General features: G+C 45.0%; 2 protein-coding genes and 1 pseudogene across 4 annotated transcripts; 2 read left to right on the forward strand and 1 right to left on the reverse strand.

Annotated features, from left to right (window-relative positions):
• Window positions 1-18670: 18670 nt before the first annotated feature.
• Window positions 18671-20468, forward strand: LOC116214415 (annotated as a pseudogene).
• Window positions 20469-21228: 760 nt separating this feature from the next.
• Window positions 21229-29084, reverse strand: LOC116214121 (ATP-dependent 6-phosphofructokinase 5, chloroplastic-like). 3 transcript variants are annotated; one of them, XM_031549422.1, is made up of 14 exons: window positions 28502-29084; window positions 28278-28368; window positions 27571-27644; window positions 26643-26754; window positions 26079-26174; window positions 25870-25971; window positions 25697-25771; window positions 24925-25065; window positions 24440-24556; window positions 24259-24363; window positions 23593-23673; window positions 22898-23026; window positions 22338-22402; window positions 21658-21791 (listed from the first exon to the last, which is right to left on the reverse strand). In XM_031549422.1, exons 1-13 carry the CDS (start codon window positions 28822-28824, stop codon window positions 22376-22378), a joined length of 1473 nt encoding a protein of 490 aa, XP_031405282.1. In that variant the 5' UTR covers window positions 28825-29084; the 3' UTR covers window positions 21658-21791; window positions 22338-22375. The 3 variants fall into 3 exon arrangements, with proteins under 3 accessions (XP_031405281.1, XP_031405282.1, XP_031405283.1); XM_031549421.1 differs by lacking the exon at window positions 22338-22402 and having other exon boundaries at window positions 21229-21791; window positions 28502-29082; XM_031549423.1 differs by lacking the exons at window positions 21658-21791; window positions 22338-22402; window positions 22898-23026 and adding an exon at window positions 23038-23161.
• A 35393-nt stretch (window positions 29085-64477) lies between these two features.
• LOC116214416 (vegetative cell wall protein gp1-like) lies at window positions 64478-65269 on the forward strand. Its single transcript, XM_031549824.1, has one exon. It carries the CDS (start codon window positions 64478-64480, stop codon window positions 65267-65269), a length of 792 nt encoding a protein of 263 aa, XP_031405684.1.
• Window positions 65270-72089: the final 6820 nt, after the last annotated feature.

Raw genomic sequence — 72089 nt, forward strand, 5'->3', positions numbered from 1 at the left:
CGTAGGTCCAAGTGGGGGCAAAATGAGTGTGTCCGCTAATCCTAAGGATGGGGGATCCTGCGTGCCCTTACCTGCACTCGGTCCAACGTCGCGCTCAGGCGGGCCATCTCCCTGTCTAAGTGTGCGACTCGAGCACGTGCTCGAGCCAACTCCGTCTGAAGCTCCTTGTAGTCCGCGACCTCCGCACGAGAGTCAGCAAGCTCGCAACGGAGTCTATCTCGTTCCTCCCTGATGGCCCGTAGCTCTGCGCGCATTGCCGCTTAGGTGGAGCTTTTGGCTTCGAGAGCGGGGGTAGGCGTAACTCGGGGAGTCGGGGTGGTCTGGGACCGTTGCGGAGACGTAGATCCCTGTGAATAGAACTGAGCCATGTATGCTGACGTGGCGGAAAGTGCTCGCTCTTCGTCGGAGGGATGTTTGGGGAAGTAAAGACGCTGTATGGTGCTAGCGTCCCGTTGACGATGGATCTCTCGGATCTGCAGGAATCTTGCGAGGACCGTGGATGTGGAGTCGGCCCACTGGATGCGGTATGGTAGGCAGTCCGCCTCGGTGAGAATGTCCTGTAGGCCGCCGAGTTGTTTGATTACCCGACCGGGGAATATGAGCGTGCTCCCCAAGTGGCTAAGGAGAGGGACTCCCACTATTCCGGGACACCCTGTGATCAGGGGACCGCCGAGATTCCAGCGAGCGATCCATAGGAACCGCGCGGGTGTCAACTCGTGCCAAAAGTGCCTCCATTCCGAAAAGCTGTGCTCGGGAGGTGGGATGACCGGTACCAAGCACTCGATCAGTGAACGCTCGTCCGCAATGTAGGAGAAAGGATGTGATGAGCAAAAGGGGCGGACATGCGTGAGGAGCCAAATTTGTAGTAGGTGCGGAGATCCTCTTATCCTGCCGCGTCGAACCTCTCTAACATAGTCTAGAGACCGAACGGTCTCGGCTAATAAAGCCTCCACATAACTATGGCCTCCCACCGCTTGGAGGACGACTTGGCCTATGGCCCCGTCAATGAGGTTCGGCGAGTACGGAAACAGGAGGGTGCCAAAGATCAAGAGCAGGAACCCGTGACACGCGTCGCGCTGGTAGGACGCCGTCGAAGGTGTCAACGCACGGAGAAGCGTCCAGTCGGAGAGCCATGCGATCCTGATGCCGTGATCCCATCCTTGATGAAGCACTTGGTGGACATCTTGGGTGGGTATGCCAAGAAGGTTGGAGAGTTGACTCCGAATTACCGCGACCGGGTTAGGCACAAAGATGCCTTGGGTTGTGGGCGTGGGCCTCTGGATGAGCGCCGTGTACTCTTCGATTGTGGGTGCCAATTCTGTCCCCTGAAAGTTGAACACTGCATGCTCGGGGTCCCAAAACTCGATGGCGGTCCTCAAGAAGATCCAATCTACCGGAGTTTCCGTGAACATAACCATGTCTCCGATAATGCCTTGAATGAAGGCGCGATCCACCGGGCGGAGAGTCCTCCAAATGCGCATGATCTCTTGCCTAGGCGGTGTGATTGCTTTGAGCCTGAGATCGGGAGCCGGGCGGTCCATCCTTACCTAAATGGAGGAGATGTCGACTTAACGGCTTAGGGATCAAACCAATGCAATGTCCTAAGTTGTTTTTGAAAATAATGCATGCAGTGCGGCAAGATAAACTATAATCATGTTTTTTACAGTATACATCACTCTTTTTCACAGAAAAACAACAAAAAGCCCGTCTTAAAGGAAAACTACGGGCCGACTCAGTGACTCGACTTTGGGGTCGGTTGACGGCATGGAGGCAGAGATTGGTCCAGCATGGCGGTCCCTGTGTATGCATGGCTTCCGGTACTACTGGGAGAACCGCTAACTAGGGGTGGGGGCTCCCGATACAAGGGTGTGAATTCCTTGAAATCGAGCGAGGATCATTGGGGGCCAGTTCGGTGGCATAGCTGACTCGATCCGTTCCCTTACTCAAAATCTCTGACTAACCTAGCTTCCTCTTTTGGCGTCCGTGGGATTTCGGACGAGGTACCTAAGAACCCGCTAGAATGATGCGATGCAAATGCGTAAAGTAAATGCAAGAAATAAATGTGCCTAAAAATAAATGTACGGAAAGCAATAAATAAACATGCAAGCAAGCAAACGGAATCGAGCCCGAACCCTCTACATGTCCCCAGTGGAGTCGCCAAGCTGTGCGCACCCGAATTTCATCTCGTCGGGGCACGCATGCGCGACACCTATGCAACGCGGCTTGGAAGTGTCCACCTTCCTGGAGACATGCAACGGACGCGCGTGAGAAGGAGTCACCACTTGCCATTTTACGACCCGAAGGTCGAGGGCCGGCAAGTTACCTGGGTCTAGGGGTACAGGGTACACCTAAATGCTAAGGCAATGGTCATACGGAACCGAAAATTCCAAATTCGAGGGTTCGATTACGTGCGGGCCTATATCCCGCACGCCCTTTTGGTACTCTAACTTGCTAGGCTTGCCGTTTTTTTTATTTATCGCGTGATTTAGGGTTGCACTCGACTCGCCCATTTTGACACCGTAAAGTCGATGAATTGATCAAGCTGGGCCAAGAACCCAAAAGATGAGTAGGCTCGTGCGTCGAGGAATCGGTTCACTATCCTAACGTTTACAGTTTGTCAAACCACGGCGGTCGACTCCCTGCGTGAACCGAAACCGCGAGTATTCGGGCTTACTCATCTTTAGGCATTAATAGACCAACTTGACCGGTTCAACACTCGGACCTCTCGCTTGCCGATCGGGGATCCTTACAAATGAATGAATAGATGTACAAATAAGATCCTCATAATGTACACTCGAATAATTACAGAATACAACTGAATAAAGTAAATGGATCCCGATCGGTTTGCATTGGGCCAATATTCCGCTCTGGCTCACCGTGTGTTTTGTATGACCGATAAATAAATTAAGGCAACGCGGGCTCAAAGAGCCGAGGGTCGGGTCTGATTGAACCGACGGTTTGTAGGGGAACCGATTAGTTCCCACTGTAACCGTTAGACCGATCGAGCTCCCAGGTGATATCTAAACACGTTTTACGCATCCAATCCAAATTGCCTTCCACATAGGCCATATTTGGAGTGTGATGGTGACTCGAGGTTAGATCCCATTCCGTACTCGGGTTGCATGCGCTCAATGAGTTAGGAGGCGTTAGACCTCATGTTCGGTAATTTGGGGCGTTGGACCCCGTGCAACACGTAACCTATGGGCTCGGACCCGAACCGCAACAAATCAGCAAAAGCAAATGGAAAACAGAAGAAAACTGATAAAACTGATGAAAAACAGACAATAACTGACAAATATATGTAAATACAGACAAGTTGTATATTAAGTCGAATGTACGTGATTTAATCAGTTATTAACCGGGGTTGATTAGCGAACAATGTATCTAACCTAAGCAAACAAAGAGGTAGGCCGGAATATGGTTCTACGCTGATTACATGCGTGGATTTGTTTTAAAACTCTTATTCAGTGAGGTGACACTGCGGTTTCACCGAATTAGCCAAACTCGTGTTTTGACTCTAGATTGGAATCTAGCATTCCACCTATCTATTATCTAATGTTTGTTTAAGTCAAATATACGATTAATCCGGTTCTTCGTATTTTGTAACTGAAATAAAAGGTTCACCACCGAATCTACGATAGGAAGATAGAAATACCGAAAGTGACCGAAATGGGTCGTGCAAATGAAACTCGCTCCCGAACGGGTTGCCCTTTCCCGCCCATAAATCGAGGTGTTTCCAACTCTCTAACACCTAGGGTATCGGTGAATCACGGAATGACGGTTATGCCCTTGGATAATAAAATTGTGATGTTCGTATGCAAATTGAAGATCGCATCACACGAAGGGGTCTAAAGAGGACTCGCGCGTCTCGACTTGAGCCGCCTCAAATTGGGCCCGGACTCGAATCATAGTATGCAAGTACTCGCTAGACATCGATTCTATTCGTGTTACACGTCTCGGTGCTTTGAAATTGTGAGCTTTTAAAGAAAAGGGCATTTCCACCGTTCCGTGAACCACCGATGCGCTTACAAATTAGCAATCAATTTATCCAATTATTTAGTCCAAGTGATTTAATTAACCGAATGATACGTCCCGTTTCTTCCATTTGTGAAATTATTCGGTGATTATCATTTCATGTAGCTATTATGGTTTTGATGGAGGATTACCCAAAATTAACGTACTCATCATTTAATTATCACGTGACTAACGGTAAAAATGTAAAAATACGGATACAATCAATTCCAAGAAATGATTCTGATCGTGTCTTGCATGCATAATACATTTAAACACAAGGGCAATACCCATTTCGATGAAACAAAAGGAAATCGACACCGCCAAGATCTCTAAACGCAATCAAACACACGAACAAGCACATATAATACGTAACATAAAGGAATCAATAAAAACGGCGTCGATTCATACAATGGAAAAGCGTGAAACACGGGAACCAACATATTTCGGAGCCAAAGAAGCCACCTTGGACCTGTGTGGTCCAAAGGAGCTCTCGGCCACATCCCCTCAAGGATGGCCGTGAGTTCCCATGGCTCACATGGGTCAAGGTGGGCTCTTCGACTCCGATCTAAACCTTTTCCCGTCATGCCGACACATCACATGCAATAAACAACGATAAAGACACGGGAACCAACAAGTTTCGGGGAAGAGGAGGCCGATTATGCCTCGGAAGGACCAAAAGAGCCCACGAGTCCCTCCCTCGGGACATAAGTCGCGGGTTCCCATGGTCCAACCGTGGCTTAAAGGCCTCTCCTACCTCGATCCTAATCCTTTCCCGTTATGTGAAGACATTATATGCGATAAGCGACGATAAATACATGGGGACCAACCAAGTTCGGGGGAGAAGAGACTATCATAGCCATGGATGAGCCAAAGGAGCTCACGGGTCCCCTCCTTGAGACTAGGCCGTGAGTTCCCTCAGTTCGACCATGGCTTGGACGTCTCTCTTACCCCGATCCGAGCTACTTCCCATCACGGCATGCATGTTATAAGGACGTGTAACATGGTAATCGACGTAAGTTTTGCATGGGAATATAAAAAGTATCAAACTTGCATGCATTTCGGTTTCTCTATCACCCTAACGCCTTATAACGAACAAACATCGAAGATCCTAACTTCTTTAAGTTGTAGAGGAGTCTTACCTAGCCTCAGAGTACGAGGAAAAGATTCGGGGAAGTGGCGAGAGGGTCGGGTGACCCGGCTAGGCGTGACGGGCGACGGCACCCGAGAGCAGCGGCAGCGGTAGCTTGGAGGAAAAGAGGTCGGCACGATGACTCCAACCACGGCACAGTGCGAGGTTGGGTTCCTTAGACTCCTAAAGGACGGATCTAGGCGTTCGTGAAAAGTCTCAAACATGCCAAGGCCTAGACAAACCCGAAATAGTGAGAGAAGATCCGATAAAAATCAATGAGCCCGGTAAAGAAAAAACGGATGAAACGGAGGTTGTGCACGGTGGTATGGCTCTCGGACCGTGACCACCTCTTCACGGGGGAGAGTGAGGGTTATGAGGGACCCTTTGAACGTGATGGTACAACTCGGCAAAGTCGTGGGAGGAAATGGCACGCGTAGAGGTCCGAGTGCACTCGGCTAGGGACTTTCGGAACCCGAAGATGTTTTCGGCTGGAACGCGGAGTTGGGGGCCTCCAATGAAAAATCTAAGCCCGGAAATGGACTTAGGTGGTGGGAAATATGTAGGCTAGGGAGTTTGGTGATTTTTGGCTTAAGTCGGGTTGGGTGGTTATCGGAATACCGGGTGGTTTTCCGTCGGTTTTGGCCAGTTTCGGCATTGGGACGGGCTGTGCGAGGATGAGGGAAAGGGCTGGAGGTTGAGAGCTTTTTAGAGAGAAGTTGGCTTGAGAGAGAGTGAGAATCAAGAAGTGATTAAGGTTAATGATGCAAGAGAACTTATAGGAGGCTCTAATGATGCAATTAAGCAAAGTCAAGTGGGGTTAGGGGAGGTTAACATGGCTGCCGAAAATATCAAGGGATTAGGGTGGGGTTTTGTGAGTGGAAGGTTGATGGGAGTTGATGGAAAGATGGGAGTTGATGTGAAGGAGTGTAAGAGATATTTGAGTTTTGTGGTGGAGGGAAGAGAGGAGGGATTGAGCCGCCGGCCATAGGGATCTAGCCGTGGCTAGATGCGGCCAAGCCGTGGCTTGGAGATGGAGCCGAGGCTTAGGGTTGAGCCGTGGCTCAGGGATTGAGCCGTGGACTCTTGTTGGCTCGAGGAAAAGTCGGGAAAAGCTCGGGGCTCGATCGGTTACGCGCGTGCCTTCCGAGGTCCGATTAATTAATAGATTTGGAATGTTCGCACGAGGAGAATTTAAATGAGCCTAATATCGCCATATGTCATGTGAACGAATGTTCGGGTGACTCGGCGCCTCGAGAGCCGGTTTTGTCCCGTTTGGGAATTCGGAGTGGAATTAACCGTCCCCATTCTCCAATTGCTCCTTGGTGCATTGTAGTGTTCGTCTCGGTGAACTTTTTGTCCCGTGTGGGATTGTTGGCTCGCCGTCCCTGACCGAAGACCATTAGCTAGAGGTGACCTAGGGACTCGTGATCCGGGTGTTATCAATGTTTACCGAATGCCCTGAGGTGTTCGGGGATCGCTGTGATCTCTGTTTGCCATGAATATGCCCCGAAGACCCGCCGAGGGACGTTTGTGACCACTGAAATGTCCCTCGGGAAACCAAGTCAGGTTCTGAAAGGCCATCTAAGACTTGTTCCATTATCCCGGTGGTCCCTAGATGCGTGCAGGCCCATTTCCGGGTGCCGTTTACTTGTCAGTGGATCGGGCCTCTCGGGAGCCCTGTTAGAAAAGGCGTCTGTGAGAGTTCGGGGGTGTCCCGGCTTAAGCAGGATGCCTCCGAAATGCGCCTGGACGTGTCATTGGTCACTTTGGCACCAGGAGGGATTTTTAGAGTCCCACATTGGGCACCTTTCGACGCTCCGGTGATTCGGTGATGAATAGTGCCACAGTGCCAGTCTCTGCTATTTTCGGGGCTCGTCGTCTGTTCACTCCTCCGATTGCCCTCTCGTGCTCTCCTAGTGGACCCTGTTTTTCTCTTGGTATTCATGACTCTGTGCCCGCATGTTTGCCTCCGATTTTTCGATTATGAATAGTGACCCGAGCTTTGGTCGGAAGTCCTCTGTCGGAGCCGGTGGACCAAAATGGGGTGCTGACAAGGGTTTAAAAAAAAACTAAATTGCATAAAAAGAAATAAACTTTTCTAAAATTGTAAAAATCACCCTAATTAACATAAAATTGCATGTTTGAGGCCCTAAACGATGGAATTCGCCTAAAATATTGAAATTTCACTTCCATAGGCCGTGAGTTTGCTCCTGAAGTCATTTCCTTCAAAATAGAGTCATCAAAACCTATTTTTCTCCAAATACCGACTTGCCAAGTCTTCTGCCGCATCATTCTCCCTTGGGTGGAGAGAATTTGCCCTCGAATTTGCCCTAGGAGTCTAGAGATAAAATTATCCATACAAACATACACATCTTCCATACTTGACCGGAAACCAATGTTAGCATAATCTGAGTACTTTCCAGCACTCTCATTGTCGAGAGCACATACAATTGTATCAGCAATCCCGAACTTTTCACCATAATTCGAAAATTTTCCAGTGGTTAAGAATTTTCCTGTGCTCCCGAAACCAAAGCTGTGTTGGGTTTCTCCAAGGTTCTCTATAGGTTCCTCCACTCTAGAGATACCAATCAGACATGTCAACTGGCTGCACTAAAACAATCTTGCAACCAAAACAATACCTTCCTCCAGTGAATCCGATAGTCGCACAAGTCGCAAATCAGAAGTAAGCAAAAGCGCCCTCATGGAAGCTTGATCCTTGATTCGCGCACGAATACCGAAACTACGACCTTCTATACTTGTTGATTCTACGAATACCAGGAAATAGGCATCAAACTCGAATCGATCCGAGATTGGACAATGCACGAAAGCTATGAATTTTATTGATAATCCAAAAGACGGCTCCCCTAGCGCTAGGGCTTACACAAAGCTTAAATAGGGTTTTAAAAAAAACGAAATTGCATAAAAAGAAATAAATTTTTCTAAAATTGTAAAAAACACCCTAATTAACATAAAATTGCATGTTTGAGGCACTAAACGATGGAATTCGCCTAAAATATTGAAATTTCATGGCCATCCATGAGTTTTGTTCTTGAGGTCGTTTCCTTCGAAATAGGGTCGTCAAAACCTATTTTTCTCCAAATACCGACTTGCTAGGTCTTTTGTCGCATCACCAGCCCTACTACCGATGTCGTCATCTCATTCTTTTGGGATGCCATTGCTGGTAGACTGGGGTAATGATCAAAGAAAACGATTAGAAAGTGTTCAGGAGGAGAGAGAGAACGGGCGGAGTTTCAGCCTTAGAGAAAGAATAAAAAATGAGGGAAAGCTCTTCAAGTGACCCCTTTTTTAGGCGTCGGAATCCCATTGGAATCCCAAAAGTGAGTGTTCCCGCCATCATTTGCTTTGACACGCCCGCGAAGGCAAAACGAAGCCCAATCCAAAGGTTGAGGGTGAGCAGGGCTAAAACGATTTGACGGCTAGATGGGCAGGGGAAGGATTGACGCGGATTGACCCTCTATTCTCTGTTGGATCAAGGCCGATCTAACGGTACATAGACACTTGGAGTGTGATTTTGGTAAGGTATATTTCGCGAGCCATGGAATGACACGTGTCAGTGGTTTCCTCGACCACGCGCGTCGTACGTGCTCAAGTAGAGGGCAATGTCGGGAATTGGATTTCGGACTCCGACCCAATGCGACTCGAAAGGTCCAACGACCCGAGTGAGGCCCAGCGAGGCCCAATCCGGTCATTCACAAGATTGATCTGTGAATTTGAGGTTTAAAGTGGAGAATAACGTATAAGCTTATACGTTATTCTCCACTTTAAACCCCAAACTTAAAGATCGATCTCCATCCTCTCACATTCTTTTTTCATTGATATCAGTTAGAACTACTCGCTCAAATGTCCACTAATATGGACATTTCATCACACTAAATTACTAATAGAGTTTTCTTTTATTAAATCTAAGAATTTAAGTAATTTAGCAGTAGAAATTCAAGAAGTAATTTAGACGATAAAGGAAGATAATTCAGTTTACTTAGAAGAATTCTTAAAATGTTAAAAGAAGGAAAAATTCAAGAAGTAACGGATTAAATTTTAAAAATCTTTTTTCAAGTAAAGACCAATAGTTTTGAAAAAATCAAATAAAATAATTTAAAATTCGAATATTACTTAACTATGAACTAACGAAATATGAAAATTAACTAAAATTTATTATTTTATAGGTAAAATTTAGAGGAAAAATGAACGTATATATTAATATTATTTACTTCATAGTTAAGTAAACAATCATATTATTATATTATTTTACAATATTATTATTTACTTCATTATTAAGTAATGTATGTATTATTGCATTATTTTATATAAAAATTTAGCATAGAAATTCTAATTTTATATACTAAAAAAATAATTTGCATTGTAAAACACACTGTGAGTGCATTTATCTATGTTATTTTTAATTCGTCGAAAGTTGAATAGAACAGATTATAAGTAAAATAAACTTATTAAGATATAATAAAATATAGTCGCAACATGAATGCACTTATTGCTTTCGTTTTTTTATTCGTCCAAAGTTGAATATAATATATTATAAATAAAATAATTTTTTTGAATATAATAAAAAAATCAATAAAAACAAATCACAGTCGCGAGAATACGAAATTCGAGTGGTATTCTCCCCGATATTCTTCAAAAACTCATAACTTTAATATCTTATTATTTTATTCAGTAAAACTTATAGAAAAGTGAACATATATATTAATATTATTTACTTTATTATTAAGTAAATGTATATATTAATACATTATTTTATGATATTATTATTTTCATTGTTAAGAAATGTATTTATTATTATATTATTTTGTAATATTATTATTTAGTTTATCGTTAAGAAATTTATTTGCCTAAAAGAATGAAATAATAATGCAAATGCACTTATTAGGGTGTGCACGGTATCGGGTATACCCGGAACCAATCAGAACCTACCCATTAGGGTAGAGTCCGAGTAGCTTGTATTGAAAATAAGGTAGAGTTCGAATATTAAAATAAGAAACCAATGAAAATCATCGATTTCGATTCCGGTTCCTACCTATAGGGTATCCCGGAATCGGAATCAGAACCTGTACCTGAACTGAATGATAATTACTAATTTGTTTTAGAAACTAGAAAAGTTACTGAATGGATGAACTCTGAAATGAAACTAAAGGTAAACCTAATCTCCTCTCCATTCCCTTTCTCCTATCTTTGTCTCTTCTCTAGTCTCCACTTTCTCGATTTCTCTCAACCTAGGCGTCTCTGACTCTCCAATCGCTATATGCTCTCTCTCCCGCTTTCTATCTCCGCCAAGGTAAAGTTTCTTAGTTTTTTTTTGTTGGTTTTCGTTTTTCAGTGTCTTGGTGCAACGGTCGATGGAGAATCCAACAAAGGAATAAGGTCTTGATTAGATATAGGGACAAATTAATAAACTAGACAGGTTAGGGTATACTTACTGAGCTAAAGATCGGTAAGGATGGAATATAGCTAAATAATAGTTCAGACATCAGAGCTTCCAAAATCTTCATTTCCATTTCAAGTATGTCCTTGATATCAAATCGGTACTTCTCATCAGAATTTATAGGGCATTAATTGAAAATTTTTAGCATTCCACACACTCATGTGCTTTAAAAAGGAAAATAAGTAAACTAGTTACCAAAATGAAAGCCTTTTCTGCCTTAGGAAACTCTCGAACTTGTTGGACGATGAAATTCATCCTTTTTTTTTTGCCACAATTAATCCTATTTACTTACATATCTTTTTACGGTAAAACACGAAAAGTTTGGCCTAAACTGTGCTTGTTGCTATGTCTGATTCAATAATACTACATGTTCCAATATGGTACCCGGAATATGTGGTATAATACAGGTTCCTAATAGGTTATGGGTCTAGAATTTAATAGGGTAGGGTTCAGTTCTAAAATCTTGGAACTTGTCCCTTATAAGATAGGGTCTGGGTATCGTGAAAAAAATTGGGTACCCGGAACGTATCACCCCTGTCACTTATTGCTTTCGTTTGTTTATTTATTGAAAGTCAAATAGAATACATTATAATTATAAGAGTAAATTAATAATTTTCCCATCGAGAAATTGACGTTATATCAAATTAGATCTCAATAAATTTTTTTCATCAAATTGTACATTGACAAATTAAGTGTATATCAGATGACCCATTCCATTTGTCTTCCATTCAATAGTAAAAAAATATCAGATGTGGTATTATTTCTTTTTTTTTTACATCATTTTTTACTCTTCACCCATTAAATGTACATCATATTGCGCCTTCCGTCAGATGGTTCCGTCAAGTTTTTAACGACTGACAGACGGAATGAACAATATAATGTACATTAATAGGTCAAGATCAAAATTGAAGTAAAACCTTTTTTGAAGTTTGATTTAATATAACATTGATACGTTGAGGGGCAAATTATTAGTTTACTCTAATTATAATAAATTTATTAAAATATATTAATAAATAAACGAAAATGAATTACGGTCGAGCGACGCAAGTAAAAAATTCGAATCATACTTTCTCAAGGTCGCAAGAAATAGATCGACTTTCATGTAGATTGGTAGATGGTAGATAGGTAGACATATAGATATAGATCAGTGGAACTGATGGAGCATCTTTGTGCGGTGTTCTCCCCTACATTCCCAAGCTGAAAGTATCATTCTTTCATGCAATAGTGAGATTCGAGTGGTTGCTTTGCAGCCGTGGCCCATAGAAAGAAGAATGTCTTCGTGCATGTAATCCTAGCGCTGATTATTTTATGAATATATATTGCACCAATTTTGCCAATACAAAATAATTGCTCTGTAAATTGCTCGACTTTGCAATCCCATAGGCTCAAGCGGATTTCCATGGGACAAGATAATTGCTATGTAATTTTCATTTTCCTTTTTATTGCGTCTATATACCATATGCAGTGTCCTACTACACAAGACACTGCCAAAGATTCTACCTTGTTAACTTAGGAAACAATCCTTTTTTTTTAACGACTTAGGAACCAATCAATAAAAAGAAAAAGACAAAAGATATTATGTACAAGTGTGCACAGTACTTACCACAGTAAAAGTTCAGGCGTGATAAGGACATATTGGTGCTGATGTAAAAGGGTAAAAATATAATTACAAAAATAAGTGTTAATTTCATAATAATATTTATGAAAAAATAATTTGAAATCGTTAAAATTAAAATTAGTACTTGATATATAGAATAAATAAAATCAGCTTTTAGAAATACCTATTAAAATCACAATTACAATCGTTAAAAATGATCAAAATCATGACTTTGAAATATTTCATCAAACGCGGTTTCTGTTAAATAAATAAGAAACAGAAAAACTTCTTATCCAAATTTCGACATGTTTGCAAACGGAACCTTAGCATCGTGTTATTTTTTTGATCCATGGAGTCCTGTAATTCTACCAATAGACAAACAATGGTGAAGGGTATTATATCGATAACTTTTAACGACACGAAACGACAAGAATATTCCACGTTATCCTATGAAGAGGTAGAAGACAATGTAAAATATCATGTTTTCCATGTGAAGGTTGTGTTCTACATATGGATTCCATGTTTACGTGATGTGCCTGTTGGAAATTATGGCTAATGGGTGAATGAGGAAATTGCTCACGAGCTAATGACTCTTGATTTTCTTGGCGGTTATAAGAAATGAATGGATTGCATTCATGAATAATCAAATGTCATTAATATATATATTGAATATATGTGAATTATTCCCCATAAATGGAGAATAGGAAGAGTCATATAACAGATGGAACCCATAGTCTATAAAAGGGGCACACGGCAAAAAGGAAAGGGAACAAGAGAAAAAGCCTCCTGCCTTCCATTGCTTCCTGTAGCCGATTGAAAAACAAGAAGAAAATTCGACCTCAAAAGTGTTCACGCTTCTCTTCGAGTTCGCTGAAGCGTTGCTGTTTGTGCTGCTGCTTCGCTTGTTGCCGTTTTATCCTGGGAAACGATTGTCCACGTAACCTCAAGCACCCAGGAGGGGACAATTCTGTTTCAAGGGGTTTGTGTCTAACACAGGACTCGGCTCTCTCTCATATCTTTCGGTTTCGCCTTTGTTTCGGTTTGAATTTCCAAGTTCCTATACTAATGAAATTAAGTTAATTTGATAGTATTCTATTTGTCCGAATAGCTATTTGAATTATCGTTCAATTTGTGACTTATTAAGGCTAATTAAATTTACGTCTTACAATCTTGAAACAGAATTTGTTATTTGAACGATTCGAATAGCGTCGGGGAACGATGGAGATACGACCAACGGAAGCCAGACTACTAGCTCCGGCCCTGCTCCTATCTTGTCTAACCATTTGGTTAGCCAAAACGTGGCTGCTCCCTCGATGGTCCCTGTGAACCATGTCGAGAAGCCCGAGAAGTTCAATGGGTTGAACTTCAAGAGGTGGCAGCAAAAGATGCTATTCTACCTCACAACTCTGAACCTTGCAAGATTTTTGACTGAAAATGCTCCAACCCTATCTGTGGGGGAGTCAGATGTGCAGGCTCTCAGTGCGGTTGACGCTTGGAAGCACTCCGACTATCTCTGCCGGAATTATATCATGAATAGTCTTCATGATTCCTTGTATAGTGTCTATCAGGGGTTTAAGACGGCAAAGGAACTATGGGAATCCTTGGACCGTAAATATAAATCAGAGGATGTCGGTGCGAAGAAATTTCTCGTCGGACGATTCCTCGATTTTAAAATGGTGGATTCAAGGACCGTAATGAGTCAAGTGCAGGAATTGCAAGTGCTCTTACATGAGATTCAGGCTGAGGGAATGGCTCTAAGTGAATCCTTCCAAGTGGCTGTTGTCATTGAGAAACTGCCTTCTGGTTGGAAGGATTTCAAGAATTATCTGAAGCATAAGCGAAAGGAGATGACAATGGAAGATCTTGTTGTCAAGCTTCGAATTGAAGAAGACAATAAAAACTCCGGAAAGGATCTCATCCTCCCTGCTGCTAAGGTAAATGTCATGGAGCAAGGGCAAAGCTCTAAGAACAAAAAAGGCAAGAAGAAGCTGGGTACGAATGGAGGAGTCTTCAAGCCCAAGTTTCAGGGGAAATGCTTCAACTGTGATAAGAAAGGTCACAGATCTGCTGACTGCAGGCTCCCAAAAAGGAAAAAGGACCATGAAGCAAACGTGGTTAATGAAATGGCTCGAGATGTGGCAGATATCAACCTATCTGCTGTGGTTTCAGAGGTGAACCTCATTGGGTCCAACCCAAAGGAATAGTGGCTTGATACTGGTGCCACCAGATATGTGTGCTCAAACAGAGACCTATTCACAATGCTCGAACCAGTCACTGGGGAGAGGATCTATATGGGAAACTCTGCCCATTCTGCTGTTGAAGGACAAGGAAAGGTAGTCTTAAAGATGACTTCAGGAAAGGAGTTGACTCTGAACAATGAATTGTACGTACCTGATATTAGGAAGAATTTGGTCTCCGGGTCATTGCTGAACAAACATGGGTTCAGGATGGTTTTTGAGTCGGACAAAGTTATTTTGTCCAAGTCTGGAATGTATGTAGGAAAGGGATATGTGTGTGACGGGCTTTTTAAGCTCAATGTAATGACCATAATCAATAAGAATTCTGGTTCTTCTGCGTATTTGATTGAGTCTCCTGATTTGTGGCATGGAAGACTAGGTCATGTTAATTATGATACTTTGCGTAGATTAATTAACTTGAATCACATACCTACATTCCAAATTGATTCACAGCACAAATGTGAAATTTGTGTTGAGGCAAAATTGACAAAGTCACCCTTTCAAACGATTGAAAGGAACACCGAGCCACTTGATCTAATTCATAGTGATGTATGCGATTTAAAGTTCGCAACAACAAGAGGAGGTAATAATTATTTTATTACCTTTATCGATGATAGTACAAAATACTGTTATGTATATTTGTTGAAAAGCAAAGATGAGGCCATAGAGAAATTTGTTCTCTATAAAAATGAAGTTGAGAATCAACTCAACAAGAAAATCAAGAGATTGAGGAGTGACAGAGGAGGCGAATATGTAACGCCTTTCGGGGAATTCTGTGCACAATACGGAATTATACACGAAGTGACTGCACCCTATTCACCTCAATCGAATGGTGTTGCTGAACGCAAAAATCGCACATTGAAAGACATGATGAATGCGATGATATTAAGTTCAGGATTACCTCAATATATGTGGGGTGAAGCAATATTGTCAAGCAATTACCTATTAAATAAGGTGCCTCGAAAGAAAAGGGAAAAGACACCTTATGAATTATTCAGAGGTAGGAGATCATCCTACGATCACTTGCGAGTGTGGGGGTGTTTGGCAAAAGTAGTCGTTCCGGCACCAAAGAAAGTAAAGATCGGTCCTAAGACGGTGGACTGCATCTTTATTGGCTATGCACATAACAGTAGTGCTTATCGATTTCTTGTGCATGAATCTAAGATTCCCGATATACACAAGAACACGATAATGGAATCAAGGAATGCATCGTTCTTTGAAGATGTATTTCCATGTAAATTGAATGAGGTATCGAGTTCATCGAAACGAACCTCGTGCACTGTGAATGATGGACTTCATGACGTAGATCATGAAAGGCAGGGTTCGGATGAAGAGATTGAACCTAGACGCAGCAAAAGAGCTAGAATTGAAAAATCATTCGGGAATGATTTTCTGACATATTTGTTAGAAAATGAACCACAAAGCTATGCTGAAGCAGTGAATTCCTCTGAGGGACCTCTTTGGAAGGAGGCAATCAAAAGTGAAATTGATTCGATTCTGCGAAATCACACTTGGGAATTAGTGGATCTCCCCACTAGTTGTAAACCCTTAGGATCCAAATGGATCTTTAAAAGGAAAATGAAAGCAGATGGATCCATTGATAAGTACAAGGCCAGGCTTGTAATTAAGGGATACAAGCAAAAGGAAGGCTTGGACTATTTTGATACTTATTCTCCTGTGACAAGAATAAATTCCATTAGGATGATACTTGCAGTTGCGGCATTGCGTAATTTGGAAGTTCATCAAATGGATGTGAAAACAGCTTTCCTAAATGGAGATTTAGATGAAGAAATCTATATGGAACAACCCGAGGGGTTCGTGGCTCCAGGAAAAGAAAGGAAAGTCTGTAAATTGGTCAAATCATTGTATGGGTTAAAACAAGCGCCAAAACAGTGGCACGAAAAATTCGATAATGCAATGATTTCCAAAGGATTTAAGATCAATGAGTGTGATAAATGTGTATACATTAAAGAAACAGAAAATGGTTACGTCATTTTATGTCTCTACGTGGATGACATACTCATTGTTGGTAGTGATGACAGAATGATCAAATCTACGAAGAATATGTTGAATTCAAGATTTGATATGAAAGATATGGGACTCGCTGATGTGATTTTAGGAATTAAAATCATGAGAACATCAGATGGACTAATTTTGAGTCAGTCACACTACATAGATAAAATTATGGAAAAATTTATCAAAAATGATTCTGGAATTTCAAAGACTCCAATAGACAATAATCTTCATCTATCAAAGAATAAAAAAGAGAGTATTTCTCAGTTAGAATACTCGCGGGTCATTGGAAGTCTGATGTATCTGATGAGTTGTACTAGGCCTGATATTGCATACTCGGTTAGTAGACTCAGTAGATATACGAGTAATCCGAGTGGAGATCATTGGAAGGCAATTGTCAGGGTACTCAAATACCTTAGATACACTCGAGATTACGGGCTGCACTATACCAGATATCCAACTGTCCTAGAGGGATACAGTGATGCGAATTGGATATCTGATATAACGGATTCAAAATCCACTAGTGGATATGTGTTCACACTAGCAGGTGCAGCAGTTTCATGGAAGTCCTCGAAACAAACTGTTATCGCTAGGTCCACAATGGAATCTGAGTTTATTGCTCTGGATAAATGTGGAGAAGAAGCTGAATGGCTACGCCATTTTCTAGAGGACATTCCTCAATGGGAAAAACCTGTGCCACCAATTTGTATCCACTATGACAGTCAAACGGCAATTGGAAGGGCACAAAGTAATATGTATAATGGTAAGTCTAGAGATATACGTCGTAGACACAACACCATTAGACAACTGATCTCAACTAGAATTATCTCTATTGACTACGTGCGGTCAAAGGATAATATAGCGGATCCGCTAACCAAAGGGTTAAGTAAAGAGCAGTTTGAGAAGTTATCAAAGGGAATGGGTCTAAAGTTCATTAGAGGAAATGTTTTATAGCGGACACCCAACCTAGCTGACTGGAGATCCCAAGATCTAGGTTCAATGGGACAACCAAGTTATAGAACCGAATCAAATCACTGTAGGGGAGAAAATCCCTGGACCATTCCTTGATGAAACAGTGATAAACGGATAAGGCTAGCAATCTAAATTGCTTTAATGATATGTGAAATCACCTATGTGAGAGAGAAGTGGGGCCGCTTTAGAGGAGAATTTTTATGGACTTAATTCTTCAGAAACTCTCACAGAACCAGAACGGTGTTCCATGGCAAAAATGGACACAACTATGAGAACCGAAGGAAGTCAGTTGAATCTTGTGTGAGGTGTGTAATATCTTTACACAAAACAGCGGAACAATTCAAGGACATCGTGTCTATTGGACTGCTAGTAAAGTACATGCATTTTCACAAGGGAAGGTTCAAGAGTGGTGACACCTACCTATTCTATACAGGTTCAACTGGTGAACACTATCTACGAGTTGAAACAAAACAATTTCCATTCATGTGGGGGATTGTTGGAAATTATGGCTAATGGGTGAATGAGGAAATTGCTCACGAGCTAATGACTCTTGATTTTCTTGGCGGTTATAAGAAATGAATGGATTGCATTCATGAATAATCAAATGTCATTAACATATATATTGAATATATGTGAATTATTTCCCATAAATGGAGAATAGGAAGAGTCATATAACGGATGGAACCCATAGTCTATAAAAGGGGCACACGGTAAAAAGGAAAGGGAACAAGAGAAAAAGCCTCCTGCCTTCCATTGCTTTCTGTAGCCGATTGAAAAACAAGAAGAAAATTCGACCTCAAAAGTGTTCACGCTTCTCTTCGAGTTCGCTGAAGCGTTGCTGTTTGTGCTGCTGCTTCGCTTGTTGCCGTTTATCCTGGGAAACGATTGTCCACGTAACCTCAAGCACCAGGAGGGGACAATTCTGTTTCAAGGGGTTTGTGTCTAACACAGGACTCGGCTCTCTCTCGTATCTTTCGGTTTCGCCTTTGTTTCGGTTTGAATTTCCAAGTTCCTATACTAATGAAATTAAGTTAATTTGATAGTATTCTATTTGTCCGAATAGCTATTTGAATTATCGTTCAATTTGTGACTTATTAAGGCTAATTAAATTTACGTCTTACAGTGCCATCCTCGAAGAACAATGGATCGTCATAAATTAACTATTGATTTGTTTATTTATTCATTTATTTAGGGTATGAAAAATCGTTAATTATCATATCATATTAGTTATTACTGTCATTCTCGTTATGGAAGAAACCCTCATGATTCGCTGGTTAATTATATTCACGCACCAGTCGACTTGTGCAAGAAGCCGCATTAGGTAGGTCAATATTCCCAAAGCCCATAAGGGAGCTGCACGGTGGCACTGGACTAGTCCGCCTAGGTCTGTTCTTGGCCCGGTCCCAACTCGGCCCTGTTGACGGTTCACATGGCATTGGAGTCGCCAACAAGGGGCTTGTCTACTTCAATGGCCGCCTCTTAGCCATGTCCGAGGATGGCATCCCTTACTATGAGGCGATCACGCTGGATGGCGATCTTGAGACGGAAGGACGCTTCAGCTTCAACTAGCAGCTGCAGGGATCCATGATAGCCCATCCTAAGGTGGACCCAACCACGGGTGACCTCCACACTCTGAGCTACGACGTGTTGATTTGACCAGACTTGACATACTTCAAATTCGGCATGCGTGGAAGGAAATCGTGTGATGTTGAGATAAACCTGAAACAACCAACGAGGGTTCATGTTATCGCCATCACCAAAGGCTAAATTGTCATTCCGGATCACCAGGTGGTGTTCAAGTTATCTGAGATGGTTCGAGGCAGGTCGCCCGTGATTTATGATGAGGACAAGACGTCCCGTTTTGGGATAATGCCTAAGGATGCTGTGGATGAGTCTGAGATCACATGGGTCGAGGTTCCGAGTTGCTTCTGCTTCCACCTGTGGAACGCATGGGAAGAGGGAAACGAGCAAATTGCCATCCTCGGGTCGTGCATGGACCCGCCTGACTCGATCTTCAACGATTGGGAAAAGCGCCACTGCAGAGCGAGCTATCATTGATCCGGGTGAACTTGAGGACTGGGGAGTAGAGGTGACGCTTCGTCCTTGCCGGTATGAACTTGGAGGCGGGTCAGGTGAACCGACAACTTCTCGGGCAAAGGACAAGGTATGGTATTCTATGTTAATAGTAACTACAGGATCGCTACCCACCCGTTGTTGCGGATTAAAAATTTGGATCTTCTTTGCCCTGCCCCGTACCCAACGCACACCCCCACCCCAACAACCCCCCCCCCCCCCCCCCCCCCCCCAAAAAAAAAAAAAAAAAGGGCGGAACGTCCATTTACTATTTCTAGCTAAAAGACCATTTTGCTGAGCGTTCCCTAATTAGCTATGACTTTTTTTCATTTTCATATTAGATAAAGTTGCTAAAAAATTCGATTTACTTCCTGGCAGATTTGGGGATAGCAGAGCCATGGGCCAAGTGCTGTGGAATGGCGAAGGTCGATCTGGAGAGTGGTAAGGTGACCAAGGTCTTGTACGGAGACAGGAAATACGGAGGGGAGCCTTGTCGTGTATCAACCAAGAACAAGAGCGGTACAAGAGGGAAATAGCGATGATGATTACTTCTTGTTGAGTTTCGTTCGGAACGAGAAGAGGGAGAGCTCTGAGTTGGTGACTGTAAGAGCTTCCGACATGAACAATGTGGCTTCTGTGAGACTGCTCACTAGAGTTCCTTGCGGTTTTCATGGCACATTTGTCAGGTCGAATGATTTAATTTCGCGGAAGCAGTGAAAAAACAAAGATACTACGTACGGATCCAGCTTGTAATGTCTGTACATGCATGTACGTATGTTTGCAAATATTGCTCTCTCATAATGTAATTAGTAGATGTATGTAGAGAATTGGCAGTTTCAGAAATTTATTTTATGCATATTTTCATCGTCCGCGACTCTCTGATTCTTTATCCTTCTCTTATTATTATTATTATTATTATTATTCTACTCGTGTACAAGATTAATTCATAATCCAGATACCAACTAGCCTGATAGTCAGTGATTCTATACCACCATGTGGTCTAAGTACTAATGATGATGAAGCAAACATATATTAATACATTTAATAGCAATCATGAACTTGTTTAATGAAATAATTTTACTGAGATCAAGATCAACTGACACCGCTCCAATCAAGATCACAGGTGGTCAAACAGGTCAATGACCTCGATTGGGGCAATGGTGACTGGCATCTAGGCCACCACAAGCCCTGAGTTGCCCACTCTCATCGAGTGAGAGGGAGGAGGGACAGACCTTGGCTGGTGGGGAGGGGGGATTGACACCAGCCGCCACCAGCTGAAGTGACTTCGCTCAAGACTTATTTGGCTGCCGGCAATCTAGTGTGGCTGGTGGTGGCTGCCCACGGGTCCCAACCGCCCCTCTCTGTTGCCTCTTGTCTGTAACTTGGCATAATTTGTTAATTGCAAGACAATAGAGGGCCCTCACATACGAATTACCATCCTAATCCCATCTTAAATAAGGATTTCTCAAATCACAGCCTAAAAGTAACTTCTAGATTAGGAATAAAAACAACTCCATAATTAACAAATGTCTTAGCCCTAAATTTGGGAGAGACAGAAGCCTCAAGTCCTAGCAGCAGCTAGCGCAACAAAGACCTTACCATCCCACCCTTCCTTTGAAGCAACAGTAACTTCGTTTTGCTGCTTCCGATCCCTGGCGCCATGAATAGCGTTACCCCGAGCCAAGCCTACCATAACCTCTTGCCAGTACTCAGATGACGGAAAAGAAAAGCCCAAACAAACATCAAAAACTGCTTCCCGTGCCAATAATGAGTATTCTGCATGAGCTATTAATGATGAACAAAGAGGAACTGTTCGAGTAAACTCATGTTACATAATAAATTGTGTTACTCCCAGGGAATGAATGACCCCTCATTCCCATCCGACATCATCTGCTGTCCAGGGTTAAACAAGATGGAACATAAATAGCTCCAAAATTTGCTTAACTCTTTTAAGTCGCAGACAGGATTATTCCCCTTGCTACCCTCAGCACACCGACAATTGAGTGACTGAAGGAAATGCAACAATGATGGCACCCAATTCAATTATTTTTATGAGCTGAGCTTTCAGTCTTCTATTCACCAAATATTTCAATGTTGAAGACAATAAAAAGGGCGCTCTGGACTTGAAAGGTCTCAGACAAAGTCGGGCTGCCCAGTAGAGGTAAGGCAACGGTGCCACATTCTGCTGTTTGGGTCGACAGCCCTCGGGTAAGATATGACTTCTGGAATGGGGAAGTAGATGTAGTGAGTGTTGCATATGCCTACTGTGATGCCGCTGTAACCTGCAAAAGCCCCATGAACCTGCCAAGAGAGAGAAGGCAACTGGATTTGTCATCCATTCTCCAAGTGCTACCATATGAACTGCCAAGGTAGTTAAGCATTTCCAAGTAATACCGGACAAAGAAAAATGCTGGAAAGTTGAGTTAAAATTTGTGAGGAGTAATTTGTATGAGGACCAAATTGAGGTCATTCCATTAAGGTTAACGCCATAATTTTAACCATTGGAAGAATCAACTATGCTGGTGAAATTAGTCTGATCAGGTAAAGTTCATTTCTAAGAAACTGTCAAGGTAGTTAAGCATTTCCAAGTAATACCGGACAAAGAAAAATGCTGGAAAGTTGAGTTGTAAAAACTTGTGAGGAGTGATTTGTTTGAGGACCGAATTGAGGTCATTCCATTAAGGTTAACGCCATAATTTTACCCATTGGAAGAATCAACTATGCTGGTGAAATTAGTCTGATCAGGTAAAGTTCATTTCTAAGAACTCCCAACATTCTAAGAAATGAAATAAAGAGATCTGTTGATCTTTGTGCCCTGAGGGCACGGGTAAAAGATAAAGAGCTAACTCTGATTCCACCAGATCTTTTAAGATGAGAACTCTCAGTCAGTGCTTTGTAGAGCCACAGAGAATCTGCATATTAATAAATAGCAAACTAATGCCCTTTATGGTTTGCCCGGACACATGATATAAAGACCCAACAACCTAACGAAACAAAGAAAATTAAAGATATAGAATTCCCAAACATATTGACATTAAAAAAGAAAAAGATAAAAAAAAAAAGGGTGGCAATCACCACTATGCCTAGCTTTTGAGCTGATAATAGAACAATTACAGCAAGTTGAGCTCGAAGAGACTGGGAGTCGGCTAAGCTTATTGCCACCAAAACCAAGCATCTCACCGCTCATAGTCAGCAAGATTTAACAGATGAAAATAGAAATAGAATGCATGGAACAATGAAATGGGGACGTCTGTTCATATCACAAATCAGTAAGGGAAGTTTCCAAACTTTAAAAACCAAGAAGCAACCAACAGTTCAATAAAATAGTAGGAAGCTAAAATCAGGAAAAGAAGACTAGATTGCTGATTTGTGGAATACTAATTAAAAAGGTGAGGAAAGAGACTCACAGCGTTTTGGCCCAAAACGGTGCAAAGAATGCCGTCCGATGCATTTGCACGGCAAGCACGGATCATGTAAGTGGGGTCAATGTACTTCACATCGGCTGGAACACCAATCTCCTTAAAGTACTTCTTTGTCTACAAAAGATAAGCTGTTCAGAACTCCAAATCCACCATTCCTCAAGATTGGTACTGCCATGCGATTTCTATAGCTATTCATCAGGTCAGAGGTCTAGGGGTACAACCAGAAGAATCAGAACCCCATTATGATTGCTACAAGATACAAGGATTCAGCTTTAGAATTTTTAAGTGGTAAAAATTTATCTCTTCCCCCACTTTCTTCCTTTCATGAAAGTAATTGACAAATTGATGAACTTAATTTCTTCAATATTGATGATGAAAATAAATGAAGAATACAATGTGAATACAATGTAGTAAATTACTAAATTCTTCAAAGCTGATGTGCGGATAAAATATTTAGGGTAAGAAGTTTGAATGAAGGCTATGTAAAGAAATATCCCCAGAGTTCGGAATTTGGTGAACTAATGCGAAAGAGGCCAGGAAATCTACAAATATCAATTCTGCACCATTGGTGCAATTTACTCACAAATAATCACAGTGAACTAAATACCACTTGCCTGGTCATATCCAAAATTATTGCATGTTACAATTTTCTTAATAAAAGAAAAATTGCAGAGACCAACCTCCTGTTGTAAATGCACTCCAATGTCTCCCAGTACAGTATTTCCAGATGCATCTCTAGCATTGGTTTGCTCAACAAAATTCTGCAACATAAATGATCCACTTTTATTTCACAACCTCAAATAAGGATAAAATATTTTGAGACAAATAAAACGAACAGAAAAATAGAATAGTAATTGGTTTTCGGGTGAAGCCCAGACACTCATCATTAGAACAAGGGAGAAAAAAAAAGAATAATAATCGGTAGGATTCCCGAAATATTATTTGCTATCCGAATAATTATTTGCTATCCTAAGTGATGAAGACAAGACATACACATATCAGGATGACTTATTCGACAATAGCACAAAATGACCCTCTATCTCTACTCATAAGTTTCAAGTATGTAAACTGGGAAAAAATGTGGATGAATTAACACAAAAACATGCCACGCCAAGATATAAACTAGGCCCATCTCCATCTAGTAATTCGAGCCACATTGAGCCTGATCATCTAAAGGGGCAAATAAAGACTTGCCAAACTATGAGATACCAATTTTGAACAGACATAAAACCTTTATGTGAAAAATGAAAGATAACAAGTTATGAGGAGAGGCAGACTGAAATTCATCAAACAAGAAATAAGCCGGGCATATTTCTAGTAAGTGCACTTTGGATGGGGGCTCTCACCTGCCCAGCCCCCTCTGCTACGCAAACAACAGCTGACCCTTTTGTCTCAATCAGGTACTTAAGGTGTCTCAACACGCCATGAGGACCATGTAAATGAAAAGGTACCTGCCCAGGCAAATGTTTTGTTAAAAAATATTACATGTTTATTGGACAAATCTCAAATAAAAATATCTCCATATACCTCTGGAATCAGACAGATATCGATCTGTCCACTAGCAAGGGAAGCATGCATGGCTATAAACCCACTGCTCCGACCCATCAGTTTAACAATTCCTATGCCATGGTAAGCACTGTGAGCCTGTCACAACAATCAGGGAAAAAAGATTATGGCTATTTTACACATTACAAGCAAGGTAACTCGTTGTAAAGCAATTAGAACAGGCTGATTTAACGTATTGGATACATTTGGCTGCATTGGACACATTCACAAAATGATGGAAACGATCACTCAAAAATTTATAGGAGATTGTGATCTTCTTGCTTACAAGATAAAAGATGACCAGGAACCACTATTTATGGTACATATTGATCTGGAGCCTATTGACTGTGTATTTGCATATTCTCTTTTAGTATACACTCACCAGTTCATTTCATGGAATTCCAGAATGTAACAGTGAGGAAAGAAGATCTACGGAAACAAGAGGGAGGTAATGGATAAGTATATACTTCAATGTATGCAGAATTTATGGCCCGTTGCGCTTCTTCAACTGCAGTATCGAATCCAAAAGTTTTGTCCATCAACAATATGTCATTGTCTATAGTTTTTGGCACACCCACAACAGCCACCTTTAATCGTCTTTTGCGGCACTGAAAAAAATACATAACAGAGAAGAGCATGGGAAATGAATGGATTGAAGGTGGAAATTGAAGACCTAAAAACATCTACAGGTCATCAAAATATAACACACTTTAAGCTACACCTAAAATATTCAGGCAATGAGAAAAAGCACTTTCACCATACTGGATGTAAAAATAGAAAGGAGGAAAAAGAATAACCTTGTTGATTAACTTGGAATCAATTGGTGTAAGGTTTCTAAATTATTGAATGGAGTACTGATTGCGTGATATAGGTGAAGTGAGCATCAACCCATTGCAAACTTAAAAATACCTTGTATAATAAATGACAATAAATAAGTTGCACATGTCCAAACTGTCAAAAGTTTATCGAGGAAAGCAGTTCACTAAAATCCTCCAAGATTTCACTCAAATTTCATAACCAAAAAAAGGTTCCACAAGCTTAAGATCTACTTGTAATATCTATACAAACTGTTAAAAATAGACAATTTCAAAGTGAGGAATCCAAAATCTCCCTCTTAGTAACTGGATAACCTAAAATTGATAATTTATATGATTTCTTCATAGATTTTCATGCCATACTGTACAGAAAATGTTCAGCAATCCATTTTTTCAGAAGCAAATGCCAGAGAAGTAACCACACCTCATTGTGTATCGCATTGGCTCCAGCATGTGTACCATTTCCACCCAACACAAAAAGCATGTTTATTCCTCTTTCCTGAGGCCAATTTTCAAATGCACACACATCAAGATACTTAACAAGCCACTCAAGACCTCCAAAGGAATGGAATATCTTAAAGCAGGATGCTCAACAACCTCCATACTGTCCACGATTTCACTTATCCCAGGTCCTCCACGTGATACCCCTAATAAGCTTCCACCAGAAAGATGGACATTCTGAACAACTTTGCGTGATAGCTGATCATGAAAGATACCTAAGCAGATTAGTCAAAATATTTTCTTAAACAAATAATAAACTTATGGTCTACTAAAACCCAAATTAATAAGGTAAGGAAAGCACTCACTGGCATTTCAGTTAATTCATTGTCGCTGAAACCACGATAACCAAAAGGTATCCCAACAATCTTTTTGACCCCATAAATTTCCAGGGTGATAACAACCTGCACAAGATAATGGTCAAAGGAAGTCAAAATGCAGTTGGGGCATATGCAGAAAGCTCAGCTCTACTTTACCCTCAAGACAGGAAGGATATTTTGATAATGAGCATCCGGTAAACGAGATGTTAAACCTATACTGAATTGTGGTTACTAATGATAACAAGGAGGGAGGAAAAATTAGAACCTCTATTCACTAAAGCATTTTGTTATTTTAGAATTGAATTTTAAAACCTGCCTATAGCAATAACTTCTGTGGACTCAGATATCTTAAATGAAAAATGCCTTGTATGAACATTTTAAACAATATATCATGTACTTATGTGTCATAAATAAAAGAAACCAGATCCCAAGGAATAAGAGATTCTACTAACCAACCAATTATTTCCACAAATACAAATATCAGGAAATCAGGAAACCTACAAAAGGACTTCAGAAAACATCAAATAAAAGAAGTTTTGCCTATGTGAGAACCTGTCTGATGACATCATTGAGACCAGGGCACAGTCCTCCACAAGTAACAATTGCTGCCTTAACTTCTTCTGGCTTGAAATAAATTTCCTCACGAGGCCCAGCTCGGTGAACCCTTCATTTTGAAAGTTTCACAACAAACATCACCAGGGGATAATGGAATGATGTAAAAACTATGTGGCAGTAACCATTTAGTTACAAACTACACTTCTTACAACTGCATAGAGAGATTACTACATGGCAGCGTCCATTCCATAACAAATTGATCTAAAAGACAATTGATCTGATCATATTTTTAACCCTAAGAAGACTCATAACAAGGGAAAGGACATCAGAGTGCACTAAGCAGAGTGTTTATACACCCTGCAAGAAAGGAGAACAAGTAGTGCACAAAAGAAAATTTTCACAAGAATTGGATTCCATTATCTGCTTCCTTTATGCTCATTGGTGTGTCGGAATAAGACAGTGGCAAAAGAAAGGACTTTCAAACTGCAATGGACTAAATTGGGGCTAAAGGCAGGCATCTCTTTAAGCTATATTATAACAATTTATACTCCAGATTGAACTTGTGGCCATCCATTTCCACTGTCCAGAGTTATTACTTTCTGTACTTCATAAACTAATCAGTTACATAGGCTTACTTTACGAGGTAGTTGGCACAATCTTAAGACAAAACACTTTTAAAGATGTATTTGATCACTTCATCAGATCTAAAAGAAAAAGATCTCTCAAATATAGCAGTTCCCAATGTCATTATATGCATATCCAGATTCAAAATTCAATTCTAAGTAAAGGCTATAAGTAGACCAGAGAATATCTAGGTAATAGAAAATTATACTGCTTCCAATTCAAGAAATAATAATACTACAAAGTACAGTAATATGCTATAACCATTCACATGATCCCAGGAATGCTGAAGGGGAATCATTACCATTGTTCAACCCAAGTGCAGTCGGGATCAATGCACTCGGCACCAGCTGATGTAGGTGATGAGTAGTGAATAACCTGTTCACATACAAATTATGAATTTGAGAGTAACCATCAGACAGATATCAGAAGCTCGGCATTCGCCTAGTGCAGTCGGGTATACAGAACGGGCAAGAAAAGAGCTCCCCCGAAAATCACTGGAAGTAAATATGGGTTCGAGGGTGCTCATTTGTAAGGGGGTAACATAGCATAGTTTGAGACATCTATGAATGCATCAGAGAAATTCATTGGTCAATAGATTATCTTATTCTTCTTCTATTCCCCCCCTCCCTCGGACTGCGAAGATTATCACACAAAGTAGCGCAAAAGGTACGTTTTCCATAGTGTAAGTTCACGTTCTAGGCATGCTGGGTGTTGGTAATTTCAGGACAGATGTCGAACAAAGAATACATGAAATTTTGGCATGTTCAGGGTGACTGGGTGCCGTAGCTCTCCCGAGAAAATAACTGTGAGAATCATAAAATGCACGACCTTACCAGACTCGAGACGTCGAGCCACAAGATGACTCATTCAACTTATTTCAGATAATAAATGGCGGACGATATTTTCTGTCAGAGACCGATGACGATGATGATGATTTCGATGATAGCAGCGGCAGCAGCAACAGTAACAGTCATAATGACAACAAACAAGAGAAGTGAAGTGAGTCACCTTGAGAAGGACCCGGTCGCTATTATTGATGTAGCCGTGCCACTTCTCATCGGAGGGGTACCAATCTGCAAAATCCCCCGTTACCGGAGTCCTGCTTTTACCAAAAAAGAGGAAGAAATTATACACCAATTCTCCTGATAGAGCAAACGAACCTGACCCCAAGAGAAAACAAAACCCGACAAACTGAAATTCTCAGTAGAGAAAAGAAGTCGAGGGAAAGGGACCTCATTTTAAGGCAGAAGGTGGAGGGGATGGTGGGGGCATCAGGGAATATGTCCGTCAGGTGGGGGAGTCTGAAGCGGTTCTCGAAGTCCCTCTGGAACTTGGGCTTCCAATTGGGGTCGCTGAAGTCGATCTCTTGGTGATGATAATAACGATGATCTTGCTTCTGGGCATCGGACTTGACGGCGAACTTTGCCGGGGGTATTCTGCGGCGGGGTCTGATGGGAATTCTCGTAGTGGGTCGGGGGCCGCGGCTCCGCTTGTTGTTGGGATCATGGAGTAGCTTGACTTTCATGATCGCACCTGAGTGCGAGAGTGCGTCCATTGGAGTGTGAGCTCAAGCGGAGATCACGAAGCGACAGAACACGGACAGGGAGAGAGAGAGAAGCTGATGACCGAATTATGGAGGGAGGGAAGGAAGAAGAACAGGGAGTGAGAGAGGTAGTGGGGAGACGGACAGAGATAGAGAACCGGACAACGGCAGTCACCTTCTCCGGCTGGAAATTGGAACTTTTGTATTTTGACTTTCGTAATGCTTCAGTCTGTCTCTCTCTCTCTCCCCCCTTAACAACTCCGGAAAGCGAAAATGATTTCGGCCTTGTCTTTCTTCTCTCTGTTTTTTTTTAATTATTTTTTTTGAAAATACGGTACTGCGCCCTAATGCATTAATAGAAATTAATGATTACATGAGGGAGGTATGATGGCTCATACGATATCACCAAATAGAATAAAATCGAGCCCATGTGGGCAGTGGCTAAATCTATGAGCATCAACCGGTAGCAAGAGTGCATATTGACCCACCAATATGCACATTTATTACTTTCTCGATATACATGCTCCACCATTACAATCCAATAGCAAAATAATAAAGCTCGGATGTCTCTGGTGATTGCATCATTAGCCCCGACATGTTCTCTGTTAGACCGTAGCAATGAGACAACCACCTTGGAATCAACCTGAACAATAACCTTCCTTGCACCCAACTCCCACACCAACTCGAGGCTGATCTTCACTGCCTAAAGTTCGGGTGCGACGGATATAGCAATGCCTATATTGTGATGGGCTCACGAACCAGAACGGGGTAAGAAAGAAGGGTGGAGGGTAGAACTAATAAAACTCACCCGATAAGATGACTCGCCACGAGTAAGAAAAGTCAGGTTTGATTAACCACGCTCAATGATGAACGATAAGAATCGGGATTTTCGCCACTAAACAAATGACTTATTTACATAAGAAAAATAGAGGAAATGCTCCAGACAATTTCATTTAAAATATTCATCAAATTCGTTTTTGAGATCTCCTCCTAGCATATATATATATATATATATATATAAAAGACAAACACCTCCCTTGACTCTAGAATAAGAAACTGACATATATTCTCCTATAGATTTCTTTCCTAAAATAGAATAAGGAAACTATCTGAAATAGGAAACCTAAGATTACTGGCTCAAGCTAATATATGAAATAATATCTAATTAAGAGAAACTATATTATAGTAATATAGGAAACTTAAAATCTAATTAAGCCAAATTTTTGTTCCCGAATCTTCTAGAATGCATATCTGGTCTCGAAAATTCGTATACATGTTGGGCTGCAATCTGAAGCACATCATATTGTGAGCAAACCCTCTCAGCCAGACGCCATTTGTGGCCCCGTACGATACCCCTGGCACTGGCCGGTCTCAGATTGCCCGTAGTCATACCATTGGTGTTTAACTTCAGCCAACCCTCATTCGATGCAGACGAACCCACCATATTTCTTTATTCTCTTTTTAATTGCATAATACGGTCCAAACTATATTGTCATGTATAATATAACAAGGGTAAAAGACACTACCGAAAGAAATGGAGAAAAAGACTCATTTAGTCATCCCACCTCAATGTTTAATATTTTTGTCACTTTCATCCTTACCCTTTTTCAACCAATATGGTCTTTAACTAGGGTGAAAGTGGTTTGGGTTGGTTTGGGTTTTCCAAATTTGGGCCAGTGCACTAAGGTTTTGGGTTGGTTCGGGTTGAAGAAATACCTACCCATAAGGATGAAAGTTAGCTAGGAAACCCAACCGCTAGTAGGTTGAATTATTTGGATTGGGTCCTTGACTAACCCAAAATTTTAAAAAAGAAAAGAAAAGAAAAGAAAAATAGAAAACTGCCATTAACACAAAGAAGAAAGAGAGAGTATAGTAGCCCTCTCAACCCTAGAGGAGCAACCTTGAGCAAGGATGTACACTTCAAGGAAGAAGATTCACACTACAAGTTGAAAGAAAGGAAAAACTAGAAGAAGAAAAGAAAAAGAAAAGAAGATGAAGAAGGCAAGTCAACTGATCTCTGTATGGGGTCAGTGGGCTACTTGGGGTCGACCCCTATGCCACCTCTCTCTTTCTTTCTTTTTTGTCATTTATTTATATTTATTTTATTAACTCATACAAAGCGTCTTTCCGGTGAAACTCAATTTCTGGGCATCCGTCGATATTTTCGGAATAAAACATTGAAATTGAGAAATTCAAAAAATAATCAGATTTATGAGAATTCCAATTTGCATCGACGGAGATTGAATCTCGATAAAAATCGATCTTGAATCTCTGTCACTCGTCGATCGTAATTGCTTGATTATTTTCGAAGTTCAATCTTTTCAACTGGATATCCAAAAATATTATGGGACCACCATTGTGTTCAGATAAATTCATGAATTGATATTACGTAGAAAAATATTTTTTGTTCCCAAATATCATCCCGAATTTGAAAATTGAAATAAATGCAGGTAAGATTCGAAATTCTCATATTTTCAATCGGATATCCGAAAAATAATCCGGGACCACCATTCTCATCTTTACGCAAAAAACATTCTTCAATCGACTTTGACGCGCGTAAGGCCAGAAATTCTTGAGACCACCATTGCGTTCTGAAAAATTCAAGAATTAGTATTATGCTGAGAATTAATTTTTGGTCTTGAGTTTTGTTTCAGATTTTGAAAAATAAACTTGATGCGCTTGAAACCTAAAATTCTTGTCTTCTCAATCAGATATCTGAAAAATGATTTGAGATCATCATTGTTGTACGGACCCGAATCTGGACTCTCGTCGGGGCCAGCACATGCGCTTTTGGATCCCACGGCTTGGGAGTGTCCACCTTCCCGGGGATACATGACGGACACGCTTGAGAAGGAGTCGCCACTTATCATTTTATGACTCGAAGGTCGAGAGCCGATAAGTTACCCCGGTCTAGGGGTATGAAACACTTAGTTTTGCTTAGGCATTAGTCTGAGAGGAACCGGAATGTCCGAGTTCGGGGGTTCACGTTTCGTGCGAACTTATATCTTGCACGCCCTTTTGGTACTCCGGTTTGCTAGGCTTGCAATTTTATTTCATTTATCGCGTGAATTAAGTTGCGCTCGGCTTACACATTTTGACACCGGAAATTCAGTGAACTAAACGATGTCGGTTAAGTAGCCGAGAAAGAACTAAACCCGTATGTCGAGAAATCGGTTCACTATCTTGCGTTACAGTTCATCAAACTATGATGTTTGAATTCCTGCGTGAACCGACATCTTGTCTGGGCAAGTATTGGACCGATTCAATTAATTCGACTATCGGACTGTTCACTCACCAACTTGGATTCTTACAGAATGAATGTACAAAATAAATCCTTACAATGCTCTTAGAAAAACAATAAATACAAATTGCAAATGGTTGAATCCTAGTCAGTTCGCTTTCGGTTATTATTCCGCTCTGACTCGCCATGAGTTCGAGGAAACACCGAAAAACTGAAATTCAAGCGCTCTCAGTGAATAGGACATTGGACCTTGTGATTGATGGTTAAGGCGTTGAACCCTAAGTGCAATACGTCCTATGGGTCGGGCTCGACTCGTATGGACAAACAAGAGTAGAAAATTAACAAACAGAGTGCATATTACAGATAATGTGTTTGTTATTGCCGAGTTTACGTGGATTAACAAGTTATTAACCCAGGGGTATTTTGCAAGCAAATGTCGTATGCTAAACAGTTACGTGTGTAAAACATTTTGCATTCGGCTTTGTTTCAAGGACTTGATAGACATGATGCCTGTGGTCAAGTCCTTTGTGTGTTGATTGCTTTTAGATTGTTCTGTATTGTGACACTGAAATATCACTGAATTAGACAAACTCGTGTTTTGACTCTAGATTTGGAATCTAGAATTTCACCTAACCATTATCTAATGTTTGGTTTGGTCGAGTGAAATGTTAATAAGCATTTTGCATGTTTTGTGATAGATATAACCGTTCTAGTTACCCGAGTCTACGATAGGATGACAGAAATTCATCAGTGGATAAGAAAAGGCTTTGCAGATGAACCTGCACCTGAACATGTAGCCTATTCTTATCTTGATACTGTCCTAGGAGTGTCGCTAAATTGTGAAAAAATGATTTTGCCATTTATTTGAAAATTGTTTTCATAAAAGGGAAAACATCACAGAGCAGGCCACCTCGGCCTGTAGCCGGTGTCGACCAATTCCCCAGATCGTCCAGGGTTATACGAGAACCTCGAAAAAGCCAAAGAACCGGTTGATCTAATCGGAAGTGATCTAAAAAAATCTTATGTATCATAACCCGAGTTACCTGAAAACATGTAAAAACTCAAGTTGAGATACAAAAGTCCTTTCTAGAGTTCGTGCTACATCGAACTGCGCGTTTCGAATTTTGAAATAGGCAAGTTTTGAAAAGGGCATTAACGTCATTTGACAACTCATTGACGCGAGTTATCAGTTAATTACCAATTCATTCAAAAGTTGTTAGTGTGAAGTGGGTCTAATCATGTGAGCATCCCGATTAACCCGTTTGTGGATTTATGACTTGTAAATTATTGCCAAATGTAGTAAATGTGCGGGTTACAGATAATCGGACAAATCATGAATTGATCCACTGAATGAAGTCTGAGTACCCGAACAACTTAATTTAATGAAAATAATTCAAGACACGGGGGCTAAGAGAGTCCATGAAGGTCGAGAATAATTTGGTCAAAATGACCAAAATACCCTCGAAACACTAATGGACCCGAAAGAGTCATTGATACATGAATCCTTGCATTTTTACTTTAAAAACAAGGTTTTAAAGTTGTTAGCATGCGGGATTTGCGAAAATATTAAAATTGCAATTTACACAAAAATCTGAGAAATGGATTTCATCGAGGTAAAGAGATCGTTCTTGACCCGAATAAGGTCGAGGAACTTTCGACTCTTTCCTCTTGGGAATAGCCGTGAGTTTCCTTGACCCATTTCGGGTTTCAAACGCTCTCTTTAACCCAATTTCGACTATTTCTCGCATGCTCAAACGTTAAACATGGTAAATAACACGTATTTAACAAAAGCTGGTATCGCCATGATTTGGAAAACGCATTTAAACATACAAACTTGCACAAATACGTTATTTATGGAATCGATAAAACAATACCGACTCCATGGATGTGGGAAAACATAAAGATTCGGGAAACAACTCAAATCGGGGCAAGGAAATCAGTCTTGACCCGAAAAGTTCAAGAATACACCTCGGTTACCTCTCCAAGAGGTTAATCCGAGAGGTATCTTGGCTTTTCTGGGTCGATATGGTTTCCTCGACTTCAATTTAAACATTTTCCAATATGCTAGCACGTTAAAACGATAATAAACTTGCATGATATAACATTGAAATTGCATCAAAATTTAAACTTGGAATTGAAACATGCATAAAACTCCTTATAACCTCCATAAACACAACAAAAATGTAAAAGTCCTAGTTTCTCTAAGTCGAGAATGGTCATACCTAGTCTCGAGATGCGGGATGGGACTGTAAAAAGTCGGGTTGGACCGTTGATGGGTCAGGTTTGGGCTGTTTTGGCTTGAACAGACCCAAATGGCACAGACAGACCCGACTGGGTAGTGTCTCGACCCAATTGGGCACCCAGTAAAGAGTAGACCAGTTCGGTTCGTTCCAACCGATTTTCTAGCCGGTTCACCCCGGTTCTGGACAGCCAAGGTACCCTTCTAGGTGGTGGTGGTGGTTGTTTGGTTCTAAACCTGTCGGATTGACCCGTATAGCCCTGAAAAGATAACGGAAAACAGAGCATGTCTTGGAAACAGACTCGACTAGACAGTATTCGGGTCAGACGTCACCACGGTGTCTCCCGATGGAATTTTGAGGCAAGGTCAACGGCTCCCGACTCCTAACTCACCTCCGGAGGTAACTGTGGTGGTTGTTTTGCGAAAAAAGTCTCGGATCGACTCGATCTGCAAGAAAACCGCATTAACAGTCAGATATTTCGACCCGACTGGGCAGTCGGGCTGTTTCTTCGTGCTGGTCTAAAACCAATGGGTTTTTCTTGGATTTCTTGACTCCTTGACACCCTAGGGTTGTGTAGGGCGGTGTTTGATGGGTTGTGACAGCTTAGACCGGTCCGGAAGGGCTTGAAACCCAGGTTGAAATTTCTGACCCGAGAATGGCAAAAAAAAAAAACAATTCGGTTCTGTGATTGCTATTTCGATGGGTTAGAGGTTTCAAACTAAAAATCTAAGCTTGGAAATGGATAGAGGGGATAAAAAACATGTGGGATATGAAGTTTGGATTTAAGCCGGGATGGTTAATACCATGATTCCGACTTAAGGCTTTGGTGTTTTGCTTGGTTTCTAAGTGCTGGAGGTGCTACGGTTTGCTTGGGCTCTTGAGAGCATTTCAAGAGGAGAAAGCTAGAGAGATGGCATGTGTTGAGTTGTGATTAAGTTAATGACTTAAAGGATATATATAAGTAAAGATTAAGTGCAATTAAGTGAGAAAAAACTTGATTAATGGCATGGATTAGGGGGGATTCAAATTTTTAATGCATTACGAAGAAGAGCTAAATGCATTGATGGTGAAGTGAAGTTGGAGTGTTGAAGTAAGATTGTAGGCTTGATATTTTTGAAAAAGGATAAGGGCAAGTTGCATGGAGAGGAAGACAATGAGATGGGCGGCATTCATGAGGGTTACGGCTGGTCATGGAGGAGCCGTGGGCCCCACGGTCATTGAGGAAAGTTCGAAACAAAGTTCGGGTCTCGATTGATCGCGTGTTCGATGTTTGTGGCTCAAACGAACGTCGAATTGTCATTGTACGCTCGAAAACGGTTCAAATGAGCCTAAGATTGTCGATTTTGCCCTAAAGAATATTCGTGTGGCTTTTGGGCTCGAAAGCCGGCTTTGCCCGTTTCAGGCGATCAGAGCAAAATTAGCCTTTTCTGAATACATATCTCGTAGCTGCATTCCGTATTCGTCATTTTGACGTTCATTATCAATCAGATCGACAAATTGACCCTTAAGTCGGTATTGCAAATGTGAAGCCGAAGACGTCTTAGGAGTCCGAAGCCGAATTACTCATAATGCTTTCTGAGTTACTTGGATGATCTGGAGATCACTGCGATCTCTGTTCATTGAAAACAGACCCTGAAGGATTGAAAAAGTGCATATGAAATCCTAAAAGTACTGTTTTGAGGGCCTATATGGATTGTGAGGTTCTGTCTGAGGGTTTCATATTAAGCGTTGGGATGAGTAGTACTGTACTGGCCAACCATCTGACATCAAGTTTCTGCCAAAAGGACTTCCGGTTATGAATTTCCGTTAGAAACGATATTTTCTGCCATTCGGAGGTCATTCGGGAAACTGAAAGGGATATTGCAATCTAATTTGCCAAATTGCATATGTCAGCTGTAGTTTTTGGGGCAATGCATGACTAACTTGGTTTGCCAATGTTCTGTCAGACTAGTCTCCGGATATTGTTTTCCGTTGAAAGATATGTTTGTTCTGCCGCTCGGGAGTGATTCGAGGTGTGTGACTTTCGAAAGACGATATGAAGCAATGCTCATGCTCTATGTAATTGCTGGATGTGGCTGTATCTGACATCGGGCATTAACTTTTCTCTGGTGAACTGGCATTTTTAGACTTCCCTTGAAAAGTTGTCTGTATTCAGAATATTGCTCTACATAGAGCAGATAATCTGCGAAATGTATTTGAAGACACTTTTTGTCTGTTTGGCACCGCGTGAGAAGGAGTCGCCACCTACCATTTTACGACCCGGAGGTCGAGGACCGGTAAGTTACCCAGGTGTTAGCACCCCATTTTAGTCCACCGGCTTCAGAGACAAGAATGTCGGGTCGAGGCTCAAGCCACTACTCATGACTCGGCAACCAAGAGCATTTGGACCTAGGGGCACTGTGCGCACTCGAATTTAATCTCGTCGGGGCACGCATGCGCGCGCCTAAGCAAACGCGGCTTGGGAGTGTCCACCTTCCCGGGGACGCGCGACGGACGCACGTGAGAAGGAGTCGCCACTTGCCATTTTATGATCCGAAGGTCGAGGGCCGGCAAGTTACCCGGGTCTAGGGGTACGGGGTACACCTAAATGCTAAGGCAATGGTCATACGGAACCGAAAATTCCGAATTCGGGGGTTCTATTACGTGCAGGCCTATATCCCGCACGCCCTTTCGGTACTCTAGCTTACTAGGCTTGCCATTTTGTTTATTTACCGCGAGATTTAGGGTCGCACTTGACTCGCCCGTTTTGACACCGTAAAATCGATGAATCGATTGAGTTGGGCCAAGAATCCGAAGGATGAGTAGGCTTGTGAATCAAGGAATCGGCTCGCTATCTTAGCGTTACAGTTCATCGAACCGTGATGGTCGATTCCCTGCGCGAACCGAGACCGCGAGTATTCAAGCTTACTCATCCTTTGGTGATGATAGACCAACTTAACCAATTCTATACTCGGACCTCTCGCTCGTCGATCGGGGATCCTTACAAATGAATGATTGAATATACAAATAAAATCCTCACAATGTTCCCTCGAATAATTGCAGAATACAACTGAATGAAATAAATGGATCCCGATCGGTTTACATTGGGCCAATATTCCGCTCCGGCTCACCGTGTGTTTTGAATAACCGATAAACAAATTAAGGCAACGCGGGCTCAAAGAGCCGGGGGTCGGGTCCAATCGAACCAACGGTTTGCGGGGGAACCGATTAGTTCCCACTATAACCGTTGGACCGATCGAGCTCCCGGGTGATATATCTAAACACGTTTCACGCATTCAATCCAAATTGCCTTCCACATAGGCCATATTCGGAGTGTGATGGTGACTCGAGGCTAGATCCCATTCCGCACTCGAGTTGCACGCGCTCGATGAATTAAGAGGTGTTGGACCTCGTGTTCGGTGATTTGGGGCATTGGACCCCATGTAACACGTGACCTACGGGTTCGGGCCCGAACAGCAATAAATCATCAAAAGCAAGAATAAAACAGAAGAAAACTGATATAACTGACACAATACAGAAAGCAACTGACAATTACTAATAAGTGTCGGTGAATACAAACGAATTATGTATTAGGCCGAATATACGTGATTTAATCAGTTATTATCCGTGGTTGATTGGCAAACAATGCATCTAACCTAGGCAAACATAGAGGGCGGGCTAGGATAAGGTTCTAAGCCAATTACATGTGTGTGTTTGTTTTATGACTCTCATTCAGTTAAGTGTCACTGTGGTTTCACCGAATTAGCCAAACTCGTGTTTTGACTCTAGATTGGAATCTATCATTCCGCTTATCCATTATCTAATGTTTGATTAAGCCAAATGCATGATTAATCCGATTTTTCGTGTTTTGTAACTGAAATAAAATGTCCACCACCGAATCTACGATAGGAAGATAGAAACACCGAAAGTGAACGGAATGGGCCGTGCGAATGAAACTCGCACCCGAACGGGTTGCCCTTTTCGTTCATAGATCGAAGTGTTTCCAACTCCCTAACACCTAGGGTATAGGAGAATCACGGAATGATGATTATGCCCTTGGATAATAAAATTGCGATGTTCGTGTATAAATTGGAGATCGCGTCACACGAAGAAGTCTAAGAAGGACTCGCGCGTCTTGACTCGAGCCGCCTCAAATCGGGCCCGGACTCGAGTCATAGCACGCGAGTACTCGTTAGACGTCTATTCTATTCGTGTTACACGTCTCGGTGTTTTGAAATTGTGATCTTTTAAGGAAAAGAGCATTCCCGCCTTTCGTGAACCATCGATGCGTTTACGAATTAGTGATCGATTCATCCAATTATTTAGTCCAAGCGATTTAATTAACCGAATGATACGTCCCGTTTCTCCCATTCGTGAAATTATTCGGTGACGATGACCTTGTGTTATGGGTATTATGGATTTAACGAACAATGGTCCGAAGTCTACACGTCTATCATGTGATTATCACATGGCCAATGATAAAACACGAACATCAATACACACAATTCCAAGGGGTGATTATGATCATATCTTACATGCATAATACGTTAAACACGATAATAACACACGTTTTCATCACATTGATGCCGCCATGGTCATAATCACGCAAAAGAGCATACAAACACGCACGAACAAAATATTTAAGCGGGATCAATAAACGGCATCGACTCAAGTGATAACGAAACGGATAAAACACGGGAATCGGCCCATCTCGAGGCGAAAGAGGGCCTCCCGGACTTGTGTGGTCCAAGGAACCTCTCGGCCGTATTCCATCAAGAATGACCGGGAGCTTCCGTGGCTCACACGGGTCGGGATGATCTCTTCGGCCCCGATTTGGATCTTTTCCTATCATGACACATGAGCTTATGCATCATACGGATATGATATGAGCACATAAATGGAATATGATGGACGTACGTGCATGGAAATGCATGAGGAAGTCCGGATCTAGAAGAAAAATAGCAACTTTCATGCTCTCCGGTTTATAAATCACATTAACACTTCATAACAAGCAAACATCGAGGATCCTAGCTTCTCTAAGTCGTAGAGGAATATTACCTAGCCTCGGAACACGAGGAAAGAGTCGGAGAAGTGGCAAAGGGAGTCGGGAGACTCGGTTGGAACGAACAGACCCGAACCGGTGCAGTCGGGTCGACTGGCAGACCCGACTGGCAGTCTGGCTTGTCGGGGCTGTACCGGTTGATCGGGATGGAATTTTCGCGCGGGGCCAGATGCGTTGGATTCCCAAGAGACTAAGGATCGCTCCTGTGGTGGTTTCGGGAGGAGAGCACGCGTAGATTTTCCGGAAATCAAAAACAAAGTCGGGTCAGTAAAAAAAGGACAGACCCAGTCGGGTCAAAACAGACCCGACTGGCACCCGATGAAGAAACTGCTCCACAGGAGGGTCCCGGTGGTCTTTTGATGCAAGGTTGGTGGCGTTGGATTCCTAACTGACTGAGGATCACGGTGATAGGTGGCTCGTAGCGAGATTCAACCCGAGATGACCTGTACTTTCCTGCGAAGTTCGGGTTAGAAAAGAAAACCAGAGGAACAGACCCGATTGGCACCCGATGAAGAAACGACTCTACGGGAGGCTCCCGGTGGTCTTTTGGTGCAAGGTCGGTGGCATTGGACTCCTAAGAGGCGGATCTACACGACCATGGGCAGACCCGAGCGTGCCAAGGCCTGAACAAACCCGAAAATGTGAGAGAAAACTCGGTAAAATTGAGGAAAACCCGGTTAGAGAGAAACGGGTGAATGGCGCTTGTGCACGGTTGATCGACCCTCAGACCGTGACCACCTCTTCACGGGGGAGAGTGAGGGTTGTGAGGAACCCTTTGAACGTGATGGCACGACTCGGCGAAGTCGTGGGAAGAAATGGCACATCGGGAAGCTCGGTATCACGCGGGTGACGTTTTCGGGACCCGACTCTCTTCACGGCTGGAACACGATGATGGAGGCCTCAAATGGAGAATCTAAGCCCGGAAATGAACTTAGGGGGTGGAAAATATGTAGGCTAGGGAGTTTGGTGATTTTTGGTTTAAGTCGGGTCGGGTGGTTACCGGAATACCGGGTGGTTTTCCGACGGTTTTGGCCGGTTTCGGCCTTGGCAAGGAGTGGTACGAGCTGTGGGAGTGGGCTGAAAGTTGAGAGAATTTTAGAGGGGATTGGCTTGAGAGAGAAGGAGAATGAAGAAGTGATTAAGTCTAATGATGAAAGGGAACTTATAGGGAGCTCTAACGGTGTGATTAAGTGAAGTTAAGTGTGGTTAAAGGGCTTAAACATGGGCTGCCGAAATTAGAGGGGCATTGATGAGGGGAAAATGTCATGTTGAGTGTAGGGGAAGCAAGAGGAGTGATGGGTGTAATGGATGGATGATGGGAGGTGATGGATGTGAGTGTGTAAGAGGAAGTGATGGGTGTAAGAGCCAAAATTCAAATTGTGTGGAGGGGGGCTTTGGAGCCGACGGTGGAAGGGGAGGAGCCGACGGCTTGGGGCTGTCCATTCGAGCCGAGGGTTGAGCCGTGGCTTGGGATCGAGCCGCGACTTGATGGCTTGGCTTGGCTAGGCTGTGGGTCCCATTCGGTTGAGAGAAAAGCCGGGAAATGCTTGAAACTTAATTGAGCGCGCGTCCGATCTCCGATGTCCAATTAATTTATGGATTTGGAATGCTTGAATGACGAGGATTCGAATGAGCTTAATATCGCCATGCGTCGTGTGGACGAACGTTCGGGCGACTCGACGCCTCGAGAGTCGGTTTTTGCCTCGTTTGGACATTCGGAGTGGAGTTTAGTGCCCCTCGACCCCGATTGACCTTTGTGCATCCTATCATTCATTTTGACGATCCTTTTGCCCCGTGAGGGATTGTTGGCTCGTCATCCTCGATCGGGAACCGTTGGCCCGGGGAGACCTAGGGACCTTGACCGGGATTTTCTCGGCATGCCCTGAATGCCTTGAGGTGCTTGGAGATTATTGTGAGGTACTCAGAGACCCTCGTGGTCTCTGCTTTCCGTGGAAATACCCGAAGACTCGCTGGGAGGCGTTCGTGACCACTGAAACGTACTTCGGGAGACTGAGCCGGACTCCGGAAGGTTGTCTGAAGCTTGTTCCCCGGCCCTGGTGGTCCCCGGGTGCCTGTAGGCCCGTTTTGAGGGGCCGCTTGCTAGTCAGTGGGGCGAACCCCGGAGCTATGTTAGAAAAGGCGTCCGTGGGGGATCGGGGTGTCCCGGCTCAAGCAGGATGTCCCAGAAATGCGTCCGGACGCGTGATTGGTCGTTTTGGCACTGAGGAGGATTTTTGGAGCCCCATATTAGGTACCTTTCGGTGCTTCGGTGACTCAGTGATGAATAGTGCCACAGTGCCCCTCGACCCCCGATTGACCTTTGTGCATCCTATCATTCATTTTGACGATCCTTTTGCCCCGTAAGGGATTGTTGGCTCGTCATCCTCGATCGGGGACCGTTGGCCCGGGGAGACCTAGGGACCTTGACCGGGATTTTCTCAGCGTGCCCTGAATGCCTTGAGGTGCTTGGAGATTATTGTGAGGTACTCATAGATCCTCGTGGTCTCTGCTTTCCGTGGAAATACCCGAAGACTCGCTGGGAGGCGTTCGTGACCACTGAAACGTACTTCGGGAGACTGAGCCGGACTCCGGAAGGTTGTCTGAAGCTTGTTCCCCGGCCCTGGTGGTCCCCGGATGCCTGTAGGCCCGTTTTGAGGGGCCGCTTGCTAGTCAGTGGGGCGAACCCCGGGAGCTATGTCAGAAAAGGCGTTCGTGGGGGATCGGGGTGTCCCGGCTCAAGCAGGATGTCCCGGAAATGCGTCCGGACGCGTGATTGGTCGTTTTGGCACCGAGGAGGATTTTTGGAGCCCCATATTGGGCACCTTTCGGTGCTGCGGTGACTCAGTGATGAATAGTGCCACAGTGCCGGCTCCGCTGTTTTCGGGATTCCTCGTTCGTCTATTCTTCTGACTGCTCTCTTCCGTCTCTCTCAGTGGATTGTGCTCTTCTCTTATTGTCCGTGACCTCGTGCCTGCCCATTGGCTTCCGATTGCCGGGTGATGAATAGTGCCCCGGGCCTCGGTTGGGGATCCTCGCATGGGGAGCCGGTGGGCCAAAATGGGGTGCTGACAGCTTGTCCCTCTTTGGTTGCATGCTCGTTTAGAGGATGTAGCCAAAGATCATGAGAGGCACCCTTTGGTCCCGGCGAACGCTTCTATTGTCGTCCTCTGTAACAGCTTGCTCCCTCGCGCTGGACGCTCAGGGGGATGTGCGAAGGTGTCCGAACCTGTCGTAGGGCAACCACTTGATTAAGAAGCGAACATTATGAGATGCAGGAGTGGGGTCTAAGCCCGCACGACAGCATGTGCAGGGCCAAGGCCCGTGGAAAGCAGTAAAGTTACTAGGCCGAAGCCCGTGGAAAGTAGTAAAGTTACTAGGCCGAAGCCCGTGGAAAGCAGTAAAGTGGACGCGAAGTCCGTGGACGCGAAGTCCGTGGACGCGAAGTCCGGAAAGCAATAAAGTTACTAGGCCGAAGCCCGTGGAAAGCAGTAAAGTTACTAGGCCGAAGCCCGTGGAAAGCAGTAAAGTGGACGCGAAGTCCGTGGACGCGAAGTCCGGAAAGCAATAAAGTTACTAGGCCGAAGCCCGTGGAAAGCAGTAAAGTTACTAGACCGAAGCCCGTGGAAAGCAATAAAGTGGACGCGAAGTCCGTGGACGCAAAGTCCGGAAAGCAATAAAGTTACTAGGCCGAAGCCCGTGGAAAGCAGCAAAGTTACTAGGCCGAAGCCCGTGGAAAGCAGTAAAGTGGACGCGAAGTCCGTGGATGCAAAGTCCGGAAAGTAATAAAGTTACTAGGCCGAAGCCCGTGGAAAGCAATAAAGTGGACGCGAAGTCCGAAAAGCAATAAAGTTACTAGGCCGAAGCCCGTGGAAAGCAGTAAAGTGGATGCGAAGTCCGTGGACGCGAAGTCCGGAAAGCAATAAAGTTACTAGGCCGAAGCCCGTGGAAAGCAGTAAAGTTACTAGGCCGAAGCCCGTGGAAAGCAGTAAAATTACTAGGCTGAAACCCGTGGAAAGCAGTAAAGTGGACGCGAAGTCCGTGGACGCGAAGTCCGGAAAGCAATAAAGTTACTAGGCCGAAGCCCGTGGAAAGCAGTAAAGTTACTAGGCCGAAGCCCGTGGAAAGCAATAAAGTGGACGCGAAGTCCGTGGACGCGAAGTCCGGAAAGCAATAAAGTTACTAGGCCGAAACCCGTGGAAAGCAGTAAAGTTGGACGCGAAGTCCGTGGACGCGAAGTCCGGAAAGCAGTAAAGTGGACGTGAAGTCCATAAAGCAGTAAAGTAAAGGCGGGACTCGGCCCTGCGAAGAGTGAAGACTGGACTCGGCCTTGCAGAATAGTGGATGACGGGACTTGGCCCTGCACGAAAGTGAAGATGGGACTCGGCCCTGCAGAATGCTGATGACGGGACTCGGCCCTGCAGAAAAGTAGAGACGGGACTTGGCCCTGCAGAAAAGTAATGATGGGACTCGGCCCTGCGTATCCCGTGAGACCGGGAGTCAACGTCTGCGGTGGTCCTAGCTGCTTGGCACTTGTGACCCTAACATCATTAGCAAGTCATAGTGAGTCATTAACGATGTACTGGTGTACCAATGCTTATGAAGATGACGTCATTGTGACACACGACGCTTCAGTTTTGGGTTCCCTACGTGACCCGTAAAGAACTTTGCTTAGGCAAGTACGACTGGATCTAGCCTTCAAAGGCCTCAATGCGAGGCCTTCAGGGACTTTTGTCGACCATGCATGGGCATATTAAGACGTTCTCAGTGATGCCCTAGCGACTCTATCGATTGTTCGACGCGCTTGTCGGCTTAGGACCCTTCTCGTCAGGGTAGCGCAAGGCAGTTGCGTTTGTGACCCGCATGGGGAGTTCTGCGCAAATTTGACCAGGCCTCAGTCTAGTCTTCCCAACGTGTTATGACTAGGCTCCCGGAAAGGAATGTCTGGGATTTTGGCTTTGTGGTAGCCGATTGAAGGGTGTCTGTGACCCATTTTGGAGTTATGTAAATGACAAGGAGAAAAGAGAAAGCTTAGAGAGCACGTTGCCCCAAGCTAAAAGGATACACGGGTTCACGCCTGCAGCGAAATGTACCCCCTTTTTGTCTTTCCGCGGTGTGGGCTGCGCCAAACTCCTCGGATGGCGTGCTCGGTTGTCCACTACGCCTGGGGAAGAATCCGCCTTTGGAAAGTTGAGTTATGTTGAAGAGCCGATCGGGGATCGCGTTAGAGTAGACATCCTGGCCATTTCCCTTGGGGATCCCTAGCTCGCGCAGTGTGCGAGAGCCTCGGGTGACTGTTTTGTTTATCTCTCGTTTTGCTCTCCTTTTACTACGGTCACCCACCTCGGGGCCGCACCTCTCAACCTAAAGGGGATGAACTCTCCTTTTGCCACGACCGCCCGCCTCGGGATTTTCGGTCATGCCTCTCTTTTGCCCTAGCTTTTGCCTAGGTCGCCCCGAGGGGTTTTCGACCTAGCGGGCTCGATTCTTTTATCTCTCGAGTTTGCAAGGGCGAAGTGCTCGAATGATTCGACGTTCGAGTGTGTTACGCTCTGTCTCCGTCGAGGAGTTGCGACTGCTGCTTCCCTTTTTGTTGGGATTTGTTCATTTCTTCTTCGAATTGGCGGTGTCGGAGTTTTATATCTCGGCGGTGCCTTGTTTTGTTCATTGGCGGGTTTTTCCCGCATCTTTTCTCTCTCTCTTCATTGGCGGGTTTATCCCGCTTCTTTTCGCTCTGTTTTTTTTGCAGCTGGGGTCTGTATTGTGCCTCTCGTATTTGTTTGAAACTCCTCGACTTTGTATCATCGAGGCTGCTTTTGTTTGCTTCGCCCCATGGAGATTTGACGTACTTTGTTGTCCTAGCCCAATTTTGTGAGGGCTGGTTTTCTCAGAAGTCTGATGCTTGTGCACTCAAAAGCCGAACTTCGCGTCTTTTGTCCTTGCAAACTTTACAAGTCCTTTCCCCTATTGTCTAAAAAGAAAACAAAATTGCCCCAGGAGTGTGGGTGACCAAGGTTGCCTCGCATGAATGTTGGACGGGGATGCCCCGGTCTTTGTGATTTGTGTCGGGCGTCTTGTACAATCATCGTCCCCGATCGTGCTTGTGGTTCCAGCATCAGTTGTACGCCGGAAAGGTGTGCTCTCGAAGCCGATAGGCATGTTTGTTTGTCGATTGAGACGGTTGCGCTGAAGGCATGCAGCTCGTTCGGATGCTTCCGTCGTCGGCTTTATAGGGGTACCTCCTTGTCGGGCCCTTCCCTACTAAAGTATAGGAAGAAAGACCCGATAGGAGTTCTCGGGGAGGTGTGAACCCGTGCATCGCTCTTCGCCCGCGAATGGCATGTCCCTGTGAAGGATGACAAAGAGGATGATGCATTAGGCGATTATGCGGTGGAATGTGTGGTAAGAAATGTTAGGTGGACCCATGGGAGGTTCCCTCATCCAGCGTGCGACCCGTGGGTGCCGCGCGTGGGGACACTCAATTTCGGGAGTCTAATCATCACCACCCTGGGGTGGTCAGACTGTGATTGTGAGCCGTATAGGCGTACTATCCCCAATTGCGGGTTGGCATTCGCAGCCGTCTTAAGAAAGACTCGAGGAGCCGGGTCCCAAGAGGACTGGCGAGTTGAACAGATCCTAGTGCTACTAGAAGGGTTTGTTCACGTCGGGAACCCATTTATGAATGCATATATAGAAGAGAATTTAAGGAAGAATGCGTGTTGCCTCGGCGGCTGGTCGTTGGCCACAGCGGAGGGTGGGTAGGGATCATTCTCCGGTCGGAGATGTGACCGTGCTAGTGACTTTCGTAGCGGGTGGGCAGGGCCATGCTCTATTTGTCGGAGTTATTGCCTGTGATCTTTTGCGGAGGGAGGGCTGGGATTCGGTGTCGAAGTTCCAAGGTGCTGGACGGGAAGTGTTCATTGTCCTAATTGTGGTCGTTCAAGGTCCAAGTTGCCTTCTTGTCGGTTATTTTCTGCAATGGGAAGAGGAAAGGCAATGAAGGAACAAGAACTATTCGTAATTTGAATGCAACAGCGTAGGGGAGCGAACTAGCCTGGTAGGCGTCATGCAAGCACACTGGGAGACATGCACAAGGTGTGTCGAGGATGCGTGCATGGGCAAGGTAGGGGTGTGCTCGCACGATGCGGAAAGGGCACACTGTTGTGCTGGTGGAAGCACTTGTAGCATCGAGGGACGTGTGCTCAACCATGCAATGACGTAATCGATTGCGCGGGATTAATGGGGAGTTAGTGTTGCTTGGATGGTTGGCCCTTGAGCTACTGATCATCTCGCCGTGGAGGAAGGGTGAGGACCACGAGAGATCCACCTGCGAAGGCGGTCACAACTTTGTCTACCGTGTGGTAGTGTTAATTCTCGTGTAAAATAGTAAATAAATAGGATGCGTGCAATGCGTGAGTTTTCAAAAGCTAATGTTGTCGTTCACATTGACTCGAAAGGTTCAAAGTACAATGCAAATTTTGTAAAATAGAGTCTTAAGCTGATTTGCCACCACACTCGGGGTTTGAGCGAGCGTCGCCTTGGAAAGTACCGGGTCTAGGCGAGGGCCTTGCGGAGATATCTATCCTAGAGTGCATGTGTGGGTCTTCATGAGGCCCTTTCCTAGATCTCTCCAGGGCGGCGTTCGCTCAAGCAAGCTCCTGACCGCATCTCTGCATCTTGGCACGGGTTTGGGGGAGCTCCCTTTAAGGTGGTTGGCCGGCGAGTTCTTCATCTCTCAGCGACCTCTGGGTGATCGAACCTAGTGTTGATGAGGTCGATCATGTTGTCCCGGAATATACCCCATTCGCGTTCTGTGGCGAGTCGGTGAGGTCCTCGTGTGTTGGTGGACTTTGTCGAGGCGCGGGCAGGAGGCCGAGCAAGGCGTCCCTTACCAAGACGATAGGAAAATCCGTTTAGGACTCGTCAACATGAATGACATCCTAATTTTTGAAAACCACATGATGCATGTGTACGAAGAGAGTAAATGCCCACGGCTTAATATAAATTACAAGGTACATGTACATCACTCTCGAAATAGAAGAGACTCAAAGTGGCACGCAGGCCAACCTGATGGACTATTTGTCGGAGTCGGGTTGAAGGCTTGCGTGGAGGCATAACACGATGCATAGTTTGGTGCTACAGGGACCGTGCTATGTAAGGATGGGGGCTCCCGACTCAAGGTGTCAATTCCTTGAAATCGAGCGAGGATCTTTGGGGGCCGGTTCGGTGGCATAGCCGACTCGATCCGTTCCCTTACTCGGATCCTCTGACTAACCTAGCTTCCTATTTTGGCGCCCGTGGGATTTCGGACAAGGCACCTAAAGCTAGCATGATATGCAATGCATGCGTGAAATAAATGTGCGTAAGTAGAAAAGCGGGAAATGCGGAAAGCGATAAATAGACAAGCAAACAAAACAAGCGGGAATGAACCCGAACCCTCTAAGTGTCTCCAGTGGAATCGCCAAGCTGTGCGCACCCGAATTTAATCTCGTCGGGGCACGCATGCGCGCGCCTAAGCAAACACGGCTTGGGAGTGTCCACCTTCCCGGGGACGCGCGACGGACGCACGTGAGAAGGAGTCGCCACTTGCCATTTTACGACCCGAAGGTCGAGGGCCGGCAAGTTACCCGGGTCTAGGGGTACGGGTACACCTAAATGCTAAGGCAATGGTCATACGGAACCGAAAATTCCGAATTCGGGGGTTCTATTACGTGCAGGCCTATATCCCGCACGCCCTTTCGGTACTCTAGCTTGCTAGGCTTGCCATTTTGTTTATTTACCGCGTGATTTAGGGTCGCACTTGACTCGCCCGTTTTGACACCGTAAAATCGATGAATCGATTGAGTTGGGCCAAGAATCCGAAGGATGAGTAGGCTTGTGAGTCAAGGAATCGGCTCGCTATCTTAGCGTTACAGTTCATCGAACCGTGATGGTCGATTCCCTGCGCGAACCGAGACCGCGAGTATTCAAGCTTACTCATCCTTTCGTGATGATAGACCAACTTAACCAATTCTATACTCGGACCTCTCGCTCGTCGATCGGGGATCCTTACAAATGAATGATTCAATATACAAATAAAATCCTCACAATGTTCCCTCGAATAATTGCAAAATACAACTAAATGAAATAAATGGATCCCGATCGGTTTACATTGGGCCAATATTCCGCTCCGGCTCACCGTGTGTTTTGAATAACCGATAAACAAATTAAGGCAACGCGGGCTCAAAGAGCCGGGGGTCGGGTCCAATCGAACCAACGGTTTGCGGGGGAACCGATTAGTTCCCACTGTAACCGTTGGACCGATCGAGCTCCCGGGTGATATCTAAACACGTTTCACGCATTCAATCCAAATTGCCTTCCACATAGGCCATATTCGGAGTGTGATGGTGACTCGAGGCTAGATCCCATTCCGCACTCGAGTTGCACGCGCTCGATGAATTAAGAGGTGTTGGACCTCGTGTTCGGTGATTTGGGGCGTTGGACCCCATGTAACACGTGACCTACGGGTTCGGGCCCGAACAGCAATAAATCATCAAAAGAAAGAATAAAACAGAAGAAAACTGATATAACTGACACAATACAGAAAGCAACTGACAATTACTAATAAGTGTCGGTGAATACAAACGAATTATGTATTAGGCCGAATATACGTGATTTAATCAGTTATTATCCGTGGTTGATTGGCAAACAATGCATCTAACCTAGGCAAACATAGAGGGCGGGCTAGGATAAGGTTCTAAGCCAATTACATGTGTGTGTTTGTTTTATGACTCTCATTCAGTTAAGTGTCACTGTGGTTTCACCGAATTAGCCAAACTCGTGTTTTGACTCTAGATTGGAATCTATCATTCCGCTTATCCATTATCTAATGTTTGATTAAGCCAAATGCATGATTAATCCGATTTTTCGTGTTTTGTAACTGAAATAAAATGTCCACCACCGAATCTACGATAGGAAGATAGAAACACCGAAAGTGAACGGAATGGGCCGTGCGAATGAAACTCGCACCCGAACGGGTTGCCCTTTTCGTTCATAGATCGAAGTGTTTCCAACTCCCTAACACCTAGGGTATAGGTGAATCACGGAATGATGATTATGCCCTTGGATGATAAAATTGCGATGTTCGTGTATAAATTGGAGATCGCGTCACACGAAGAAGTCTAAGAAGGACTCGCGCGTCTTGACTCGAGCCGCCTCAAATCGGGCCCGGACTCGAGTCATAGCACGCGAGTACTCGTTAGACGTCTATTCTATTCGTGTTACACGTCTCGGTATTTTGAAATTGTGATCTTTTAAGGAAAAGAGCATTCCCGCCTTTCCGTGAACCATCGATGCGTTTACGAATTAGTGATCGATTCATCCAATTATTTAGTCCAAGCGATTTAATTAACCGAATGATACGTCTCGTTTCTCCCATTCGTGAAATTATTCGGTGACGATGACCTTGTGTTATGGGTATTATGGATTTAACGAACAATGGTCCGAAGTCTACACGTCTATCATGTGATTATCACATGGCCAATGATAAAACACGAACATCAATACACACAATTCCAAGGGGTGATTATGATCATATCTTACATGCATAATACGTCAAACACGATAATAACACACGTTTTCATCACATTGATGCCGCCATGGTCATAGAGCAAAAGAGCATACAAACACGCACGAACAAAATATTTAAGCGGGATCAATAAAACGGCATCGACTCAAGTGATAACGAAACGGATAAAACACGGGAATCGGCCCATCTCGAGGCGAAAGAGGGCCTCCCGGACTTGTGTGGTCCAAGGAACCTCTCGGCCGTATTCCATCAAGAATGACCGGGAGCTTCCGTGGCTCACACGGGTCGGGATGATCTCTTCGGCCCCGATTTGGATCTTTTCCTATCATGACACATGAGCTTATGCATCATATGGATATGATATGAGCACATAAATGGAATATGATGGACGTACGTGCATGGAAAAGCATGAGGAAGTCCGGATCTAGAAGAAAAATAGCAACTTTCATGCTCTCCGGTTTATAAATCACATTAACACTTCATAACAAGCAAACATCGAGGATCCTAGCTTCTCTAAGTCGTAGAGGAATATTACCTAGCCTCGGAACACGAGGAAAGAGTCGGAGAAGTGGCAAAGGGAGTCGGGAGACTCGGTTGGAACGAACAGACCCGAACCGGTGCAGTCGGGTCGACTGGCAGACCCGACTGGCAGTCTGGCTTGTCGGGGCTGTACCGGTTGATCGGGATGGAATTTTCGCGCGGGGCCAGTTGCGTTGGATTCCCAAGAGACTAAGGATCGCTCCTGTGGTGGTTTCGGGAGGAGAGCACGCGTAGATTTTCCGGAAATCAAAAACAAAGTCGGGTCAGTAAAAAAAGGACAGACCCAGTCGGGTCAAAACAGACCCGACTGGCACCCGATGAAGAAACTGCTCCACAGGAGGGTCCCGGTGGTCTTTTGATGCAAGGTTGGTGGCGTTGGATTCCTAACTGACGAGATGACCTGTACGTTCCTGCGAAGTTCGGGTTAGAAAAGAAAACCAGAGGAACAGCTTGGGGCCGACGGCTTGGGGTTGTCCATTCGAGCCTGGAAGGGGAGGAGCCGACGGCTTGGGGCCGTCCATTCGAGCCGAGGGTTGAGCCGTGGCTTGGGATCGAGCCGCGGCTTGATGGCTTGGCTTGGCTTGGCTGTGGGTCCCATTCGGTTGAGAGAAAAGCCGGGAAATGCTTGAAACTTAATTGAGCGCGCGTCCGATCTCCGATGTCCAATTAATTTATGGATTTGGAATGCTTGAATGACGAGGATTCGAATGAGCTTAATATCGCCATGCGTCGTGTGGACGAACGTTCGGGCGACTCGACGCCTCGAGAGTCGGTTTTTGCCTCGTTTGGACATTCGGAGTGGAGTTTAGTGCCCCTCGACCCCGATTGACCTTTGTGCATCCTATCATTCATTTTGACGATCCTTTTGCCCCGTGAGGGATTGTTGGCTCGTCATCCTCGATCGGAATTTTCTCGGCGTGCCCTGAATGCCTTGAGGTGCTTGGAGATTATTGTGAGGTACTCAGAGACCCTCGTGGTCTCTGCTTTCCGTGGAAATACCCGAAGACTCGCTGGGAGGCATTCGTGACCACTGAAACGTACTTCGGGAGACTGAGCCGGACTCCGGAAGGTTGTCTGAAGCTTGTTCCCCGGCCCTGGTGGTCCCCGGGTGCCTGTAGGCCCGTTTTGAGGGGCCGCTTGCTAGTCAGTGGGGCGAACCCCGGAGCTATGTTAGAAAAGGCGTCCGTGGGGGATCGGGGTGTCCCGGCTCAAGCAGGATGTCCCAGAAATGCGTCCGGACGCGTGATTGGTCGTTTTGGCACTGAGGAGGATTTTTGGAGCCCCATATTAGGTACCTTTCGGTGCTTCGGTGACTCAGTGATGAATAGTGCCACAGTGCCCCTCGACCCCCGATTGACCTTTGTGCATCCTATCATTCATTTTGACGATCCTTTTGCCCCGTGAGGGATTGTTGGCTCGTCATCCTCGATCAGGGACCGTTGGCCCGGGGAGACCTAGGGACCTTGACCGGGATTTTCTCGGCGTGTCCTGAATGCCTTGAGGTGCTTGGAGATTATTGTGAGGTACTCATAGATCCTCGTGGTCTCTGCTTTCCGTGGAAATACCCGAAGACTCGCTGGGAGGCGTTCGTGACCACTGAAACGTACTTCGGGAGACTGAGCCGGACTCCGGAAGGTTGTCTGAAGCTTGTTCCCCGGCCCTGGTGGTCCCCGGGTGCCTGTAGGCCCGTTTTGAGGGGCCGCTTGCTAGTCAGTGGGGCGAACCCCGGGAGCTATGTCAGAAAAGGCGTCTGTGAGGGATCGGGGTGTCCCGGCTCAAGCAGGATGTCCCGGAAATGCGTCCGGACGCGTGATTGGTCGTTTTGGCACTGTGGAGGATTTTTGGAGCCCCATATTGGGCACCTTTCGGTGCTTCGGTGACTCAGCGATGAATAGTGCCAGAGTGCCGGCTCCGCCGTCTTCGGGATTCCTCGTTCGTCTGTTCTTCTGACTGCTCTCTTCCGTCTCTCTCAGTGGATTGTGCTCTTCTCTTACTGTCCGTGACCTCGTGCCTGCCCATTGGCTTCCGATTGCCGGGTGATGATTAGTGCCCCGGGCCTCGGTTGGGGATCCTCGCATGGGGAGCCGGTGGGCCAAAATGGGGTGCTGACAGGCACAAACTACAAGAGAGAAGTAGGGTTCACTAGAGAAAGGCACAGAGGGGCAATTGGAAGAGTAAACAAACGACGAACCTCGAAGCAACAGAAGCTGGCACTGTGGCACTATTCATCACCGGATCACCGGAGCGTCAGAAGGTATCTAATGTGGGACTCTAAAAATCCCTCTTGGTGCCAAAATGACCAATGGCACATCCAGGCACATGTCAAAAGCATCCTGCTTAAGCCGGGGCACTCCCGAACTCTACAGACGCCTTTCTAACAGGGCTCCTCGGGCGCTTGATCCACGAACGAGGAAACGACACTCGGAAATAGGTCTACACATGCCCCAGGACCACTAGGGCCATGAACAAATTTTAGATTGCCTTTCGGAATTCGACTTGGTCTCCCGAGTGGACCCCGACTTGGAAAAAAGAGACTCTTTCAAACAGAATCTAAGCTCAGAGCTCATTCGGTGGAAAGTTGACGTCCAAGCTTCACACCACTCACTCCCTACAACTATTAGGATTAGGGAAATCATTTCGCCTCGGGCCAAGCAAATCAGTTAGGTCTCCCGAGTGACATTTCAGTGGTCACAAACGCCTCTCGACAAGTCTTCGGGGCATGTTTCTTACAAACAGAGGCCACAGCTGTCTCCAAACACCTCAGGACGTTTGGGAAACACTGGAAAAACCCTGATCGTAGGTTCCTAGGTCTCCTCCGGCTAATGGTCTTCGGTCGGGGACGGTGAGCCAACGATCCCGCACGGGAAAAAAAGCTCACTAAGACGAGCACTATAATGCACAAAGGAGCTATTGGAGAATGCGGACGGTCAACTCCACCCTGAATATCCAAACAGGGCAAAAACGACTCTCGGGGTGCCAGGTCACCCGAATATTCGTTCACATGAAGAATGGAGATATTGGGTTCGTTTAAATTCTCTTCATGCGAGCATTCCAAATCTATCAATTAATCGGACCACGGAGGTCGAGCACGTGGCCAATCGAGCCTTGAGCTTCTCCCAACTTTTCCTCGAGCCAAGAAGAGCCCACGGCTAAACCCCACAGCCACGGCTAAACCCCAAGCCACGGCTCAACCACCCCAAGCCACGGCTAGATCCCTCATGGCCGGCGGCTCAAACCCAAGAGCTTCCCCCCTCCACACATTTCAAATATCTCTTACACATCCTCACATCCATCACTTCCTATCACTTCCCATCACTTCTCCCTTACTTCCCCCACACTCTAAGTGACCATTTCCCCTCCCTAATCACTCTTCAAAATTTCGACAGCCCATTTCCCCTCCCTAAACCACACTTAACTTCACTTAAACGATCCATTAAGCCTCCCTTTATAAACCCTAAGCCTCATCAACTCAATCACTTTTTTAACTCCATCTTCTCTCAAGCCAACTTCTCTCTAAAATACTCTCAACCTCCAACCCACTCCCACACCCCCGTACAAGCCATCCCGTGCCCGAAACTGGCTAAAACCAACGGAAAACCATCCGGCATTCCGATCACCGCCCGATCTGACTTAAGCCAAATATCGCCAAACTTCTTAGCCTACATATTTCCCACCATCTAAGTCCATTTTTGGGCTTGGATTTTCGGTTTGAAGCCTCCAGCCCCACATTCCAACCGTAAACATCATCGGATCTCTAGGAAGTTCCTCTAGCGCATCCGAGTTCTCCACACATGCCATTTCCTCCCACGACTTTGGCGAGTCGTGCCATCACGTTCAAAGGGTCCCTCACAACCCTCACTCTCCCCCATGAAGAGGTGGTCACGGTCCGAGAGCCATACCACCGTGCATAACCCCCGTTTCATCCATTTTCTCTTTACCGGGTCCACCGTTTGTTACCGAGTTTTCTCTCATCATTTCGGGTTTGTTCAGGCTTCGACACATTTGGGACTGTCCACGAACATCTAGATCTGCCCCTTAGGAGTCCAAGGAACCCGATCTCACCTAGTGCCATGGTCGGAGTTCACGTGCCGACGCCGTTTTCCCTAAGTTGCCACAGTCGCTACTTTATGGGTACCTACTGCCCTTGGCGTCCAGCCGGGTCACCCGACCCTCTTGTCGCTTCCCCGACTCTTTTTCTCGTACATCGAGGCTAGGTAACACTCTTCTATGATTTAAAGGGACGAGCTCTTCGATCTTTATTTGTTATGAGGCAATAAAGTGATAAAGTGCACGTTACATGCAAGTATATTTTTTTTCTTCTTTAACTTCATGCAATCCCATGCAACATCATGTGCTTCATTTTTGGTTACGTTCATATATCGTATAAACGTGCATGCCATGACGGGAAACGATTCATTTCGAGGTTAGAGAGGCCCCTGTGGTTCGTAGGGACCATAGGGACTCACGGCCATGCCTCCCGAAGGGATGGCCGAGAGTCCTCTTGTCCCTCACGGACACACGGGGAACTCCCTTGCCCTGAAGCTTGTTATTTCCCACACCTTACTGACCCGAATGTCGTGTAGCATGTGGGTATAACGAGAAACGTTCGGAATCTAGGAGGGAGAGACCCTATGGGTCGGCTACATCAAGGGATGCTCACGGCTACCTTCCTTGCAAGGGGGCCGAGAGGTTCCTTGGTCCATCCGAAGCTATGGACCTCTCGTTCAACGATATCAAGGGTTTCTCATGATATATTTCCGAGTTTGTCATTGAATGAGCCAATGTCGCTTTATAGATTCCATTGAATGCGATGTTTGTGTTTGTCTTGCGTGTCCATTTGTGTAACCGAGATCATGGTGACGTTGGCTTAGTGAAATGCGTGCAAATCGTCTATGTATGCCACTTGATATATGCAAGAACCAATTAGAAGTGATATAAGAGACCCATCAAAACTGGAATTGGGTCAAGAAGCATTTGGCCGCTTATCCTTAGGGAATGGCCGAATTCCTCGTGACCCCCTCCGAGTTAGGATTGGCCTCTTTTGTCATTTCATGATCGATCCTTGGAATTGCTCGTGATTATGTTTTTCCCTAATTACTAACTACATGCTAATCATTTATTAAGTACGTTAGTTTCGGATAATTACCCATTAAATCCATAATCGTGACATGAAATGATAATCGCTGAATAATTTCACAAATGGGAGAAACGGGACGTATCATTGGGTTAATTAAATCACTCGGACTAAATAATTGGATAAATTGATTGTCAATTCGTAAACGCATCGATGGTTCACGGAAAGGCGGAAGTGCCATTTTCTTTAAAAGCTCACAATTTCAAAGCACCTAGACGTGTAACACGAATAGAATCGTGTCTAGCGAGTACTCGTGTACTATGACTCGAGTCCAAACCCAATTTGAGGCGGCTCAAGTCGAGAAGCGCGAGTCCTTTTTAGACGTCTTCGTGTCATGCGATCTTTAATTTATATGTGAACTACACACGTTTTACCGATCAAGGGCATAATCGTTATTCCGCGATCCACCGATATCGTAGGCATTAGGAAGTCGGAAACACCTCGATCTATGGACGAAAAGGGGCGGCCCGTTCGGGCGCGAGTTTCATTCGTATGGCCCATTCCATCCACTTTCGGTGTTTCTATCTCCCTATTGTAGATTCGGTGGCGGGCACCTTCATTTCTGTTGCAAAACACGAAAAACCGGATTAATCATGCATCGGACTTAATCAAACGTTAGATAACGGATAGGCGGAATGCTAGATTCCAATCTAGAGTCAAAATACGAGTTTGACAAATTCGGTGAAACCGCAATGACACCTCACTGAATAGAGTTCTAAAACAAATTTACACATGCAATTGGCCTAGAACCATATCCCAACCCACCTCTTTGTTTGCCTAGGTTAGATACATTGTTTGCTAATCAACCCCGGTTAATAACTGATTAAATCACGTACATTCGGCCTAATATATAACTTGTTTGTATTTATTTGTATTTGCCTGTTTTTGTCTGTTTTTCATCAGTTTTATCAGTTTTCTTCTATTTTTCATTTGCTTTTGCTGATTTGTCACGGCTCGGGTCCGAATCCATAAGTTACGTAATACACGGGGTCCAACACCCCAAATCACCGAACACGAGGTCCAATGCCTCCTAACTCACTGAGCGCGTGCAACCTGAGTGCGGAATGAGATCTAGCCTCGAGTCACCATCACAATCCAAGTATGGCCTATGTGGAAGGCGATTTGGATTGGATTTGTGAATCGCGATTAGATATCACCCGGGAGCTCGATCGGTCCAACGGTTTCAGTAAGAATCAATCGATTCTTCCGTCACCCATCGGTCCGATCGGACCCGACCCCCGGCTCTTTGAGCCCGCGTTGCGTTAATTTCTTTATCGGTCATTCAAAACACACGGTGAGCCGAAGCAGAATATTGACCCAATGCGAGCTGATCGGGGATTCGTTTATTCAATTGTAATTTGTATTTCTTTGAGAGTACATTGTAAGGAACTTTATTTGTACATTCATTTGTAAGGATCCCCCAATCAGTGAACGAGAGGTCCGAGCGTAGAATTAATCGAATTGATTCGTTTATCTAGAAGGCAAGTAAATTTAATGTTTCATGGTTTCGGCTCGCACGGGGAATCGACCACCGTGGCTTGATGAACCGTAGCTAGGATAGCGAGCCGTTTCTTCGATCCACGAACTTACTTTCCTTTTGGATTCCTGATTCGAATCAATTGATTCACCGACTTTACGGTGTCAAAACGGGGCGAGTCAAGTGCAACCCTAAATCACGCGGTAAATAAACAAAACGGCAAGCCTAGCAAGCTAGAATACCAAAAGGGCGTGCGGAATATAGGGAGGAGCGAGATAGACTTCGTTGTGAGCTTGTTGACTCTCGTGCAGAAGTCGCAGACTACAGGGAGCTTCAAACAGAGTTAGCTCGAGCACGCGCTCGGATCACTAGACTGGGAGATAGCCCGCCTGAATGCTATGTTGGACCGAGCACGGGCAAGGGCGCACGGAGTCCCTGATGCGAACCCCGTCGAACCGGTCGCGGAACCCAGCAACAATAATATGGAATCAAACCCGGATCGTCGAAGATAGAGATTTTGAAAGGTGGAATATCGACCCCGTAGCTATATAGAGCTAGAAACCAATATTATAAGAAGTTTAAGAACTACAAGTAATCGACTTGCAACCCTTGAAGCATAAGTTCAACGAGAACAATTTGGAGAATATCTCTCACACAAGATAGAAAATGGCAGAAAAGTTCTCTAAAAGATAACCTAGGGATGAGCTTATAATGCTCTTGTAATCTGAAGACAACTAAGGAAAGCAAGCATATTCTAGAAGGCATATTCCAACCAGATTTGGTTGCCATCTTCTAGAAGGCATATTCCAACCTGATAGAAGGCATATTCCAACCAGATTTTGTGGCCATCTTCTAGAAGGCATATCCAACCAGATTTGAGGTAGTTGTGGTTATCCTTTAATGCCCCGATGTGTACTGATGAGGTCCAACACTCTTGCTGACCAAAATCAGCCTCGACTCGACTTGTTCGTCTCTCGAACTGCGTGCTTCTTCTCGAATATTCGTCCATAAGTTCTGCAAGGCTTGCTCCAATTTCTTGGCACGTGCTCTGGTGACCGGTCAGGTAGAAATATGCAACTTGTCCTCATGCTCGGAGTTCGGCTCAACCCTATCATTCCCCCCTTCTTCAAAAGGATTCGTCCTCGAATCTGCGCCCACATCAAAGGGAGAAAGATCAGAAACATTAAATGTAGAACTCACTTGATACTCTCTCGGCAAATCGAGCTTGTATGCATTGTCATTAATCTTTTCTAAGACTTGAAATGGTCCATCTCCTCGTGGATTTAGCTTTGATTTCCTTTGGCTTGGAAACCTCTCCTTCCTGAAATGAACCCAAACCCAATCTCCCGGTTCGAAAGTGACATGCTTTCTTCCCTTGTTGGCTCGAGTTGCTGCTTGTTCATTCTTCTTCAAAATGTTTTGCCGAGCCTCTTCATGAATCTGCTTCACCAACTCTGCCTTTTTCTTTCCATCAAGATTAGAAAGCTCATTTACAGGTAAAAGAATCAAGTCCAATGGAGTTAGTGGATTAAAACCATAAACAATCTCTAATGGTGAAAACTTTGTAGAAGAATGCACAGTTCTATTATATGCAAATTCAACGAATGGAATGCAATCTTCCCAAGCTTTCAAATTCTTTCTAATCACAGCGCGCAACAAAGTGCCCAAGGTTTGATTGACAACCTCGGTTTGTCCATCTGTTTGTGGGTGACAGGTAGTAGAAAACAACAAAGTTGTTCCCAACTTAGCCCACAGAACTCTTCAAAAATGACTCAGAAATTTCGCATCCCTATCACTCACAATTGTCTTAGGGACTTCATGTAAACACACCACTTCCCTAAAGAAAAGATTTGCCACATGAGTAGCATCATCAGTTTTATGACAAGGGATAAAGTGTACCATTTTTGAAAATCTGTCAACAACCACAAAGATAGAATCTCGACCATTCCTAGATCTAGGCAGACCCAAAACAAAATCCATGGAGACATCAATCCAAGGGTGACTCCGAACAGGTAATGGCATGTAAAGTCCATGTGGATGAATTTTCGATTTAGCCTTCTTACATGTGATGCACCTAGAACAAATTCTCTCGACATCTCTTTTCATGTGAGGCCAAAAGAAGTGCTCCTTCAGAATGTCCAAGGTCTTAGCAACTCCAAAGTGCCCCATCAACCCTCCCCCATGAGACTCCCTAATAAGTAATTCACGCATGGAACTCTTTGGAATACATAGCCTATTTTCACGAATTAAATACTCCTCATGCCTATGAAACTTATCAAACACTCCATTTTCACAGACAGCAAACATAGCAGCAAAATCAGGATCATGCTCATATAACTCCTTAAAATGCTCGAACCCAAGAAACTTAGCTCCAAGAGTTGAAACAAGGGCATACCTGCGAGATAAGGTATCGGCTACCACATTCTCCTTACCTTGCTTGTATTGGATCACATATGGGAACATCTCAATGAACTCAATCCAACGTGCATGTCTGCGATTCAACTTACCTTGGCCTTTCAAGTGCTTCATGGTCTGTGTGAATGATGAACTCCTTAGACCACAAGTAGTGTTGCCACGTTTTCAGTGCTCTCACCAACGCATATAACTCCTTGTCGTAGGTGGAGTAGTTCAAAGCGGCCCCTTTAAGCTTCTCACTGAAATAGGCAATGGGCCTCCGGTCTTGCATAAGTACAGCACCTACACCAATTCCAGAAGCATCACATTCGATATCAAAAGGTTTAGAGAAATCTGGTAAAAGTAGCAATGGAGCTGAACTTAGCTTTTCTTTTAATGTATTTAAAGCCTTCTCTTGCTCTTCTCCCCACTTGAACCCAACATTCTTCTTGATGATTTCTGTCAAAGAAGCAGCAATGGTACTGAAGTTTGGCACGAACCTTCGATAGAATCCCGCTAAGCCGTGGAAACTCCTCACTTCAGCGATAGTGGTAGGTGTAGGCCAATCCTTGATTGCCCTTACCTTGTCTTCATCGACCTCCACACCCCTGGAACTAACAACGAAACCAAGAAAAACAACTCTATCCAAGCAAAAGCTACACTTCTTGAGATTAGCATACAGCTTCTCACGTCTTAATGACTCAAGGACACTTCTCAAATGTTCAACATGGTCATCCAAACTCCTGCTATATATCAGAATGTCATCAAAATAGACAACCACAAATTTCCCAATGTAAGCACGCAAAACATGATTCATAAGACGCATAAAAGTGCTGGGTGCATTAGTTAAACCAAATGGCATTACCGTCCACTCATACAATCCATGCTTGGTTTTAAAAGCTGTTTTCCATTGATCACCTTCTTTCATTCGAATCTGGTGGTACCCACTCTTCAAATCAATCTTAGAAAATATAACGGAACAGTGCAATTCATCCAACATGTCATCTAATCGAGGAATGGGATGTCAATATTTTACCGTGATCTTGTTCACAGCTCTACAATCGACACACATTCTCCAAGTCTCGTCTTTCTTTGGAATAAGCAGAACAGGGACAGCGCATGGGCTCATACTTTCTCGAACATGTCCTTTGGCCAATAGCTCCTCAACTTGTCTCTGAAGTTCTTTAGCCTCTTTCGAACTACTTCGATAGGCCGGTCGGTTTGGAATAGGAGCTCCTGGAATAAGATCAATCTGATGCTCAATCCCTCTTATTGGTGGTAGTCCCTGTGGCATTTCTTCGGGAAAGACATCTTCGAATTCTTGCAAGAGAGAAATAGCAACACTAGGTAAAGTAGAGTCAAGGTCAGAAATAGAAAGATAGACCTCCTTGTACAAGAACAAGATCATCGGTCTATTAGCCTTATAAGCACCCTTAAGCTCTCTTTCTTTTGCATAAAAACTCAATTTTCTCTCTTTTTTCTGAACTCTCCATCTTTTCACTCTTGTTTTTCACATTCTCTCCACTTTCTTTTCTCTCAAGATCACTCTCTTTCTCTTTTTGTTTTTCAGCCACTTTTTCACTCTTCTCACTAAGAGACCTTTTAATTCGAATCTGATCCTCAAACACTTGAGTCGGTGTCAAGGGTGCAAGTGTTACTTTCTTCCCGTCCTTTACAAATGAATATCGATTCCTATACCCATCATGTATCACTCTCCTGTCGAACTGCCATGGTCTCCCGAGCAACATATGGCTAGCACTCATTGGTACAACATCACAAAGAACCTCATCCCGGTACTTTCCAATACAGAAGGACACAAGAACCTGTTTATTTACCTTCACTTCACCGCATTCATTCAGCCACTGGAGTTTGTACGGCTTGGGATGTTTTTGGGTATGCAAACCGAGCTTGTCTACCATCAACTTGCTGGCCACATTCACACAACTTCCTCCGTCAATAATCAACCCACACACATGATCCCTCACGTGGCAACGAGTGTAGAAGATATTCTCCCTTTGCACCTCATCACCATCCTCTCTAACTTGAACATGTAGGGCTCGCATGATAACTAAGGCTTGACCTTCAACCGCATGCTCAATGTCACTAGCATCTTCGAGTGGATGCATGGAATCACTATCTTCTTCTTCTTCAGTCTCGATATCCCTACTCTCCATCATAATCATGGTCCGCTTGTTTGGACATTGGGAAGCAAAGTGACCTGAGCCCAAACAACGAAAACATTTGATATCACGATTTCTTTGAGGTTCAGAAAAAGTTTTACCCTTATCCTTGTTGTTGGCTTGAGTCTTGTAGGTGTCTCCCTTTGGCTTATAATCAGTCTTCTCATCCGGTTTCGTAGAAGAACCCCACTTCGATCTCCAAGACGCTGAACCAGAAGTTTCTACCTTTGAAGATGTTTGACCCCCTCTCTTGAGCTGCCTCTCAACCTTCATGGCCATGTGTACCACGTCGTCAATCTCCACGTAATGTTGCAGCTCAACTACATTGGCAATCTCCCGATTAAGTCCACTAATGAACCGAGCCATGGTTGCCTCTCGATCCTCCTCAACATTGGCGCAAATCATGACAATCTCCATCTCATTGTGGTACTCCTCCACAGTCTTAGACCCTTGCTTAAGATTCTACAGTTTCAAGTATAAATCCCGGTAGTAATGGGATGGGACAAACCTCCTCCGCATGACAGCTTTCATGCCCTCCCAATTGTCAATAGGTCGCTCCCCATTTCGGCGTCTACTCACCGTCAATTGATCCCACCAAACTATGGCATAGTCGGTGAATGCCACAGCTGCAAGCTTCACCTTCTTCTCCTCGGAGTAGTTGTGACAATCAAAAACCAACTCAACCTTCCTTTTCCATTCGATGTACACATCAGGATCGCTCTTGCCTTGGAACGGAGGAATGGTCAACTTGATGGATCCCATATTACGATCAATGGTGTCTCTTTCTTGGTGCCTCCCACGTCCGCGCCATGGCCTCTCAGCCCTTGCTCCTCGAGCTCGTCTCATTGTGGCAATGGAAGACACATCATCCTCATCATCATAGGATCCCTCCTCATGGTCATCAAATGGATCAATAGTAGGTGCCGGTTGTCGGTTATTGTTCCTCCTTGGGTGCTGATTGGGAGCTTGTCGCAACTGGTCAATCCGCTCATCATGCCTCTCCAACCGGTCATTGATCGTATTGAGCACCATGTTCATTCGCTCAAATTGTTGTTGCATAGCCCGAATGATTGTGCTCTGATCAGGCCCTCCACTGCTTTGTTCAAGTCCCCCGCTATTTTCTTGTGACATGTTGAAATCTGCAAAGAAATCTTAGAGTAAAAGGACCTCACAATCACTCCCTCACGTGTTTACTCTCTAATCGATGTCACACAAACTCTCGTATTTCACTCGATACAATGGCTTTTACCCTCTGATGATCTCACCCACTCTTGCCTTTTTCCTCTCGTAGATTTCTCCACAAAGTTCTGGAGGAACTAAGTAATCTAATTATAAGTCCTTGAGGAAATTACTTGTTTGCTCAAGCCACTTATAATATCAGTTCCAAGTAGTAAAGAAGCGAAGAGATATGGATGGACAAGATGTATGTGAAAGGAATGAGCCCGGACGAATCAAAGATGGAGTTGACACAAATACGATCGGAGAAAAAAAAAAGAAGAATGAGAGCAACTATGACAGATCAACTTAAGGCCGGTGTAATCAGCGAAACAATCGATCACTCTAATTCACCACAGATCAATTACAACACAAAGACAGCAAATTGTTCAATAAATTATTCGCTCACTTCAGATCCTTTTCTCTTTTTTTTGATCCTTTTTTCTTTTCTTTTTTTTTGACGATTTAGATAGTTAAGATCAGATCAGACAAGATTAATGGAAAGGATAGAATGAAAGCTATATCTAAAGATTCTAGAACGAAGAAAAAGAAAAGAACAAGGATAGATGAAACCTCGATTTGGAACTTAGGCTCTGATACCAAAATGATATGAACCCCGTCGAGCCCGTCGCAGAACCCAGCAACAATAATATGGAATCAAATCCCGAATCGTCCAAGATAGAGATAGAGCTAGAAACTTCAGATATAGCTTTGAAAGGTGGAATATCGACCCCGTAGCTATATAGAGCTAGAAACCAATATTATAAGAAGCTTAAGAACTACAAGTAATCGACTTTCAACCCTTGAAGCATAAGTTCAACAAGAATAATTTGGAGAATATCTCTCACACAAGATAGAAAATGGCAGAAAAGTTCTCTAAAAAATAACCTAGGGAGGAGCTTATAATGCTCTTGTAATCTGAAGACAACTAAGGAAAGCAAGCATATTCTAGAAGGCATATTCCAACCAGATTTGGTTGCCATCTTCTAGAAGGCATATTCCAACCTGATAGAAGGCATATTCCAACCAGATTTTGTGGCCATCTTCTAGAAGGCATATCCAACCAGATTTGAGGTAGTTATGGTTATCCTTTAATGTCCCGATGTGTACTGATGAGGTCCAGCACTCTTGATGACCAAAATCAGCCCCGACTCGACTTGTTCGTCTCTCGAACTGCGTGCCTCTTCCCGAATATTCGTCCATAAGTTCTGCAAGGCTTGCTCCAATTTCTTGGCACGTGATCTGGTGACCGGTCCGGTAGAAATATGCAACTTGTCCTCATGCTCGGAGTCCGGCTCAACCCTATCAGTCCCCCATCCCTAGGATTAGCAGACGCATTCGTTTTTGCCCTCGCTCGGACCTACGCCACTCTCAGCAGGCTACCGAGCGCAAAGGGATGTCGGCTTACGTTTATGTTCCTTTTCTTTCGTACGCTGTTTTTTATAAAACTATGGAACTCGAATCAAACCAATGTGATGAAATTAGTATTTTGATACTCATGGATCTCATACATCATGTTCTTTTATTTATTGTTCTACACTTATCCTTTCGAAAGTGTCGATATCACGCTCACATACTCTTGGAATCCAGGTAATCGCAACTGGCGTCGCACCGTTACTCGACTCGTCAACGTGTTAGGATGACGGAAGAGAACCGAATTGATATCTCCGAGGAAGTCAATCCACCGGTCCCAGCTCATTCTCAGCAGCCCCCGACACATGCTTCGCCACCTCCAACTCCCGCGGGCATACCATCGGCGTATTCGGGCGCTCCCTCGATACATCTCCCACCACCAACGTCTTCAGGGGCACCCCTTCCACAAGTCTCGCCGACATCTTCCACCTCCGACGACCATGCTCGCATCGCGGCACTTGAGGGCACAATTAACCAACTAGCTGCCAACATGACCACCAACATGGCCGAACTGTTTGCCCTACTCAGAGGACCGAACCGTGCATCCTCGAGCTCCACACCTCCTTCAGGACAAGGGCTAACGGTCAACCCAACATCTTGGATTCCGCCGACTCAAGCTCCAGAAAGCACTGATGCTCCTGCCCCACCAACAACTCACATGCCCACTGTTCACCCGTTAGTCATCCCCTTTCCGCTGCCACCGGCCCCCACAGCCGTCCCTCTTCCACCGGCGGCATTCCTAACTCCGGATCAGGCCCTGTCTGTGCCACCACCCGTCTCCATGCCGGCCCCAGCCGCAATCTATACCGTCCTTCCGCCAATGGTTTTCCCGGCATCAAGCGCACCTGCTCCAGCGCATTTTCAAGTCACAGAACCTCCTCCCTACACTTCTCAACAACCCCACACTAGCCTTCCCTACCAAGCGCCGCCTCCCATAAATATCACCTTTCTCGAATCGGGGCACCCCGACTCACGTGGTTCAGTTCGCTTCACCAACGCACTTTTTCCCCGAGGCTGACACCGAGCAGGAGCATAGATTGAAGAGAATGGAGGAGACAATACGAGCCTTGCAAGCAAATGAGTCTCGCCCCAACGCAAGCTATGGCGATTGTAGCCTCTTCCCAGGCATGCGGCTACCCTCAAAGGTTAAGATCCCGGAGTTCAGGACTTACGAAGGCATGACGAATCCGCGACATCATCTCCGCCATTACCGAGGAAAGATGCTACAATACTGGGATTACGAGGAATTCGTCATCCCCTCATTTCAAGATAGTCTGACGGGAGTAGCTCTCGATTGGTTCATGTCGCTAAAGGCCGAAGACATTCCAACATGGGTAGATCTTTCCCGGAAATTCATCGACCAGTACCAGTACAGTGCGGAGACGCCTCCGACCCTCTTGGAATTGAGCATGAAGGAGATGGCGCAGGGCCAAAGGTTCGAGGAGTACGCTACCAAGTGGCGTGCCCAAGCGGCAAAGCACATCCCCCCAATCAGCGAAGTACAACAAATTTAGTTGTTCCATTCCACCCTAAGGGGAGTGTACTATTCGCATCTGTTGGCTCACACCTCTTCATTCTCCGATCTCATTGAGGCCGGGAAAAAGCTTGACTTGGGAATCAAGCTTGCCAGGATGGAAGGCCCCACCAGTAAAGGAGAAGAATCCACGAAGAAGGCTTCTGCAACAACGACATATTCCAGCGGAAGAAGGGGAAAGGAGGTTACAGTTAACGCTGTTAATCTAGCACACCGACGCCCCAACAATATTCGGTAAATTTCACGTCTGCACCCCCCGTGGTCCCCACCTACGCTCCGCATGCGCCGCAATATCGACCTCAACCCCTTACCCAACCAATCTACTACTCTGCACCGCCGCCTCCACTTCCACCTACGGTACTGTTAGCACCCCATTTTGGCCCACCGGCTTCCCACATGAGAACCTCCGACCGAAGCCCAGGTTACTATTCATCACCCGACGGGCAGAGGCGAGCATGCGGTCACAGAGTCATAAACGGCGGAAGAGGGACATGATCCAATGAGGAAACAGGGAAAAGCAATCAGGAAAGGCAAACAGACGACAAATCTCAGAGCAACGGGAGTTGGCACTACGGCACTATTCATCACCTAACCACTGAAGCACCGGAAGGTGCTCGATATGGGACTTTAAAAATCCCTCTCGATGCCAAAGTGACCAACGACACGTCAGGGCGCATTTTCGGGGCATACCGCCTAAGCCGGGACACCCCAATCTCTCATGGACACCTTTTCTGACAGGGCTCCCGGGGCCCGCTCCACTGACAAGTAAACGGCCCCCTAAAACGGGCCTACAAGCACCCAAGGACCACCGAGGTCATGGGACAAGCTTCAGACGACCATTCGAAACTCTACAGGACTCCCCGAGGGACGTTTCAGTGGTAGCAAACGCCTCCCGATGAATTTTCAAGGCACATTCACGGAAAACAGAGATCACAGCGATCCCCGAACACCTCAAAACATTCGGAGAGCACTGAGAAGACCCCGATCACAAGTCCCTAGGTCATCCCGGGCCAACGGCCTTTGGTCGGGGACAACGAGCCAACGATGTCCCACGAAGCAAAAGGGTCGTCGAAACGAATGTTAAGATGCACAAAGAGCAATCGGGGACCAGGAGCACTAAACTCCACTCCGAACGCCCAAACATGGCAAAACCGACTCTCGAGGTGCCGAGTCGCCCGAACATTCGTTCATACGACGCATGGCGATATTAGGCTCATCCAAATCCTCTTCGTTCAAGCATTCCAAATCTATTAATTAATCGGACATCGGAGATCGGATGCGCGTTCAATCAAGTCTCAAGCACTTTCCAGCTTTTCTCTCAATCGAACGGGACCCACAACTTAGCTAAGCCAAGCCACCAAGCCACGGCTCAACCCCAAGCCACGGCTCAATCCCTCAAGCCGCGGCTCAACCGCAATAAGCCACGGCTAACTCCCATGGCCGGCGGCTCAAAGCTTTCCCCCACCACAAATTCAAATTCTTCTTACACTTCTTACACATCCATCACTTCCTCTTACACATCCATCACACCCATCACTCATCCTCTTGCTTCCCCTACACTCCATTTGACATTTACCCTTCCCTAATCCTCCCTCAAAATTCGGCAGCCCTCACTTAAGCCTCAAAACCACAATTAACTTCATCAAAGCACACCATTAAGCTAGCCTATAAGTTCCCATCCATCATTAACCCTAATCACTTCTTCATTCTCCTTCTCTCGCAAGCCAATCTCCCTCTAGAATCTTCTCAAAATCCAGCCCACTCCCACTCATTCGTCCATCCCGAGCCAAGGCCAAAACCGGCTGAAACCATTGGAAAACCACCCGGTATTCCGGTAACCACCCGACCCGACTTAAGCCAAAAGTCACAAAACTTCCTAGCCCACATATTTCCTACCCCCTAAGTCCATTTCCGGGCTTAGATTTCTCATTTGAAGCCTCCATTAACGTGTTTTGGCCGTGAGAAGAATCGGCCCCCTAGGACGCTACACGCGTGCACCGAGCCACCAACAACGCTCCATTTCTTCCCACGACTTCGGCGAGTCGTGCCATCACGTTCAAAGGGTTCCTCACAACCCTCACCCTCCCCCGTGAAGAGGTGGTCAGGATCCGAGGGCCGATCCACCGTGCACAACCACCGTTTCATCATCTTTTTTCTTACCGGGCCATTCGGGTTCATATCGAGTTTCTTCTCACTATTTCCGATTCGTCCAGGGCTTGGCACGTCCGGGTCTGCCCACGGACATCTAGATCTGCCTCTTAAGAGTTCAACGAGCCCAACCCCGCACCGTGCCGTGGCCAGAGCAAGTGTGCCGACCTCGTTCTTCCCAAGCTGTCGCGGCTGTCCTCCACTCGGGTCACCCACCCGTAGCTTCAAACCGAGTCTAGCGACTCCCACGGCCACGTCCCCGACTCTTCTCCTCGTACACCGAGGCTAGGTAACATCTCTTTACGACTTAAAGGAGCTAGGATCTTTGATATTCGTCTACATGAAGCGTTAATATTGGTTTAAAGAAGCCGGATGTATGAAAGCTTGCTCTTTTCTTCCGGATCTATGTCTCCCATGCACTTCCATGCAACGTGCGTCCACTATATCCCTATACACGACCATGCCATGTCTATATGATGTTCAAGCTTGCGTGCCATGATGGGAAACGGCTCGGATTGAGCCACGGGACTCACGGCCGAGTCTCTAGGGAGAGACCCGTGAGCTCCCTTGGCCCATCCGAGGCTAGGGTGGTCTCCTCCTTCCCGAAAAGGGTTGGTTCCTATGTGTTTTTTTTACCATTAATCATAGATAACGCGATAGCATGACGGGAAAAGGTCCGAATCGGGGCCGGAGAAGTCTTCCCGACTCGTGCGAGCCATGGAAGCTCACGACCTTCCTTGGAGGAAGGTGGCCGAGAGCTTCCTTGGGCCACTCGAGTCCGAGGAGCTTTCTCCCACCTCGAGACGAGCCGATTCCCGTGTTTTATCCATTTAGTTATTAGTTGAGTCAATGACGTCTCTATTGTTTTCCGTTTGAATAACCCGTTCGTAAGTGTTGTGTGATTTTATGCGATTATGGTTGTAATGGTGCTGAGATAACCGAAACTTGTATCATTATTTAGATTGACGTGTTGTGAATGTGAGAAACGATTGAAACCGGTGTAAGAGACCGCCCAAGACCCGGGGATGAGTCAAGGAGATATTCGGTTACTTCCCTAGGATGTGACCGGGTGTCCCATGACTCTCCTCGAGTCTAGACCGGCCTCTTCATCCGCTTGGAAGTCGATTCTTAGAGTTGCTTCGTAATTATACTTGTTGTTTATTCATCGATCATGTATCAATTACTCACTAGATGTTTTAGTCTCGGGTAACCACCCATTAAACCGTAGTTGTGATCCAAATTGGTAACCGTCGAATAATTCCACGAATGGGATAAACGGGACGCATCATTCGGCTAATTGAATCGCTTGGACTAAATAATGGGGTGAATCAATCCTCAATTTGTAAACGCATCGATGATTTACGAAACGGCGAGAATGCCCTTTTTTATTAAGAAAAAAACTCACAGTTTCAAAATACCGAGACACGTAACACGAATAGAATAGATGTCTAACGAGTACTCGCATGCTATGACTCGAGTCCGGGCCCGATTTGAGGCGGCTTGAGTCAAGGCGCGCGAGTCCTTCTTAGACTTCTTCGTGTAGCGCGATCTCCAATTTATACACGGACATTGCAATTTTATCATCCAAGGGCATAATCGTCATTCCGTGACTCACCGATACCCTAGGCTTTAGGGAGTTGGAAACACCTAGAACCATGAACGAGAAAGGACAACCCATTCGGGTGCGAGTTTCATTCGCGCGGCCCACTTCGTTCATTTTCGGTGTTTCTTTATTCCTATCATAGATTCGGTGGGGAGCATTTTATTTCAGTTACAAGACACGAAAAATCGGATTAATAATACATTCGGCCTAATCAAACACTAGATAATGGATAGGCGGAATGATAGACTCCAATCTATAGTCAAAACACGAGTTTGGCTAATTTGGTGAAACCGCAGTGTCACCTCACTGAATAAGAATCTTAAAACAAACACACACATGTAATTGGCCTAGAACCCTATTCTAATCCACCATCTATGTTTGCCCAGGTTAGATACATTGTTTGCCAACCAATTCCGGTTAATAACTGATTAAATCACGTACATTCGGCCTAATAAAACTGTATTTCATCAGTTTTATTAGTTTTCTTCTGTTTTATTCTTGCATTTGCTGATTTGTCGCGATTCGGGCTCGAGCCCATAGGTTACGTGTTACACGGGGTCCAATGCCCCAAATCACCGAACACGAGGTCCAACGCCTCCTAATCCACCGAGCGCGTGCAACCCGAGTGCGGAATGGGATCTAGCCTCGATTCACCGTCACACTCCGAATGCGGCCTATGTGGAAGGCAAATTTGGATTAGGCGCGTGAAACGGGTTTAGATATCACCCGGGAATTCGATCGGTCCATCGGATACAGTGGGAACCAACCGGTTCTCCTGCAAACAGTTGGATCGATCGGACCCGACCCCAGGCTCTGTGAGCCCGCGTTGCCTTAATTTGTTTATCGGTCGTTCAAAATACACGGTGAGTCGGAGTGGAATATTGGCCTAATGCGAACCGATCGGGATCCATTTATTCATCCAGTTGTATTTTATAATTGTCCGAGAGAACATTGTGAGAATTCTATTTATGTTTATTCATCTACTTGTAAGAATCCCCGATCGGTGAGCGAGAGGTCCGAGTGCCAAACCGGTCAAGTCGGGCTATTATTACCGAGAGATGAGCAAGCTCGAATACTCGCTGTTTCGGTTCACGCAGGGAGTCAACCGTCACGGTTCGATGAACTGTAACGCTAAGATAGTGAACCGATTCCTCGATGCACAAGCCTACTCATCTTTCGGACTCTTGGCCCAACTTGATCGATTCATTGAATTTACGGTGTCAAAACGGGCGAGTCGAGTGCAACTCTAAATCACGCTGTAAATAAACAAAAAACGGCAAGCCTAGCAAACTAGAGTACTGAAAGGGCGTGCGGGATATAGGCCCGCACGTAATAGAACCCCCGAATTCGGAATTTTCGGTTTCGCACGACCATTGCCTTAGCATTTAGGTGTACCCCGTACCCCTAGACCCGGGTATCTTGCCGGCCCTCGACCTTCGGGTTGTAAAGGTGCAAGTGGCGACTCCTTCTCACGTGCGTCCGTCGCGCGTCCCCGGGAAGGTGGACACTCCCAAGCCGCGCTTGCTTAGGCGCGCGCATGCGTGCCCCGACGAGATTAAATTCGGGTGCGCTGTCAGCACCCCGTTTTGGCTCACCATTCCAAACAATGATATTAGCAATGACCCAAGCCACGACTTGAGCAGAATACAGAAAACGGCTCGGCAGAGCAAGAAATCACTATTCATCCTCAAGTTGGCAAAATTGAGCAAATGGCCCATGGACATGACAGAAGGACTCTAGGGGTCACCAAAGGGGAACAGAGCGACCAAAGAACTCAACAATGTCCAAAACCGGCGTTTTCAGTGTACTACACGGACGGCACTATTTTCCGATAGTTCGCTCGGCCGTCGGAAGATAGTGAATATTGGACTCCAAAAATCCACACCAGTGCCAAAAAGATGAAAAGTGTCCCCAAAGGCATTTTTCAAATCATCTGCTCTATACAGAACAATTTTCTGTATACAGACAACTTTTCAGTGGAAGTCCAAAAATGCCGGTTTCCTGGAGAAAAGTTAATTCCAAATATCAGACGCGGCCATGCCCCATCAACACACAGAGTATGAACAACGCTTCAGATTGTCTTTTGGAAGTCACACAGACACTTCAAATGACTTCCGAACGACAAAACAAGCATACCCCTCTTCAGAAGAGCATAGCCGGAGAAGGGTCTGATGGAATTACGGCAAACGAAGTTCATACCGCATTGCCCAGAAAACTCTAGCAGACATTCACAATTGGGCAAAACAAACAGCAAAACCCCGTGCCCGTCACCCGCGCACTCCCGGGCTCATCATCCAGCGCCACCGCGCCCGTCCCCACCAGCGCACGCCCGCGCCCGTCACGCACGCCCGCGCCCGTCACCCGCGCCCGCGCCCGTCATCCGCGCACGCCCGCGCTCGTCACCCGCGCCCGTCCGTGCCCGCCATCCGCGCACGCCCGCGCCCGTCACCCGTGCACGTCCTTGCCCAACACCAGCGCTTGTCAGTGCCCACCAGTGCCCGTGCACGTCCATCCTTGCACCCGAATACCCTTTTAAGGGTTCCACCGAGTCAC

Source organism: Punica granatum, chromosome 7 (genome assembly GCF_007655135.1).
Source record: "Punica granatum isolate Tunisia-2019 chromosome 7, ASM765513v2, whole genome shotgun sequence".
Classification (NCBI taxonomy): Eukaryota; Viridiplantae; Streptophyta; class Magnoliopsida; order Myrtales; family Lythraceae; genus Punica; species Punica granatum.

What these genes read in the sequence shown, in the direction of transcription:
- LOC116214121 (XM_031549421.1), bottom strand. Translation starts at nt 28,824, where the DNA reads ATGGACGCACTCTCGCACTCAGGTGCGATCATGAAAGTCAAGCTACTC. An exon ending in CCAATGCGATACACAATGAG is followed by an intron (nt 25,066 to 25,696) that starts GTGTGGTTACTT and finishes TATTTTTTTCAG; the next exon opens with TGCCGCAAAAGACGATTAAA. An exon ending in ATATCTGTCTGATTCCAGAG is followed by an intron (nt 24,364 to 24,439) that starts GTATATGGAGAT and finishes TTGCCTGGGCAG; the next exon opens with GTACCTTTTCATTTACATGG.
- LOC116214416 (XM_031549824.1), top strand. Translation starts at nt 64,478, where the DNA reads ATGACGGAAGAGAACCGAATTGATATCTCCGAGGAAGTCAATCCACCG.